This window comes from Aedes aegypti, chromosome 3, assembly GCF_002204515.2.
Source record: "Aedes aegypti strain LVP_AGWG chromosome 3, AaegL5.0 Primary Assembly, whole genome shotgun sequence".
Classification (NCBI taxonomy): Eukaryota; Metazoa; Arthropoda; class Insecta; order Diptera; family Culicidae; genus Aedes; species Aedes aegypti.
This window is the reverse complement of record NC_035109.1, coordinates 9,679,017-9,742,404: the sequence shown is the minus strand read 5'-3', so window position 1 is coordinate 9,742,404 and position 63,388 is coordinate 9,679,017. Positions and strand designations below refer to the sequence as shown.

Genomic DNA, 63,388 nt, shown 5'->3' with positions numbered 1-63,388 from the left:
AGTTGTTGTCGGTGCATCTAGTAATTCCTCAGTTGTTGTTGTTTTCGAACTTCCTGCAACCTGATCCACCGATGATGTACAGATTGCCCGTTTGTCAACGTTTAAACGGCAGGACGTACAAATGCGTAAATTTGTATTCAATGTAGACATTGGAGCATAACCAGCCGCTTTCAGTTTATCTATGGTGCTTTCGGTGAGATTTCGTAGCTCTTTCGAACACTTTTTTTCTGCAAACGGCCTGCAACAGTTGAGAAAGCGACTACTCATGTTGCTCGTTAGATCAAAATCACTTTTAAGTTTTTACTGACTAGTTTGGTGTCGTTTGCTTGACTGAAGAAAAATTTTACAATTAAATCTTTTATAACCATAGTGGTAGTATATTTTTAGCTTTTTTGTGAGTATGTTCATGGTATGTACCTATCATGTTTTTGATGTTGTTGAAGTTACTCGCTTTCTCCCAAATATGATTAACAAAGTTTATTCTCTACCAAGGCGGGTCTATACCCAGGTGTAATCAGATTTTAACTTTGTGGAGAAAACCAGCGCCGAGAAAACCGACCTGCTTTACGTATACTAGATCACCTGGGTATAGACCCGCCTTGTTCTCTACGAGGTAAACTTTTTGCAGGTAAACTAGTCGTATACCTGTATAGAAAACTTTGTTTGTAGCTTTTGTCTTCAATATTAGATTTTTTATAGGTTTCTTTTATCAAAAGGTTTCAACACTATTGAGAGAATTTTTCTTCAGTTACGTACAATAAAAAATATGACACTATCAAGACTTTAGATCACAACACTGGATCGCGTCTAACTTTCTAATAGATGCTATAATAGTTATGAATAATTAAATAAAATATCATGAAAACAACTTGTTAACCTCATGTGGTACTCTTAACAAAAAATTCAGCAACAAACTGCGGTCCTAAAAAAAAATAACAATGAAAAAAAAATTTTTTTTCACTAAGTGTCAAATTTGTGAAATATTTGAAATGTCATAACTTTTTTGTTTATTGGCTTACCATCACCAAATTTTTATGGTATAATAATGGACCGTTTTCCCTCAAAAAATTACGTTGGTATTCCGATAGGGTTTTGAGATATTTGAGTTTTTGTGACAAAAATGATGTTTTTTAATGCAAAAAAAAATTTTTTTACTGTGTGTATTTTTTTTTGGAATCTTTATTTAGTTGTCTAACTTTGTTTCTTTAGTTGTCTAACAATCGAACGAACCGTTTTTGCTGTGCAGCTTTTTGAATATTTTGAACCATTTTCACATACACCCTTTTGAAAAGTTAGTCGTGACTCAACTTGAAGATTTGATATCGGAAAATGACGATTTAGATGGAACTGAAAAACTGTGCAAAGTTTCAGATATTTTTGAAATGGTCGATCAGAATCGACTTGCATGCCTCCGTGGAATCCCTCAATTGGAAAACATTTAGTATCATTGCGTATTAGAATAGCTGCTCTGGGAGAGAGCTGGCTGTCATCATATACCAACCTACACGAGTTTAGTTGTATTCGAGTTTTGTTGACCCATGGCTCTTGAATCAGTGCCACGGAAAGGTGTTCTTTTATGAACCTCCTGCAAAGCACATCTGTTGCGCACTGAGCATGATGGAGATTCACTTGGAGGATTTTAATCATTGCTGAGGCGTTCCGCATTTTCCGGACGTTTGCCGTCCTTCTTTGGAAGTTGCGGATCATCAACTTTTGATTTTGGGGGATGTCTTAGATTTTGGTTTTTGTCCTTTCCCTTACCTAGGCCTGCTGGTTTATCCCCTGTGGTCAATTTCACACTTTTGACAATTCCACTGCCCTTATTGGGAGCCATTGAGGTGACACCGCTTGGGCCAGGAAGTGAGGTCAAACATGCATCTTTTCCATTAGAGGAAGTCAAGCTAGCCTGTATGGTGGGAGTTGGTTGCGCGATGCTACTAGAGGCCTCCTCAGATTTCTCTTGGGTCGGCTGTCCAGTTCGATTGTCATTGGAGTTTGGGGTTGTGCTCTTTACTTTCCTCAACTGTATTTCTCCAAAGCGGTAGTTGAGGATGTACTTGGATTGAAGGAGTTTTTCCATGGACGGGCCATCTACATTAAAGACCCACACCACATGCTTGTTGTTAGGAGTGCGCCGTTGCATGACACGCCAGTTGTTGGTTATCAGATCGTTCTGACTCTCGATGAGAGCTTTGATACGATCATCGGTGTATTGTGCGCTTTGATGGGAAGACGGCTCGAATCAGTTCTGGACGTTGAATCTTATCCTCATCCATTGCAACCAACTCAACGCCTTCCAGGGGATTTAATGCAGGTGTCATCTCCTTTACCCATTCCGCAGTCTCCTGATCCTTACAAATAAGAACCATATGGCCAGGCTTGTAGATAAGGTTAGAGAACTTGGGCTTCATTGTCGCGTTCCGTTGTTGTTCTACCCGAAGCAGCAGTGCATCCTGCAGAACGTCCAGCTGAGTCGTGGGGAAGTCTTTTGGGATTATTCCGACTCTCCTGCGACTGGTCATTTCACCGTAGCTTAGACTAGTCTGTTTTTTAGCTTCTGGTTGGGGTTTGTTGATCGTCGAGGCTGTTGAGCTGTTGGTTTCCTGTTGCTCAACGCGCTTTCTTGGATCCTGCTGTTTGATGATCGTAGAGGCCGTTGAGCTGCTGGTTTCCTGTTGCCCAACGCGCTTTCTCGGATTCAGGTGTTGTTTCATCCGTTTCTGCATATGTTCTTCTTCAGCATTTGTGGACTTGTCAAGGTCCTGCCGAGTGCGTTTCGAAGGAGTTGACACCATAGCCTCACCCCCCGTGATTCCGGATAGGGCCTCAGGGCGGCTTAAGCCACTTTGTCGGAGTGCTTTTAGCTGCTTCCTTTGGCTCCGAGTGATCTTTTTGGTGCCAGTAGGTTTTTGTTTGTTCGCGTCATCTGTTGGATGTTGATCGGTCTTTCCATCAATAGGACCCGAGGTGACGTTCGATCCTGTGATTGATGGCTGCGATCCTGTCAAGTTTATTGTGACTGTATTTCCATCCTCCTCGTCGTCCATTGGTTCAACCGAAGGATGGAGTCCTGAGTCGTTCGGGAGTGTCAGAGGGGGGTCGGTTTCCATGTTTCCATGCGAACTACTAAGAAGCTCATCTACGGTCAGTCCAAGCTAACCAAAAGCATTCTCTGTTTCCGTTTCGTCCGACTGGGAGAAACAGTCGTCACCTTTTTCGAACTGAGGGAGGCAGTCGACACCTTTTATTTTGGTTTGATTATTTGCACTCATTTTTTGGTCCCACGAGTCGCTGGGGAAAGACGGTCCGCTGCATCATTGTCCCGCCCTAACTCAAAAATATACAGGATATTTTGTACCCTAGTATCAATTACCGTAGATTACTAGGCGCTCCAATACTCAAAGAGAGAAAAAATGTACTTCGTAGAAAGCTACGATATAAAACTTTGCAATCTACTAACCCGTATAGGCCTGAGTGAAAGAAAAATTACTAAAACTCTCACCGCTCAGCGAATACTTAACGGATTTCAATTATTTTTTGTCAGTATAACTACTCGTACACATATCTAGTTTCTAAAAGTGGTCAAAGGATCTCGGGAATGTTCTTGTGGCCGGAGTTATTGCGGTGGATCACTGGGGCAGGTCGGGTGACAAGGGTTCTGTGTCCCTGGAGGTAGGCAAATCTCAAACAACAGAAATTTTCCAGATTCGGCTATAATGTGGCCACTATATCAAAAAGTTTTAAGAAAAACGCATCAGCGTAAACCTTCTGATAATCGATTAAATTGAATAATTATGTCAACTGCATTTGATTGATCCTACAAATGACCATTTTCGGGTCCACGGGATGACTCAAATTTATGATACGCAATTTGTATCTTAACTTCTATGTTAAGCTCATGGGAACGCATTTTAGTGAACTATTATGTTCGATCTATACTTTTAGAGAATTAGAACGGTTTAGTACCTAACAAATCTAAAGCCGGTTCTTCAGGGTATTAAGTCCGAGTAGCCGCATTTGGTACACTCTAAACGGAGCAAAACTATTCATTTATAATGTTGAATATCAGATCTTCTGTTTCTGTTCGGGATGAACCACTGCGACCAGTTTTCTTTGATCTTTTGTGGTAAGATTGTCAGATCAGATCTTAATGATTTATACAAATTAAAATGATTGCCATTGGAAATAAATAAAGATAACATGGCATGTCCCGAAAAATCCCCTTTTTCTACCCAACTTGACCCATTAGCCCACCACAATAACTCCAACTACAGGAGTATTCCTGAGTTCTTCTGGCAACTTCTAAAAACTAGATATGTGGGCTAGTATACTGAATCCGTTTAGTATTCGTTGAGTAGTAAGGGTTTTAGTATTTTTGCTTTCACTCAGGCCTATACGGGGCAAACCCTTATAGCAGCGCTTTATATTGATCATATTGTTCGTGAACGCTGCTAGGGGTCTGAGTTAACGCGAAAAGCATTCTTATTATTATCTTTATTTAAGAGATAGGTATTCCGTCCTAGGATGGCTCACCTCAGATAATGCCTACTTTTATCACATATAAACCCACAAATTCCTCTGTCGAGTCGAACTTTACCATATGAGTAGCCAAAATCGATAATGATACCACACATTTTGCTTTGACTTGAGTAATTTGAGTTACGGTTCTGGGATGAGTCATTCAAAGTGATTATAATTTTCATAAGTTAGCTGTGTTTCATCGGATTTAATCATGCCGCTACACGATAATAGTTTTTTCAAGCAATTTTATTATACTATCACACAGTAACACAATCTAATTCCAATTCAATTATTTCGCTTATCTGCCCGCCGTTTCATGTTTTTCGCCACATCCGCCAGCTGCAAACCGAAATCGATCGGTTTCATGTTCAGCTCGGTTCCGAACAATTGTCTCAGGCAGTCCCGCGCCGCTTCGTCAATAGCCGTGTCGATGTCCTCACCATATCCGGAACCCACAAACTGCTTATTGCAATAGATTCCTACCCGATGTGCCGCCAGCAACGTATTCTTCCCAACCAGCCCAATCGAACGGGGTTCCGGTTCGCCCAGTTTCTTCTCCTTGCAGTACTCCCGGAGCAGATCCAGCGGGCTTTCGATGGTCCAATAATCGTTTACATCCTGCTGGCTCAGCTGCGTACAAACGAAATCCCTTACGAAGAGAAAGGCGCGTTCATCTCCGGACGATTTCTGGAGGGCACCGACCACGGCGCAAAAGGTGTCGGCTAGGAGGGAGTCCGTTACCGGGAATTCAGCCGCTAGGATTATATCCTTCGTTCCCAGATGCTTGGACACATTGGCCAGCTTTTCTTGGGACGTCAGTCCGCTGACAATGGACCGAATTCCTTCGTTCGGTAGCCTTGGAAGCGCTGTCAGAACAAATGCTTCCACATACTCTTCAATCAAACGTTCCCCCAGCTGAACCAGCTCCCTATTGTCCTTAAGCCCCAATTCCGGTTTCTCTATCCCGACATCAACCTGTCTTTGTTCCTCCTGTGCAATGAACGACCGGTGAGTGAATGCCTGCTGCAGGACAGCCGTATCAAATTGTTCCGAAAGCCGTTTCCCAAAGGCGAAAATCTCCGCCTTGTAGTTCCAATCGCTGTGGGACGAACGGGGTAGTTCCGCTTCCGGTCCCATCTTCTCCCGGCGGTGTTTCAGTTCCCGTAGTGTTGGTCCCACCCAGCGATGCACTTGCCGGTTGTGGTTTGCTGAAATTTTTCAGAAAGGCGATGTATTAGGTCATGTGCATGTGCTGGTTCGGTGGGAAACACTTACCGGAAAGGAGGAAACGCGGAATGGTGCCCATCAGCTTACTGCTTACATTTATGAACGACATTGTATTGAAGTATGATGAATTAAACTTGATTAAGACAATTATTTTATGATTAAAATCACAATTTTACGTGAAAATTTCAACTATCCGTCGGCCCATGCAGCTTATGTTTTGGTTTTGTAATCAGTTTTGACATTTCCTTTTGAGACTTCCTTTCTTCTGATTTGTTTTGTTGCGCCGCGCAACTTGCGCGATTTGTCCGCGTGCCTTATCGACCCAATCTTGTCGACAGTCCAAGACACGCTCAATACCAATGACTCACTCGTGGTATCACGGCTCCAGTCGGAAGCCGGAATCATCGACGGCGAGCCTCGTTGGATAAATGTACGACTCGTGCTGAAAAAATCATCATTTTGCAACTTGTTGCATAAATAACTATTATGATGGTTCAGAAAAGCATGTTTTACCATATCGACGAATTTTGTATGGAGACTGCAAGCAAAAGTTGGTTTAATTTGAATTTACCCGTGCAATTGAAACCAATTGTACCAAAAATTATGGTTGGTAGTCCTATTTTGAATGCTTGATGGATTACATCAATTAAAAGTTTGATAAATCGTACTTTGAATTTCGTGTAAACATCAATATTTTATGCAACCAGTGTTTTATACAACTTTGGCGACCAAAATTGTGACGTGTGGGAACATTTCTGAGAACGGCATCAGAAGAAGCAACCTCAAATCTAATTCGTCATCAAACGTCAACATCCCACCGCAAAATCGCTAGTGTTTGGAGGTGATTTTAACCTCCAACTTGCCAAATAACTTCCAAATCATCTCTCCAAGTTAGTTCTAATACCCTCCGTTATATGAAATATGGTGGCTCGTCGATCGTCGCAAGTTTATCGTTAAACAGTCAATATGAAATATGAGAGCGCGTCGATCGTCGCAAGTTTATCGTTAAACAGTCGATAGATACAACAGGAATAATACGTCCACAGACAAACAGACGTCACACTCTCATCATTGTCCATCGACCACCTTTTTAACGGTCGATTCAAAAATATGTTAGGTGGCCAATCCGCCACCCGCAGCGCTCGCATCGTTTTTGTTCGTGTTTGACGTTTACACACTACCGCCATCTGTTGGCCCGTCAGCCAAACACACCGATTTTAGCATTGGGCGTACATCTCCTCGTGACTATGATTTTGATCGAAATTTGTTCTAAGTGTTACGTCTGTTTGTCTGTGATACGTCTATTGTTCGGTATATTGCGGCGCTCATAATATTTACCACATGATGAACCATCCCCATCGGATGATTTCAAACGAGTTGTCGTACACTGCGTAACAAAAGGCATTCCGCTGATTGTGGGCAGTGATGCCAATGCTCATCACATCATCAGGGGCAGTTCAGATATCAATTTTAGAGGCTCCAGTCTTATGGAATACTTAAGGCGAAGTACCCAAGTAACCACAAGCATTATACCATTGCATTAATTTGGCCGAAAGTCAACATTTTTTGCATTAATAATGTTATCATGCATTTATTCAATAACTGTCAAGCAATGATGCATTTGATTAATATTGTAAATGCTTTGTAGCATTATTTTAATATAGCATTATGCTAAGCGTTTAGAGTGAATATACAGTTATGTTGTCATACAAGATTACATAACCTCATTAAACGCACTCGAATCTGTAATAAATAAGTAAGACGATCGAGCACGTTCGCACTCGCTCATTACGTTTTGTGGAATATGGAAGAATAATGATATGACTTTCTTTCATCTCGAACCCCCAATTCATGATCTAAGCATAAATGTATTCATTCAAAATTGTTGTATTTTATCTATGAGACTCTTTTATTCATAAGGGGTCATGCACAAACTACGTCACGCTCCAAGGGGGGGGAGGCGGTCAAGCCAAGCGTGACAAGTCTTACAAATTTTTTTAAGGACTCACAAATAACGTGACAAAGGGGGATGGGGAGGGGGTTCGAAAAAGTCGAAATTTAGCGTGACATAATTTGTGTACCATCCCTAAGGAAGGAGAGGAAATGTCGATCAATTTCTCTCCCCTGAAATCTGCTGAAATGTTGTTGCGCCGGGGTTTTTTTTTGTGGGTTAAGTTCTGTTATTTCCTCTACGAGAAAGTATGGTGATCAATTTTTTTCTATTAATGTTTCATTTGGTGAGAGAAGGAAATCAATCGCCGAAGAGAATTCTTTCTATTCGTAATATCTGGGCGAATAGTAATGTTAACACACACAGTGGCTTCGTTTATGAGGAACTTTTATCCTACCTTATTACATCAGCAGCTTCAGCACAGGACACCAACGCGCCAGGCATCCAGCACACCATCATCCTAGTTGTGGGTTCAAATCCTGATTCCAACAATAAAAAAATCATTGAGCTGGTAAAGAAAACCATTGAAAGGTATTCAATGGATTCATTGTTTTGTTTATTTTTAACGCAAGCCCTAAACATACATTATTTTAAGCTAATATACATCATGAACCCTAAATATACAAACATAAATGCTTTAGTATGGCTTGTGCATTAAAACTGCTTTACCAAGTATTGCATTAATTTGGTTGTTGTGGGGCCCTTTCCCACTTTAATTATGCTTTATAAAGCTCTTAAAGGTTATGTCACTTTAAAACAAAATCCGATAGCATACTATAGAGCAAACATAAAGTATTCATATATAGCTTCGTGGTTACTTGGGTAGGCCGTCATTGAAATTTGTACGCGTCGTTGATGATTGTTGCTAATTCATCTCACGATTTCGAATCAAGGAAAATCAGTTGATTTTGCACGGACACAGCTGAAAAAGGATCAGTATACTTTATGCATGTTAGCGCGTACAGTGATACTTTTTCAAGTCAATACAAACTATCAAGATTGAGTTTTATCACATTGAAATGCAACCTGAAAAGTCATCATTGTTGCCAAAACGAATGACGGGCTACTTAGCCTTAAGTAGTACAGATCTTGGATTACTTAACATAGGCAATCGTCCAAACTTCATGATATCTGCTAGAAAAGAAGTGTTAGGCACAACACTCTGCTCGAATGACGAATTGGCATGTATCAGATGAGGAATCATTATCTGGTCATCGCTACATCCACTGAGAAAAAACCACACGTTTGATCCGTGTGTTTGAAATTATGGATCGATTCATGAACATCTATATCGATTTGTTGTGATTTTCTTTCATACTGCGTGTGTTACACATTCAATTCTATAGTTTTGCTTCATTGACTGATTCATCAACCGACAACATGAATTCCATAGTTTCCTACATAAGTTCCTGAAGCTTTCCATTTCAGATTCGTATGAGTCAACCTATGGATGCATAGATCATCGCCCAACACGGATTCAGTGTGTTTTACTTATGGTTATCTTGTGTCATGATCATTATATTCAAGTTGGTCGATTTGTAATCGATGAGCTTGCTGTCGTTTTTTGTGTTTCAAATCGTTAGTGATCAACCCATAGAGAACTGAATTGCGGTCGGGCCTCGTGTCGAACGACTGTCATCATCATGTTCCAAAGAGAAGAAGCAAGTTCTGAAGCTAAAAGTGTTAGAGGAAAATTTGAAGATTCGTTTTTCTTTTTATTAGTGAATATGTCCGAGTAAAGCTCCTCATCTTTACTCTTCTAAGTTTCTATAAATGAAATGCCATTTTGCCATTGGATATAATTATACATTATTGTATAGTGTTAGAGAAAAATTGGATTCCACTAGCAGATTTTCCCAGCTTTCAGCTTCGAATAAAATGAAATCTCGCATAACTTTGTGATCTTGCCCTAAAAGCCATTGGTAGCCGACTGTGTAGCTCCTTGTTTCTAAGCAAAGAACTAATCTACGATGACGTCACGCCGCAACTTCCAGCGGAAAGAAAACCTTTACTGCGGGCCGTGTTTACAAAAAAATGAACAATTTCGCTGCACATTCATCCACTCAATGTTCATCCGGTGAACATTCATTCACTGGATGTTGGTCCGGATGTCATTTTATGTATGGACCAATGGACCGATGCACGCGTTCACTATCTGACGTTTGAGCGGTGCCGTGTTATTTACGTGACCATGGCAACGAGTGAATTCGGCACCGCTCAAACGTCACATTAGTGAACTCGTGCATCGGTCCATGCACTAGTTCACTATTTTGACGTTTAAGCGGTGCCGAATTCACTCGTTGCCATGGTCACGTAAATAACACGGCACCGCTCAAACGTCAGATAGTGAACTCATCGTGCATCGGTCCATACACGGCCCGCATTTACAACGGAAAAGAAAAAGAAAGTCGACAATAAAAGAAGACCGTGGATAAGTCCAATGAATGGATCAGAATGAAAACTAACACCACTGGCAGATAGAGTAGAATCTGCTCTTGATCGTGGCATTGTTGAATAACGTATAAATCCATTCGTTTGCTCGGCAACAACAAGCTACACACTCGGTTACCAATGACTTTTAGGGCGAGATCACAAGTTATACGAGAACTATGCTAATCCCAGGCTTCCCAAATTAAGGATTTGCGGCGCCTCGCTTGGGGATGGTACACAAATTATGTCACGCTAAATTTAAACTTTTTTGACCACCTCCCCCCCCCCCCCCCTCTGTCACGTTTTTTGTATGAATCCTCAGAATTTTTTGTAAGGCTTGTCACACTTTGCTTGACCCCCCCCCCTCGGAGCGTGACGTAATTTGTGCATGACCCCTTGTTGCTGAATCACTTGTTTGTAAAAAACATTCAAGTAAGCTTGCGACATGCAAAGGACCCTCTAATCCATACTTTGGGAAGCAAGAGTTCTTCTATCAAATTTCAGTCTCATGACATTCATGTTCTAGCACACATGACTATCTAAAGTCACTACATTTCGAATTCAATAATCAAATCAGTTGGTTTTCATGATTTAATATTCAGACATTCATGTTTGTTTCACATGAAAACCTAATGCCGATACACATGTTATGATACCGTGAAGTCAATGACGAAATTTGTATGGCTACCACACTCAAGTCATGTGGTTTTCCTCATTGCGCAAATCTATAAGTAAAACACACGACCTTGACGTGTAGATTTTTTCTCAGTGATACTTGAGTCGATTTTACACTGGTACAAAACGTCGTAAGAAACTAAAAGAAACGGCTTATCATTTTATCATAATTTTTTTGAGGTAAATAATTGGAACTCTCTAGTTTTTGAACGCTAGCTCATTGTATGCAAAATTTAAGCAATGTACACGGCGAAAAAATGTTAAAAAGGTGATTAATTTGAAAACAGTATTAGAAGACAGGTTGTAATTCTTCTGAATTAATTTTCTCAAAACAGTTTTGAACAATTTTCTGTGCTTATGTCATAGCTCATTTAGGAAAAGTTGGGGGTATTCTTCTAGAAAGTTGAAGATACAATGACAAGGTATGTATTAAGTACAACAATATTGTTATTTTTATTACCAAATGGTTCATGTAACAGTTGTCAATTCAGCCCCATTTTCAACTTGCAAGATAAATTGTGACACGTTTCACGTCTTGCATTGACTCGCAAAAAATAAATGGGTTATAAATCGAATATCCAACAGTAAGCTACCTTTTTAAGTATTATTACAAGCTGCTAACGATAAACCGGTATTTTGTTTTAATTTCACATGAAATTTTTGATAGTCTAACTTACCCCAAAATATATTTATACCCGGGGTAAGTGGGACCTATCAAAACAACCCCAAGAAACAAAAGTTTTCCTACGCGTCTCAAACATTTTCTTATAGAGTAGCAATAACACATTCAAACAAATGACTTTTATTAAAAGATAAATAAAGAGATAAATCTCAAATAACATAATTGCATAAAAGGGAGAAAAAATGTGCAATTCTTTTAATTTTTTTAATTTTTGAAATACGAATCCAAAATTGAACAAAGACAGAGATGATTATTTTGATATTATTTTTACTACGGAGTCTCAAAAATCTGGAATATTCCAGCCAAATCTGAAAGGTTGACAACGCTGCCACCAGGGTTGCACTAAACCACACGCATGGGTGACAATAGGGGAGGCGAAATATGAGGCCGTGATGAGGCGGATTACGTCATGAACAAATCCTTGTCAACGGCCAAAGGTTCGGGGTCAACGATCACCAAAACGACACTTCATAAGCCTGGTGATCATGAAGGTAGCAGTTGTGCTTTACCAAAAATTCGAATGTAATAGAGGGCCCATATAGCCGTAGCGGTAAACGTGCAGCTATTCAGCAAGATCAAGCTGAGGGTCGTGGGTTCGAATCCCACCGGTCGAGGATCTTTTCGGGTTGGAAATTTTCTCGACTTCCCAGGGCATAGAGTATCTTCGTATCTGCTACACGATATACACATGCAAAAATGGTCAATTGGCATAGAAAGCTCTCAGTTAAGGCGCAAGAAAAAATGGCACAAAAGTCAAAACTGAAAAAGCAGTTTTCTCTTTTCAAATACACAAATCGAAGAAAATAAAAACACACAGCTCTTTGATTTGCCAAAAGAAGAAGAATGTACATCCTCGTGGGTTTTCTCGAAGCATGTTTGTGATCCTAGAATCAATCCGAATGAAACGGTATTTTTCGTAATAGCAAAAAATGTTGTATGCAACTAACGTATTTATCCAACTCGGCGAGCCTAGTTGGATAAATGTACGACTCGTTCTGAAAAAATCATCATTTTGCATCTTGTTGCATAAATAACTATTCAAGAGAACCCACATGGGCATACAGCCATGCATAGTTTCAATTCAGTATTTTTCAATCACATAGGCTGTGATAAGTACCCACGAATGTCACAAATTTTCTCGCTCCAATCGGTATCATGCACATCTTTATTCCGTAGGAACGAACAGGTAAGACAGCATAAACAGTTGCTGACTACAAATGCTGGACGTTCAGTGCGCATCGTACCTTCGTGCTGTGCGTACACGAATTCTCTCTGCTCTTGGAAGTTTTCTTAAAAACTACCTAACGCAATAAAACAGTACTTTACAGTGCTACAAAAACAGTACTTTTCAGTGCTACTAAAACAGTACTTTTCAGTACTATTTTTTCTACTATTGATCCCTTTACTATCTTTGTTTGGACCCGTGCCTTCGATTTTTCGTTGGACCCGTTGGCGAAAGCTAGCGGTGGTAATCCTTCTTGGACACCGTCTTGGGAAAAAAAAAACCTCTCAGGAGGTCACGTCTTCTTCCGTTTATTTACTTAACATGGTATCAACAACAAACAAAAGGAAGGGTGAATCTCTGAATTCACTACTTCCTTCCAAAAAAGTGGGTTTTAAAACTGTCACTACACGTGGCAAGAATGGAAGAAAGGACGCTTCCCCGGAATGCGAAGTTTCTTCCAAGGGTGAAATGAATAATTGTATCGAAATGAGCAATCAGTTCGATGCTCTAGACAAATTTTCGGAACACCAAATCGAAGCAGCCTCTAGCCCAGGCTCTTTGATTCAAGTGAGGAAGCAAAGAGTGCCGCCTATCGTGGTCAGTTGTTCCGAATTTGGGGGATTTAGGCAGGAGATCTTGAACTCCATTAGGGGAATCAAGGTTTCCTTCCAAATCGCAAAGAAAGGAGACTGTCGCGTTTTGCCGGAAACTCTTAAAGATCGTGAACTTCTTCTCAAACACCTTGAAGAGAAGAAGCACAATTTTTTTACTTATGACGACAAAACTGAACGTTTGTTCAAAGTTGTCTTGAAAGGTCTCTCAAGTGACTATAAATCACCTGAAGAGATCAAAAATGGAATAAATGATATACTTGGATTTTCCCCAGTTCAAGTAATCATTATGAAAAAGAGAACCCAATCTGGCATTGTTCGGAAAGGGCTTTCTCAAAAGTGGGGTCATGGTACAAAAAATTGTCACATGGATGCTAAATGCATGATTTGCGGAGGTTCTTCTCACGCTAAGGACGTCTGTCCAGTGAAGGAAGATACCACCAAATTCATATGCTGTAATTGCGGGGCTAACCATAAGTCCAATTTTTGGAATTGTCCTTCACGCAAAAGGGTCATTGAGGCTCGTGCCAGGCAGATGAAAGATAATATCCGTTACGATAACGGTCGTTTCCGGAATTTGCCTGGTAGAGTATCCAACAATGCCCATTTTTCAGTTAACGATCGCTTGATCATGAATCATACCCATCAGGAAGATCATAATCATGCTCATTCACAAACTAATTTTAATCCGTCGGGTAGCTGTTCGAATCTTTCAATTTCGAATGTATCTACCCACGGTATATCCTTTGCCGATATCGTAGCAGGAAATTCGAACTCCTCCCCTGTTCGATCCATGGGTACCCATTCTACTTGTTTCAAATCAAATGGAAAAAACCCTACCGCCTACCGTAACTCCGCTTCTTCGTCTACCGGAAATTCCAATGGGAAATCACATGACATGTCTGCCTCTGATTTTAATTTTCTAACTGAACAATTGAATCTAATGATTGATGCAATGTTCAAAGCCACCACTATGACTGAAGCAGTCCAAGTAGGTGTAAAATTTACAAATCAAATTGTTATTGGATTACGTTTTTCTAATGGATCCAAATAATAATTTAAATATTTTAAATTGGAATGCTCGTTCTCTGAATGGTAAAGAGGACGAGCTGTTTAATTTTCTTACGGTTAATAACGTGCATATAGCAGTTATTACCGAAACGTATTTAAAACCTGGATCTAAACTCAAAAGAGATCCTAACTTTTTTGTTTATCGTAATGATCGACTTGATGGGGCATGTGGGGGAGTTGCAATCATCATTCATAGGCGTATTGCTTTGTGCATTTGAAATGCAAATATCAAATGCGGTAAGATTTTCTACAAGAAATGCGATGTCAAAGATAGATTTTTCTTGTTAGGTCGGCGGTGATTTTGGAAAACGTTGCTAGGTGTCCTTTGATTGTTTTGTTTTACCGCATTTGGAGGACGTTTAGTCAAAATTTGCATCTCAAATGCAAACAGCAATATAAAACATCAACTGTTTTCATCATTTGAAACTAAAGTTTTTGAAACTTTAGGTGTTTCTGTTGAAACACAGTTTGGTAAATATACTTTCATAGCTGCCTATTTGCCTTTTCAATGCTCTGGGCAGCAAGTTAATTTGCTCCAAACTGACTTGCGTAAATTGACTCGCAATAAGTCAAAATGTTTTGTCATTGGTGACTTTAATGCCAAACATCGGTCATGGAATAAATCTCAAAGTAATTCCAACGGCAGAATTTTATTTGATGACTGCTCTTCAGGATATTTCTCAATTCAATACCCTGATAGCCCCACATGTTTTTCCTCTTCTAGAAATCCATCTACGATTGACTTGGTCTTAACCGACTCTAGTCATCTTTGTAGCCAACTGATTACTGATTCTGATTATGTCCCTGTTACATTTCAAATATCCCAAGAAGCGATTCTCAATCCTATCAGCTCCACTTTCAATTATTTACGAGCCGACTGGAATATATGTAAAACGTATGTTGACTCCAATCTTGATGTTAACATTTCTTTAGAAACTAAACTTGATATTGACAATGCTCTTGAAACTTTAACAAATTCCGTTGTTGAAGCCAGGAGCATTGCAATTCAAAAATGTGAAGTAAAATTTGAATCCGTGATTATAGACGATGATCTTAAACTCTTGATTCGTCTTAAAAACGTGAGGAGAAGGCAATTTCAACGCACTCGCGATCCTGCTATGAAAATTATATGGCAGGATTTGCAGAAAGAAATCAAGAAACGTTTAGCTCAATTAAGAAACAAAAATTTTGAAAATAAAATTTCTCAATTGGACCCTGGCTCTAAGCCCTTTTGGAAATTATCTAAAATCTTGAAAAAACCTCAGAAGCCAATACCGGCATTGAAAGAGGAAAACAAATTATTACTAACTAATTGCGAAAAAGCTCAAAAACTTGCTATGCAGTTTGAAAGTGCGCACAATTTTAATTTAGGACTTACTAGTCCAATTGAAAATCAAGTTACTCAGGAGTTCGAAAATATTCTCAATCAAGAGAACGTTTTCGAAAATGCCTGGGAGACTGATTTGGAAGAAGTGAGAACTATTATTAAAAAATTCAAAAATATGAAAGCTCCTGGCGATGATGGAATTTTCTACATCCTCATCAAGAAACTTCCAGAAAATAGCTTATCATTTTTAGTTGATATATTTAACAAATGTTTTCAATTAGCATATTTTCCTGATAAATGGAAAAATGCTAAGGTTGTTCCAATTTTAAAAACAGACAAAAATCCTGCAGAAGCTTCTAGCTATCGTCCAATCAGTTTGCTTTCCTCCATCAGTAAACTTTTTGAAAAGGTTATTTTGAACAGAATGATGGCCCACATCAACGAAAATTCAATTTTTGCCAATGAACAGTTCGGATTCCGCCATGGACATTCGACCACTCATCAACTTTTACATGTAACAAATTTGATCCATTCCAATAAATCTGAAGGCTATTCTATTGGTCTTGCTCTTCTAGACATGGAAAAAGCATTCGACAGTGTTTGGCATGAAGGTTTGATTGTAAAATTAAAAAAAACTTTAATTTTCCAACATACATTGTTAGAATAATTCAAAGTTATCTGTCAAATCGTACACTTCAGGTTAATTATCAAAACTCCAAATCTGAAAGACTTCCTGTAAGAGCTGGTGTTCCTCAAGGCAGCATTTTGGGACCAATATTATACAATATTTTCACATCTGACTTAACTGAGTTACCTCAGGGATGTCAAAAATCTTTATTTGCGGATGACACAGGCCTCTCCGCCAAAGGACGAAGCCTGCGTGTCATCTGTAGTCGATTGCAAAAAAAGTTTGGATATTTTTTCTTCATACTTGCAAAAATGGAAGATTTCTCCTAATGCTTCCAAAATCAACTAATAATATTCCCACATAAACCAAAAGCTCTTTATTTGAAACCTTCAAGTAGACATGTTGTCACGATGAGAGGGGTTCCAATAAATTGGTCAGATGAAGTTAAGTATCTAGGGCTCATGCTAGATAAGAATTTAACTTTCAAAAATCACATTGAGGGCATTCAAGCCAAATGTAATAAATATGTAAAATGTCTCTATCCCCTTATTAATAGAAAATCAAAACTTTGTCTTAAGAACAAACTTTTGATATTCAAACAAATTTTCAGGCCAGCCATGTTGTATGCTGTACCAATATGGACTAGCTGTTGTAATACCAGGAAGAAAGCTCTGCAGAGAATTCAAAATAAAATTTTGAAAATGATTCTGAGGCTTCCTCCCTGGTATAGTACCAATGAGTTACATAGAATATCCAATGTTGAAACATTGGAACAAATGTCAAATACAATCATTAATAATTTCAGGCAAAAATGGTTACAATCTTCTATTGCCATGATTAATGCGTTATATGTTTAGGTTAAGTTAGGTTAAGTATATTAAAAACGTTTTTTTTTCTCTTATAAGCAGGTGAAATCAACTCACCTGTAAAAAAACTGAACTGCTACGGCAAATGAAATGTAACATGTTGTTAACAAAATGTTAATTAAATCTTAAATTTGTTTTACCAAATTAGGATGATAGTGTTGTCTAATAACACAGAACACCTAGATATAAGAAATGAATGTAATGTTTGGAATGATACTAATAAAAAAAAATTAAAAAAAAAAAATGCTGGACGTTCCGATCCCACATCAGAATCGGCAGCCTGTGTCGAAACCAGATTGCATAACGGATATAGACTTGAGTGAAGTGACTCGTCGTGTAAACCAAATGGAAAGTCACTTCACTCTAGTCAAGAATTGTCACCTCGCTATCCGACACCGACAATTCTTACCTCACGCCAGTCGTAGATAAAAACCCAAAAATCAGATGCAATTGTGCTTATTCTGTGCACAAGCGAGACGAGTCGGTGAGGTATCAACTCGCTCCCATTTGAATAACATTAGTCAGAATTGCAAAAATATCATTTTTGTTACGCAGTGTAATGATAAATAATGTTGATAATAGATGGTACATATAATGATCAACATTCAGTAGAACCAAGAATAGCGTGGGAATGGTAGATTATGAGTGAAGACAATGTTATCCAATGAAAAACTAGGATTCTGTATTTAAAAATTTGTTATTCGTATCTAATTGGAATCATAATTTATTTTTATGGAATTTATATGATCATAAATTATTTATCGAAAAATTTATAAAAAATATTAATATCAATGTTAATGCTGGATCATTCCTCTTAATCGCCTCCCTAACTACTCCACCTCCATGGATTGCTTATTCGATTTGGACTCGGATACTTCCGGTAGCGTAGGTTCATCGGCACTGAATCGATATATTATATACCTCGGACAGAACTCCTTACAACCGATTTCGTTGGTTTCTCCCTCTTCCTGAATGTTTGCCCGATTTGTGTGGGTCGCCTCCTCGTAACTTGGTGGTGCTGATGGAAGACATAATGTAGAATATAACAACGTTGACCTACACCTGTAATACTTACGAAGATCCACGGGTATGGCGTGTGTTTGCGCATTTGAAGTGGACGCCATCGGCTGCACCACTATTGTAGTTGTCATGTTTGGCACGTCGTCAAAAGTAGGGATCGCAGACGTCGTCAGCGGAATGGTACCTAAAGTTATGGGGACCTGGATTCTGGGGTTAATGGTCAAACCAGAAAATTTTCCTTCCACTTCGAGTACGTAGTTTACCGTAAGCACTTGGCAAGTTCTATTGGTTGGAGGCAAAGGTGGAATTAGGAGATGTTGTACGCAGCTATCTTTCTGGTGCTTTTCAACACCTTTACAGCGAATTTCCACCATAACTGCAGTAGAAGTCTTGACTCTAGTATACGGAGTTTGACTAATGAAAGACACTTCTCGTAGAAGCTTGGTGGCAATTTCGTTCAGTGTTTTATTGCTCTGGTTATCGACTTCGATGCGAACAGCTATGGTCTGTCCAGGGACGTATCCGGAAATTGGGGTTTCAGCTGTAAAGACCATCGGTGCAGAACGGCAGGGTCCACAACAGAAGGTTTTCGCATGTGTCGTTTTGGTCGGTAGACGCACATCGAAGTTTTCCTCACTCAGGTTAACGTGTCGTAGAACCGTAAATGCTACTTTGTACGACTGATCAGCTTTCCAGGAACGTTCAACAATAACCTTAACCGTGTAACGAATGTGTCCATGTTTGGCTTCCACTGATGTGACCAAGTTGGCCGGTAGATCGCATGAAAACCGATACGGGTGCAGTCCTGGCAACAGGTTAATGTTAGTTCCATCTTTTAAGCCAGCTAAATAAGTGGTAGAATTCATGTAATCTTGTCGTCCATGATAGTGAATTGTTTCACGACTACTTCCAGTTCCTGAACTCTCGCACCAAGAAACTTCGGCGACACCCTTGATTTGTAGAGCAATTCCTGAAAAAATAAGAGTCACAATTCAAATACCGTCATGCGGGGTAACTTTGGGCCACTATTTTTACAGTTAGGCCCAATGTCACCCCGCAAGGCGGTACTAAAATTGTTACAATGTGTTCAAGCTTTATTGAAATTCCTCAGCTGTAAAGTTGAAAGGTGAAACATGTACTAAAACTTTGAACACTTGAATGATGCTATGCGTCTATGCGTAGAAGACGTATGTAATAAGTGAATTGATACGCTTAGTCAGACAACCTTAACAACAACAGTCGATGTGCTATGCTATGAGCAACAATGTAATTAACGTTGAATAGAGTTATCATACTCTAGGTACAATATTTCAGCATATATATAGATGCTTCACGCATGTTAAACATCTACTGTAACATTCTCAATGTAGCTTCCAAAATTTGGATACGTTCAAATCTTACGATTCCGCATTTACCTCTCACCTCCACCGCTTCGTCCAAGCGAAGTTCTACGATCCCGGATAGGGTTTGCCCCGGTAGGTACACTCCATACGGATTCTCGTCGAACTTGATTTCACAGTTGATGGACATTGACGACTGTGACGAGGGAAAGCAACCAACTCAATAATCATCCGGTAGATATCTAGGTGGACAAATATCTGAAAGAAAGATCTTTTTTGTAGTGATAAGATAAGATTGGTGAGTTGATGTGATGAAATTTCGCTTATCAATTGAGTTGCGTAGTCAACACGTAGGTAAATCCTAAACATTTAACAATAACCCGTTATGGAAGGAATTCTTTTGGGGCAAAGTTGGCGGTCAACTACAAAACATTTTGAAATCTCGGCTTCATTCATTATAAGGTAAACGTCAATGGATGCTTAAGCTATCAGTAGGGAAGACTGTGGCGACTTGATCCCCCTTTTTAATGTGGCTGCAACTCTGCTGGGAAATCATATTTCGACAAGATTTGAGTGGAAGAAGGGCCTATACATAAAAAGGGTGACAAGTTAGAATGTGAGAACTATCGAGCGATCACTATTCTTAATGCAGCCTATAAAGTTCTTTCCCAGATCATCTTCCGCCGTCTTTCGCCGCTAGCAAGCAGATTTGTGGGACTTGATATTCGCGACACTTTTGGAGGATCTGCCGCAACATAAAGATTTGGTCTGTCGTCGATCGCCCGTCCACAAAACCGGCTTGATAACTTCTCACAAATCTGCTTGCCAGTGGCGATAGACGGCGGAAGATGATCTGGGAAAGCACTTTATTAGCTGCGTTAAGAATGGTGATCGCTCGATAGTTCTCACATTCTAACTTGTCACCCTTTTTGTATATTGGGTATACTATTCCCTCCTTCCACTCCTCCGGTAGCAGTTCTGTATCCCAGATCCTGGCTATCAATCGGTGCAGACAAGTGGCCAACCTGTCCGGGCCCATTTTAGTAAGTTCCGCTCCAATACCATCCTTTCCAGCTGCTTTGTTGTTCTTGAGCTGTTTGATAGCATTCTTAACTTCACCTATTGTGGGAGTTGGCACGTCTCCCTCATCCGCCGTACTGATGAAGCCATTCCTTCTGCTGTCTTGATCTTCCTCCTCTGCGCCATTTAGGTGTTCATCGTAGTGCTGCTTCCACCTTTCAATCACCTCACGTTCGTCCGTCAAGATACCTCCGTCCTTATCCCGGCACATTTCGGCTCGCGGCACAAAGCCTTTGCGGGATGCATTTAGTTTCTTGTAGAACTCTCGTGTTTCTTGAGAACGATACAGCTGATCTATCTCTTCGCACTCCAACTCTTCCAGGCGGCGCTTTTTATCCCGGAATAGATGGGTTTACTGTCTTCGCTTCTGTTTGTATCGTTCCACGTTTTGACTGGTGCCTTGCTGCAGCATCATCGCCCGCGCTGCATTCTTCTCGTCCAAAACCGTCTGACACTCCTTGTCGAACCAACCGTTCCGTCGATTTGCTTCCACGAACCCAATGGCACCTTCCGCTGCGTTGTTTATGGCTGCTTTGAGACTACTCCAGCAGTCCTCAAGAGGGGCTTCAAGGCTTTGCGCGTAATCAGTTGCGACTTCGGGTAGCTTGAGTCGTTCCAGATTGTACCGTGGCGAGCGTCGGTACCGAATGTTGTTCACAACGGAGAGTCGTTGGCGCACTTTAACCGTCACTAGGTAGTGGTCCGAATCGATGTTTGCGCCGTTCTGACGTCGTTAATGTCCGAGAAGTGTCCATCAATCAAAACGTGGTCGATTTGCGATTCAGTTTGTTGGGGTGATCAGGTGTACCGATACTGGAAGCTGTGCTGGAAGTAGGTACTACATATGGCCATGTTTTTGGAGGCGGCGAAATCAATCAGTCTAAGGCCGTTTTCGTTCGTAAGCTGGTGAGCGCTGAACTTCCCTATAATCGGTCTAAATTCCTCCTCCTGGCCAACCTGAGCGTTGAGATCTGGGCTTGGGCAGCCGTCGTATTCACGTTCCAGCTGCGCGTAGAAAGCGTCCTTATCGTCATCGCCACTTGCTAGGTGAGGGCTGTGCACGTTGATTATGATGATATTGAAGAAACGGCCTTTGATCCTCAACTTGCACATTCTGTTGTCGATTGGCCACCACCCAATCGCGCGCCTCTGCATTTCGCACATCACGATAAAAGCTGTGCCCAGCTCATGTCTATTGCCGCAGCTCTGGTAGATGGTACAACCATCCCTATACGTATGTACTGTCGACCCTTTCCAGTAAACCTCCTGCAGCGCTACGATGTTGAACTTGCGGACCTTCAATAATTCGGAAAGAATGCGGGTACTTCCCAAGAAATTGAGAGACTTACAGTTCCATGATCCGAGTTTCCAATCGTTAGTCCGTTTTCGATGCCTGGGTCTATGCCGATTGTTCCGGTCCGAATTTACATTGTATGCTTCCTGTACTGATGATTTTTACGGCTGGCTTGTAAGGCCTGCACCAACCCCCTGTCTCGCCGGAGGGTCATCGTGCACAGCACTGTTTAGAGTCCCACGCTGACACTTGGACGATGATCAGCTGCTCCTAACATGGAGAACAGACGCTGTTTTGAGCCGCCCCTAACATGGAGAACAGACGCTCTGATTAGCTACACCCTCAGAAGAGAGGCGCCCCCCTTCCCTGTCAGCATACGACCAAGATCCTACCAGGGTTGGTTACCCGATCTTCCCTACGGTTACTCGTACCCCAGGCGCCACCACGGGGAGGTAGGGATAGGAGATACTGGACCAGAGGCTAAGGACCACAAATGGGATCTATTTTATGCCTGCAGGTACGCGAAGTACTAATGGTACGCATTGTCCAGTCATTTACCACCCAACACTAAAAAAAAACTTACAGGCAAATTTTAAAGACTATTAACACTTTAGCCCTCTCAGGGTCTATCCGGGAGAATCACTACTGGGGTGGACTCACAACCCACACTTGTTTCGCGACTTTAATTCTGCCACCACAAAAGGGGGAAGGGAATTGCACGTAAAATAAATAATTTAGCTTTAACACTGCATTTTCAAATTTAAATTTCAAATAATTATTTATTCAATATTGTATATTATTGTGAGGGAGTTTTGAGGGTAGTAAAGGATGCACAAGATAAATATCACCTGCCCACAGCGGTTGCTGGGTTATTCGACTTTAGGACCTGTCGAAGACCGATTCGTCCACTTTTCAGCTCGAAGTCGACTGCCGGGTCGGGTCCGGGGAGGTGAATCTAGCTACGGACGGATTTGGTAGATTTCTCCAGCCGCCCTTCAATATCACCGATGCTTCGTTAAACCACTCGGGCACTTCTCGGTATCTTCAACCACTCCGTTAAACACTTGGCACCAATGGTAATTAACGGTGCGTCGCTTGATCACACACGACAAATACAGTCACCCCACAGTTATGGATAGCACACAGATATGGATCAAAGTTGGATTGAAACGGGAATATCTTATCAAATATAGTTTCAATTACGCATAACTCATTTTACCTACGTTAACCATATATCTATACAGCATCGCAATCAATTATAATATGCTTAAGCATACTCTTTTCGTCCGTAGAAAATAAAATGTCAATCGTATTCCCAGAAGTGTTGATTCATAACTGTGAGGTATTGTAAACCATACCACAGTTATGAATCAAAGATAAGACGATTCCGAAACAAACGCCAAAACGTATGCTTTCACGATCACACCTTTCGTTTACCTAGCAGTTAAATTGCTGTTGTAGTGTTTTGATCCATAATTTGAGTCGGTTTGATCCATAATAGGGATCCTCCTCTCCCACTGATCCACATCTGTGGGGTAGACATCGTTTAAAATTTCTATCGAAATCGACACTTTTTCGTAAATAATCGGGAATTTTGAGGTGTATTCTCAAAAACAACTGTATTCTGCAGTGCCAGGGAGGTATTTTTGTTTTGTAAAGCGTCACCATAATTTTTAATCATATTTTGTTCTGAAAAATAACCCTTAGCTGATCCATAACTGTGGGGTGACTGTACTTGTAGGAATTTTGTTCCTATGGAATGTAAGAAAAGTTGAAAGTAACGGACGATTTTAACTGTCAGAATTTTGTTACCGAAAAAGATCCTTTCCTGGGCCTGCATATCCTTTTTATAGGACTTGATGATGCAGCAAAACCAAATGGTAGAACATTTACCGGGAGGGATTTGTCTTCGCACAGTTGGTACTGGGCGCCATGCATCAGTGCATATATGGATGGGAAGGACTTTGATGATGGGATACCAGGGGTTTAGTTGGATGGGTATTTACCTCCAGAATACTTCATTTTGGTATTCGATAGCTATTGAGGACTGCTGGAGGTATTGAACTAGTATTGAAAAATTTCACTTTTTTATGAAAATCCTTCATGTATTATTTAGGTATTACAATACCTGATCCAATTATCAGCTTGGTATTTGTAGAATATGTAGAAGGTTTATTTGAGGTATTTTACCTCTTATGCAGGGCTCATTCATACCTCATTTAGGTTGTAGGTATTGGACATTATCTGGTATGGAATACCTCAATTTGGTATTCAGTAGTTATTTTCTTCTGCTCGGGCAGGCCGGCCATTTGGCCGAAGTGTCCATACAGGCGAGAAACATGTTCCTAAAGCAACGTTGAGTTTTTTTTATCAAGTTTGAGCAGTCGCATGTCAATGTCCACTGGAAGTGGCCTCAGAATCCAGGAATGCCTGGTCAATACAGACAAGATGCATGTTCCAATACAGGCCTGCCTGGTTGTCGCGTTAGCAGTAACAGTACGAGCTGAGATATTTGTACCTCAAATAAAAGTTTGGTATTACATCGGATTGATCCATGTATAAAAATTCAAATTTATATTAAATTCTTTGCTAGCAATGCAGTCAAAAGCGAAAAACAGCCCGGCCCTCGGGCAGCATCAATTTGTTGACCTAATCGCATCTGTAACACAGAGTTCGACATAGAAACGATTTTTTTCGTTTTTGGGGTACAAATTACTCAGATCGGACTGTTATTGCAAACGCGGCAACCATTTAGGTCAAAAAGAGCCGAAAAGGTTGGACAGGCCTGTTTTATCAGCTATGCTGAGAATATTTCATGAATTTTGAGCAGTCGCATGCCTAGTCTTGAGCTTCATTTAAGTATGTCTCTTGGTTCATCGGAAGTGACCCTACAAACCAGCATTGCCCATATGCTAAAATAAACAATATTGAGAGTTGTTGTCTAGCATTGCGTTTCTGAGATGATTTCATGACGTGCAAGTAGTCGCATGGTTGCTTAGTGTCAAATTGACATTTGTTCCTTGGCTTCGGCTACTACCTAGAAAATACTTCCGGAACCAGGTTCCGGCTTCCGTGCAAATAAACCAAATGATGTATTCTTGCATTGGTCTGTTACTTGAAGTTGAAAAATGACTAGAACCTATCTTTAAAAATTGGTTTTAAAGATGTAAGACATGTGACTAGGGAACACTAGGGAACGACCGGAAGCGTAAAACATGTCCAGACCTGAACCCCACTCGCCGGAAGTCTTACTCGTCCCATCGATCGTAGTGAAAACTGCCTTTGATTGAACTTATTTGTTTCGGGGCACCAGTCGATTGAAAATAAACGGTCTATCCCGGTGCTTAGAAGGTCAAACAGTTTAACTTTTGACAAAGTTCAGGATGCATTTGAACAGCTCAAGAACAACAAGGCAACTTCGAAGGAGGAGGAGCAGCTCTATAGCATCCAGAAGGCTGGATAAGTCGGGCCGGGCATGTTTTGAGAGTGCCGAACAATAATCCTGCAAATATGGTAGTTGGTTCGAATTGCGGCGTGGTGTGCATTAGACTGATGCACATTTTGAAGTTTTTGCTCCCCTATGCTCAAACGATGTCAATTATGATGAAAATGAACCTCCCAAAATTTGAAGCGATTCGGAAGAAATTTGGTTGTGCACACGCTAATTGAAGTTTATATGGAAATTACTATGGAAAAGGCAAATCTTTTGTGTTCAGTCCTCTAACTGCTCGTCATAATATTCTATGGAAAAGTGAACACACTCATCTCATGTGAAAACTTCCCAGCTAAAACTTTGCCGAAGACCACATTTCGATGGGACGTAATTAATTTGTTATTATTGATAACAAAGTCTAAATCATGCTGAGATGATCATTGAATTACATTCAGAGCAGCACTGCTTTTTTGGTGTAGAACATAGTAGCCTGGATTACTTTGATCTATTCTTCCCGCTAGGAGCACCACTGTTGCCGAACAGTTGGTGAAGCTTGCTACATGCAAACCAACTTTATGATGATGAATAACAATTTATCCTAACGTCCAATCAAAAAGTGGTCTTCGGCAAAGGATGGATGCTATTTACCATAATTAAAATCGTTTAAGCATAGGGGAACAAACATTTCAAAATTTGCATCACTCTAGTGTGCATGTTGATACAGACTGTAACTAATAGGGCGATTCCTGCCCAGCACTGATGAGACTCCCCTCTCTACAATTGCCTCAGGGTCGGCGTACGCGTTTGACTATCGCGACCAAGAACACACTAAACTGTCTATACTAAACACAAACCCACTTTATTTAAATCTTAGCACCAGGGATGGGGTGCAACTCAAATCTCTTTCGGTGCTACACGCGCTGCTGCGAGATAGCACCCAAAATTCGAAAGAGACGTGCAGGAGTATTTTTCTCTGGACTGCACCCTGGCTGTGGTGACACGCAATGTGCTTTGGGATGCATGGTATCGAGTTGTCTCATTTTCACTCTTTTTGCGTTTCGTACACGCGTAAACAAATTCACTTGAATTCATTTGATTAATATGTGAATGTCACAACTCTTGAACACGTTGAACATAATTCGTCACCACCTTATGTTTCTGACTTTACCAATTATGTCAAGATCCACAACAATAAGTTTTTGCAAAGCACTTATTAAGCTTGTCCGCTTTCAAAGCATATTTTGTTGAAATTATTCTAGAGTGATTTTGTGCTTTCACGAAAGAGACTGAAAGAGTAGAGATTGTGCTTTGCTTTGTCTCGCACAAAAACAAATTGTCTCCTGCGCCTTGCTTTGAGTTTACTCGCAAAGAATGGGAGACGCACAATTAATTTCTGAGTGGCATGCATGTTTTTGGCACTGGAGTTTTCAGACATTCCCTGCTTAGCACAAACGGGTACCTTTATTCTGTCCCACTTTCTTAAAGGCTATCTACTACCTCAGTTTCCTTCTTCTTCTTCACTATTGTCGGAGCTCTTTCTTCACGCTCCGCTACTCCACCGTCTCTTCTTCCTGGACTTCGCTTAGCTCCTTCTCGCTTTCGTTCCGGCAAGACACGGCCCATGGAACCTTCACTCCTCCGCACAGCACTTCTGTGTCCTCTTCTTCGTTCAGGGTGGACGGGCGGCTGGCACTTCACACCTCACGCTTCCTTTCAGCTTCTTCTTCAGGCCGTTCACAAAATGGCCGCCTCTATACGCCAACTAGGTGACGCCTATCGGCTAGCGGTCCTAGCGGTAGCAGTCTACTCTAGGCCAACTCCGAGATAAGACAATGGCCACGGCGTGCTTCCGGCGGTACTTCGGCGAACACAATACGGGTGAACTACGGGGTCCTGGATGTCTATCCGCTTGCTCTTATCACTATCCACTCTTTAGACGGAAGTCCTTTCTATTAACTTTATGAATTTATAGTGTTCAGTAATCAATCAAGCTAGCTCACGTCTTGCTATCACGAATGTTACAAGGTAATTGCCGGTTCAGCGATGGCGGTTAGTTTTTGTCCGTTAAGAACTTTCCTCCCAGCTCATTTCGCCTCATCATGGCCCCCTTTACACCATCCACAATGGCCGCCCATCCTTATCCTTCTCGGCGTCTGATGGTGAGTAGCGGAACTAATACGATGCGGCTGCGTTCTTCACAGTGGGTGTTGGGAGGTGTTCAGTTTTGAATAGTTTAATATTTTCTTAGTATTGGTTATTTGACAACAAAACGATACACAAAATCACGATAATCTCAAAAATCTTGGACACTTCAACATGCCACTGGTTACAAGACAGTGAGCATCCCTAGTCAGTCTTTCCACTGAACTGAAACGAGTGAACGTAGCGAAGGATGCGTATCGAAAACGCAGGTAGTGATGCCACATACACAGATTTATCTGTAATAAGGTCCTAAAGCCCTGTCCCAATTTTAGTGCCAAACGCTTAAAAATAGGCCAACAACACATGTTTACTCAATTTTCTAATGTTTTCCGTTGGTTTGAGCCCAAAAAACATTTTTTTAGATTTTGTGACACCCCTTGGCTTAAACTCAAATTTTGGGTGTATTTTGTTTTCCGTGTCTCTTCCGAAATGTCAGATAGGAACAACCCCAGTGTTAAAACTAAAACCCCTGTGGTGTTTTTGTCGACTAAACGAACGTCAAACATGATCTTAAGTGTCAAGGTTCATTTATGGACCCAATTTTTAAATTAAAGTTTAAACATGATATAGCCGTTATTTGAGCGGGGAAAATTCCTAAAGTAGTTTCAGTAAGATGCTTTTTCGTGTTATTGAATAAAAACAAGATTTCATTAAAAATTTTAGGACCCAATTACACAGATTTTTTCCTGTTCTTGCCTACAGATATCTGTATCACAGATTTTTTAGTTGAAAAAGATTTTTAAGATATTTGATACTACTCGAGATTAGGGCACTGTTTTAGATGATAAGGACTGTTCATTTTATAAAGTGGACACTTTGTTTATGCTATATCTTTTTTATTTATTGATAAAATCGTAATCGGTTTTCTGTGTATCGTTGACCTATTATTCTAAAATGCTATAAAAATATAAAATTTTTGAAATTGCTTTTGGTTGAAGAGCTAAATAGTTTTTCCAAAAACTCTTAAAAAAAGCTGTCCGTCAAAGTTTAACATTGTTTTTCGCAAAACAAAAATCCTTATTTTTATGAACAAATTGTATGTTTGTATCCTTTACTATTCTACTAACGGTAAAGCTTTAAAAATATCAATTATATTCCACCATTCTATGACATTAGGTAACTTTAGTGATTTGCCCATTTATGGCCAAATTTGCTGATACACCATCCTTTCACTCCCAGCAAAAGAGAACAGTAAAAAGCGTGTTCAAAACTAGTTTGGATTACTAAAGAAACTATATTAGTATAAACGAAAGCTAAATCGTGAGATTAAACCACAGTCTTAAGTATAAATTTCACTGTTTATGGTAGTTTTACTAAAAAGTCTCATACTTTTAAAATCATGTACGCATATTTATCGATCTACAGCAAATTGTAAACAGTTTTCTCCGAATTTTTCAATTGGTAATCTCAGAATAACATATTATGAAAATAATATGTGGAAAATAAAATCGATTTTATTACAGCAGTGTTGACAATTTTGATGATTGTCAATGTACTTTGATAGGTCTTCTAAGAATAAAGCAATTGTGTTTCTGTAGTGCTTTGAATGTGACGTGGGGACTTACTAAGTAACTCTATGAAGGCGTAAGTTATTTTTCATATTAATACTATACTAGGACTTCCGTCAGGACGTACTTTTACACAAAAAATTCTACTCATATCAATTCCCATCAAATTTAAAAATTCTTTAAAAATGTACGGGATAATTGATTTTATTATATCTGTAAAATTGTTGCTCCAAAAACAACTTGATTTTTTCCATCAGGCTCCTGAATGATGATGCTTGCGAAGAACAAGCCTTTTTTGAAAATAGAAAATATAAATTATCGAATTTTCCAGCCAATTTCTTACAATCATTAATTTTGATAACCTCAAAAAATCGACCGATCTAATCGTTGTTCCATATTCGTGTGAAATTTAATTATTTTGGAGAATTTCTATTATCACAACATTGTACAATACTAGTCGAACGATGTGCAAAAAACCGATTAAAATTTCATTGATTAATAAGAAAGATACAGCATGCACAAGGTGTCCACTTTATAAAATGAACAGTCCTTATTAAGACAGAGATGTCATTTATCTGCATTTTTTTTTTCTCGAATTCTCAATTAAAGTACCGTGGGGCAAGTGGGTAATGAATTTCGCATAGTTGGGATTCTTCAAATTCTAGAGACCTTAAATTAAAACAAATAGGTCGTATATATTTTTTAGCTTGACTCCCACCAAATATAAGCAGTATGCTGAAATTGATTTTTATATAAAATTGAAGAAAAAAAAAAACAGAAAAAGTTTTTGGGAAACGTCTCCTTACTTTTCACTTGCCCCATAAGTGGGGTAAGTGGAAAGTTTATCGTTTTGAACAATAAATTCAAAAACTAACAGTTATATTCACGATTTCTATTACCTTTCACATTTGTTAAGGCGTCCCAATGAACAATAACATAAGTAACATATAAACAAAGAGAATTTTATTATTGTTATTTGAATTTACTTCTGTTCAGTTATGTTTGTTGAAATAAATTGACAACATTATAACTGCAACATTTCCAATGTTGATTCTTACATCATGGGACAGAAATTGCATATCTGCTCTGTAGAATTTTCACCGCTCGTTATTTGTTTTTAAGTAAATCGGATATGACGTCGGATAACTCTTCGAGAGAAATCAAACGGGATCCGTCAATAATGTATTTAGAAACTTTTTTATGTGGATAAACCTACACCCCATTTTTTACGTTTTGAACTAGCTTTACATAGACATTCTACGAAATTTCCGTGCGCTCTCATATATTGGAACTTTTCAATGAACGTCTTCCTTTTAATCGGCTGTCCGAAATAAACATATTAGTATCGTAATATTTGGCAACCTTTTTTTTTAAAGAAGTTCCATGATTTGGCCATGATAATAGCTTTTAACGCTTTGAGTATAGTTTTTCTTGAATAATCAGCACGTTCTGTTGTTCTATGATAATTGCGAACCTTGTATACTTGTAGCTACCTAAAGAGAAAACACAAATTCAATCTCTAATAAGAAACTTTTCACTTGCCCCACGTGATTAGAAAATTCATGGTGTTTCAATTTAGTTATTTTTAGGTCTATGTCGAATTATTTCTTAAATTTTTTTTATTGCAGTTTAAAACTGTCAAAGGGTACAACTTAAAAGTGGTACAGAAAATTATTTTCCGCAACTTTTTTTCCGCTGAAAATATTAAAATAAGATTGCACGTCGCCAACTTGCTACAAAGTTATAGTTGACAGATTAACAATCTTTCGCTCTATTATGCAATTATGGCTGAAAATCTTAGAAATCTCTTACCTATTGTAATGTTCTCAATGGCCTCAAAGGTTTACGCATGAGTTTAAAACATTAACTCACATAGTCAATAAAATATACCAATTATTTTCACTTACCCCATTTACCCACTTGCCCCGCGGTACCTTATTTCTATTTTCAAAAAACAACTTGGGTAACCAATATATTTTAGACCCCCTTGTCCATTTTCTTGCAAATTTTCCAGTTTAAATTGAAAGACCAACTCAATACGCATGTCATTTGGAATGATAGGACTATTCCGCACTTGCATCAACCGTTTGTATATAGAAAAGGTGTTTATTTTATCTGAAATTAATTTAATTTAATCGGTTCATCCATGCAACCGTTACAACACGTTACACACAGAAATTGAAGCCGTCAGAAATGTTTCACGTGAACAAAAACTTTTTTCATATTTCTGAACTAAGTGCGTAACATTTCTTTGGTTTTCCATTGTCAATCGATTGATTAGACGATTGATTGTCACCAAACGATAAAAAATGCCGGGGGTCCAAAATGTTTTGGTGTGTCTAAAATTATGAGAAACAGTGCTTCACAATTTAATTATTTTCGACGTTTTTTGGATCCTACATGACCGTATGGGCTTTTTTATCTCGTACGGGAAGTTTTTCTCTACATTTTGGCATGTTCTGTGACTTGGTTACGCTGTGCAATTTATTAATTGTATGTATGTATGTATGTATGTAGGTAGCCACCAATCCTTGCTTGAGTCTTGCTCTGCATGCGGCTCCACTCAACAGTAAGGTCAAATTTTATTACCAATCTGCATTCAACATACCGCTGTATGAAGGGCCAAAAGGGGTGTGGCGGACCCGTAAGCAGAAACACTTACGCGAAACCCGCGGGAAATAGAGAATCTCCTTCCAGTCATATGATCCAACAGATTGAGTATTAAAATTTGCAATACTTGTCGAGCTTTCCACGGAAAGGTTTGTTTGAAGAAGGGCGCGTCAAATCTTTTACAACTGTTGGAGAGAAAAGTACTAGACGCGAACGACTAGCACTTTTCCTCCTGACTCCGATTGGCACTCCACTTCATTGTCCAGTTGTAACTTCAATGATGCCCTGATGCTCCCTCCCTTCCCAAAACATGTTATATCCGGTAATAGTGAAATTTTATATAGTTGAGAAAATCATAATATGAAATAATATGGTAATAAAGTATGAAAATATAATGGTAGTAACAATAAAATATAACGCAATGAAACAGAATTTGAATGCATGCATTATTATATCGGCCAACACCTATTTTTCTTTTGAATACTTGTCCTACTGATGATATTGGGCTGATCGAGGGAAGAATGGTAAATGGTAATGGTATAGTATGGTAAAACAAATAATTTTAATAAAAATAAAAACTCATCGATTTTTTAATAAAGTTTACGGATACGTCAAAAACAAAATTCCAGCTGACAAAGATTCAAATATAAAATTGTAGCAGCATAAAAATAAAACCACTGAGAACCTATAATATAAATCAATATAACAAAATAATATAGAGTGCAAAATAATACAAAACAAATAATATATCTGCATATAAAATGACTGGTGTTCGTGCAATCGAGCATTTTATGAGAGCGAGTTGTTCGAATTGAGTCGTCCCTGATGTGCTGTTCTTTTTCCTGAAAGGATTGATGATGAATTTGAAGAATTATTTGTGTTTTGTTCCATTTTCTGTACATCCCCTAGACGAATCTTGTTAAATTAACGATAGTCATTAGGCATAACAAGTTTTATATAATATTATGCATCCGGTAGAAATCAAGGCCAACACTTATTTCAAATTATTGTTTTCTCGGGCCCCGAGCGTCGCAGCTAATATGTGAATAGTGCGCTGTGTTCATAAAAATCGTAAGAATCCAGCACTACACTAAAACACTGATTTCAAAATGCGGCGAGTTGAGGCGCGTCGCGAGTCTCACTGGCGCGATCCGGTTTGGTGGCGGTGCGGTAATATAACATGATGGAATATAACATAAAATAATATAATGTAATATAATACAATACAATACAATATAATATAATATATATAATATATATAATATAATATAATAGAATATAATATAACATAATACAATATTATATAATATAACACAATATCATACAATATAACATTATATAATATATCATAATATGATATAATATAATACAATATAACATAATATAATACCGCAATAAAACATTATATAATCTGTAAAAGTAAAAACGTAGTGTTTGGATTACCAAAACAACATATCATTTTCCACTGATTCATGCAATAACTCGATGGTTTGACCTAGAATTGTTGATCGAAAGATGATTAATATTAAATATATAATTGTTATTGTTGTTGTTGTTAGTTTGTTCGAACAAATTTGGAAAAAATACAATGACTATATATATATACTACATGTTACTACGGCTTCCTGCAATTATAGATTGCTGATATATCCTGAAAAAAAAATCATGAATTAAAAACATCACTTGCTGGTCCTTATTGATGATCATAGGAAATGGTGAAGAAAATCTGTAATCAATTTTTGAATTAATGGTTAAAATTAGCAACTTAGCAAATATCTATCATTCTCACATATAATTATGATGTGCAATCGAACCATAAAACATATAAAATACATTATAATGCAATACAGATTATATAAGATCCAATCGAAGATCCTTATGAAATATTATTCCAAATATTAAACTTTGCTGTTAAACATCCGAAGCTGAAAAAAAACATTCACATAAGTATTCAGATATGTTTCTATTTTCGATTAAAAACGCCAATGATGCTAGGAAATGTAGTGAAATGTTGTGATTTATGCTTATTCCTGGCTTGATGGAGAAGCTTCAGATCAAATTAAACTGTTCAACTCCCTCTGAATATAAAAGTGCTACGCTAAAAAGTAGTATAAGTTATCGAATGATTTGTAATCGATTGTTAGCAACCATGAATGAAATTGTTTTTGTGAAAAGCAGTGAACTAAGTAAAATTTTATCTATAGAATTCTTTAAATAATAAAATATAATATGCCGTCAACCTGAAAATTATATCTCCTTAAAGCAGTAAAAGACAATATTATACAAGTTCATATTGACTCGAAAGAATTGCCCTTCGATTCAATTGAACACTTGATAGAACTTTCCACTTATTCTCGAAGTGCACATTCTAGCAGATCTCACACTATTGATCAGTAATGGCGCCGGTCAAGTCCCCATAGGCAGCCGGTATGGGGAAGGAATGGTATAGTGTAACGACTGCTGCCTCCGGAGACTGAGAACACCTCTGCATCAAGGAAAGGGTGCTGATTAGTTAGGGAGGAAAAAGATCTGATAGTCACTCATCGTAATGCGCGGTTCCTCTATTATGTAAAGAACATAACAAACATTAATGGTTAACATATCATTAATAAGATAATAGGGCCCATTCACAAATTTCATAACGCTGAAGGGGGTGGGTGGGTGTCCTCATGATGTTACGGCTCATACGAAAATTGTAGAGTGTTCATACAAAAAGCGTTACGAGGGGGTGGGTGGGTGTAAAAAATGGCCATTTTTGGCGTTATGAAATTTGTGAATAAACCCATATGCTCTATCGTCAATCAGAACACAAATATATGATTGAAGCGTGTGACACCATGGAGGAGCCGTGTTATTTATGTGCCCATGGCAACGAGTGAACACGGCACCGCTCAAACGTCAAATTAGTGAACTCGTGCATTGGTCCATTCTGTGATTTAACGTTGCAAACGGCACGCTCGTTGCCTGAAGCTCAGTCACATCTCAAGTCCTCAGTGTTACAACACGCCACCCAGTGCATATGATCAATGTTTTCTACACACACAGAAGAATATATATATATTTTTTTTTTCGACAAATGCCCAAAACCCACAAATGCACTGCGTAACTGATTCTTATCATTGACAATGCACGCGCAGCATGATGAAATGGACCGATGCACGAGTTCACTAATTTGACGTTTGAGCGGTGCCAAATTCACCCGTTTCCATGATCACATAAACAACACGGCACCGCTCAAACGTCAAATAGTGAACACGTGCATCGGTCCATAAGGCAAGAGGCATTTAATTTCTAACAACTACCAACACGACCGTGAGAATTGCGATGCTCGAAAACTACATACAAGAGAAAGAAAGGGCGCCAGGTATCACGCACACCACCTCACTTCTGCGAACGCGTGTCAGCCTAATGGCCAATTGATGACGATGATGATGATTATGAAGACGCGTGGGCGCAAGTAGAGCAAGTAGGTACCTAATGGAAAATTTCTATCGTTATGATACCGCTAAAACGTCAAATAGTGAACCCGTGCAAAGGTCCATACCGCGAGCAATTTGGAAGTGTACACTAGCTATTCAATGGAATTGTATAATTATTTGCTTGACAGAATGCCACAAATAGAATCACGTTTTAATTAACTATATAAGACCTGATAATCAGGACAAAAATTATTAGTTGCTGTACACAAAGGGCAAAAATATAAAAATATTTGTAATATTTCTACAAAGTTGAAATGTAAACGCGATTACCCTGGAAACATAATGAAATGAAATTATACTTAGCTTCGAGTCCACTCAATTGCGGTCAGGCCTGCAAACGCTTCTGTTGCCTTTCGCTCCCTCACCATGCACTTCAAACACGTTTGGTGCTGGTGCCGTCATTAACGTTACACTTTTTGGCTGATGGCGTCCAAAGCTGCACGAATACAACGAAACTGCATCTTCCGTCATCTTTCAACCAGACAGTCGCAACCTTGTCGCTCCACAGTCCACACACACACACACACTAGTACCGCTACAATCAGATATTCACACCAACGGTATTTTTTCACACTCACTAACACCGCAAAATATCTGATGCCTCCGAATTTAAGATTTTCTTCTACCTAAATTTTCATTTTTCCTTCACGTTTAAACGCACATTTTCTTTCTTCTTTGGATTATGCTGCTCATTTACATGCTTTTTAACTATATGACACTCTTTTCAATCAGCAAGCCAACTTTTATCCAAGCGGAAAACATTGCTCACAGGAACAACACGCACACGCGACTTGACTGGACGGGATGACGCTGTGCAATTTATTAATTGGGACAAAAAACTAAAATCACTTCCTTAGGGGGTCCAAAATACGACCGTTGCCCTATTCATCATTAACTTATTTTCAGTAGAATTGTATCAAAAATTGCTGACAGTCATAATATGTTTGCAAAGGTTCTTATTGATCTAGAAAAATTAAATTTTGTAACTCTTGTATAACACATATTTTTGCCAAGACTTTTGGAGGTTGACTTAAGATGAAAAAGATTTTTGACCCAAAAACACAGATGAGAATGGAAAAATATGTGGCAACACTGGGTACAATTGGTTTTTTCATTCGTGAACTGAGAAGCGTGAAGTGCTAACATTGTTTTGATCAACGCTCCGTCATCATCGAAACTTCAAAAGCCGGTTTTCTGTTCAAAACTAAAAATTATTCGATAAAAATGTGTTCACTGTGTTTCGGTCCGAGAAGAGAATACAGTGAACACATTTTCCTCTAAATTGTCTTGATTTTGAACGAAAACCCTGCTTTTGAAAATTTCGAAATCAATGACGGATCCTGCCCCCTTAATAAGGTTATAATTTCTTGAAATCTGTCTTCCGATTGATTCTCGATGAAGATGGACACCCAACCGACAGTACATGAGTTGAACAATCGTTGCTGGATTTGAGAAGTGTGGGAGGAAGCATTCGAGTATGAAAAAAGGAAGGCTTAGGACAGAACTTGGGTTCTAAGCATCTAGAGCCCCTCCCCTATCCCTTTTTGCTAGATAGTTCCTACACGATACACCGTTCTACGCGTCCGTAAGCATACGAAAGACAGGGAGAAGAAGACCAGGCCCTGTAGTTGGGTAGTCGCCATCTAGAAAAGAAAAAGGAATTAAAAGAAATAACGTGGTGGTAAAAGGTAGAAAATGAGAGGTCCCATTAAAGTAGTTCGGAAAAGGACAGTGTATAGTACGATACAAATCTAAGTTTTAATAATTCTTAATAGAAGTTAAAGTTCAACAATATCATAGACCAATGTTATTCTAGATTAATACTTCTGCATCGGAGTTTTCGCCGTTTCGGACTCCGACCCTTCTGGTGGCGCCGTCACAGCTGAAGTCGCAGCACTCTCGCTGAAGCGATACACCGTATACCTTGGAGTAAATTCCCTCCAGCCAATCTCGTTGACTTCCCCTTCTTCCTGGATATTGACACCGCTACCATGAACAGCCTGTTCGTAACTTGGTGGAGCTATCGGACAAAAACAAAAATTAGGATAGAATTTCTCATTTTTGAATGAAAGAAGAACACTTACGTAGATCGGCAGGCAAAACTGGAGAGTATGCATCTGGAGCGGATGCCATGGGCTGCACCACTATTGGAGTGGTGATGTTTTGTACGCTATCAAAGTTGGGAACTGCATTGGTGGTCAGTGGAATGGTTCCTACCATGATGGGCAGGTGGATCTTGGGATTGATAGCCGGACCGGAGATTTTCCCCTCCACTTCGACCATGTAGTTGACGGTCAGAACTTGGCAGGTTTTGCTGGTTGGTGGCAATGGTGGAACTAGGAGATGTTGTACGTAGCTACCTTTGTTGCGCCTTTGAACGCCTGCACACCGAACCTGAGCTACTATAGTGGACAAGTTCTTAACTCTAGTGTACGGCGTTTGGCTGACGAAGGACACCACTCGCATCAACTTGGTAGAAATCTCATCCAGGTTTTTGTTACTTTGATTGTCGACTTCAATGTGGACAGCTATGGTTTGTCCCGGGACGTATCCGGAAATTGGAGTTTCGGCCGTTATGAGCATCGGTGCGGAACTACAAGGGCCACAACAGAAGGTTTTCTGTTTCGCCATCTTGGTCGGTAGACGTACGTCGAAGTTTTCCTCGTTCAGGTTGACGTGCCGCAACACTGTGAATGCTACTTTGTACGAATGGTCGACTTTCCAGGAGCGCTCAAGGATCACCTTGACCGTGTACCGAACGTGACCATGTTCGGCCTCCAGAGATGTGACCAGATTGGTTGGTAGAACACATGAGAAGCGGTACGTATGGATTCCAGGCAGTAGATCTATATTATTACCATCTCTAGATCCAGCCAAATACGTTGTGGAATTCATGTAATCCTGTCGTCCATGGTAGTGGATGGTGCGTCGATTCTTTCCAGTTCCCGTACTCTCGGTCCATCGTACGTCGGCAATGCCCTTGATTTGAAGAGCAACCCCTGAAACAATAAATTGCTCCATAAACGATGACTCATTTCCTGTTTTGATCGACTGCCCAAATCATATTTAAAAATGTTCTACCTTTGACCTTCACCGCTTCACCCAAGCGGAGTTCAACCGTTCCGGAAAGCGCCTGCCCCGGGAAGTACACTCCGTAGGGATTCTCATCGAACTTGATTTCGCAGCTGGTAGACATTTGCGTGGAACCGTGGCCACATCGAACTTCAGAAACTGCTGACTCAATACTGAGCTTTCGATTGACCAATCACACGGGAAATATTTTTGCCATTGAGTTATGTAGGTAGATAGCGATAGCGAGATAAGATAAGGCCAGATATTGTTGTTGGACACATTGCAAGCGCGTGTGAGTCAGGACAGGAGGGCTGTGAATTACCAGTCGGCATTGCGGCTATGCAGTGTTTATAAACAGCATTAAATCCCGGGTACACCACCCTAATAGCACACTTTTGTTTTCCATTAAGTACATATCGGAGATAAGAAATTGCGTAGCTACTACTTAAACCTACACTAAGCTAGTTGGTTGAACAATTATTGCTGTTCTGGACCTGGGTCACCGAAGTTGTACACGGGATAAAGGGGGATGAACGGTTTATTGGAATCCATGGGGGCTGGGCCTTCGTCTCCTTCGGTGTTCGTCACGGTACTCATCGCTTCTTCGTACGTTGGAGGGGCTGTGGAGGTAAAAAAGTAAATGAAAAATGTTGAGTTGGATTCGTAATTGCGTGTTGAATGCCAGTTAAGGTATATTCCGTTGTAGTTATTGATAAATATCCTCTACCATTGCAAACTGTATTAATTGTAATTTCAAACAATTCTCTACCGTGACTAATTATGTCCGAATTTGTCAAAAATTCCAAAGAGGATCCCGTTTAAAGGCTGGTTTGCTACTGACAAGAAAAGGAATCGCCTATCTCGATGCGTGGAAAATTTCTTCCCGGAAATGGTCCAGAAAATCACATTTTTCTGATCGCAGTACGCAGTTGAGAAGAAATGTCATTTCAAAGGGGGCTCTTTGTAGGAAATTTCTTGACCCATTCAGTCAAGGAATTTCTTTACTTTACTTGAGCGAAACAGCATACTTAGCTTACAGGCGAGATTGGGTATTAGAGGGTTGAATTATTTCACCAAGTTCAGTAAAACGGATCGCCGAGAATCCAACAGCTGAGAATTCGGTATTTTTCAATGTCGTATCTTGGTAAAACACTTCACCGAGATATGAGCAGTCCAATTTTTTTTGCCGAGATTTCGACGAACGTTACCGAGATTCGGCAAACGTTTACCGAGATCTCGGTAAAAGTTTTACTGAGATTCGGCTAATATTTACCCAGATATCAGCTGTTGGGTTCTCAGTAAATCCATTTACCAAGGTCGATTTTCGATTTTAAGGATGTATGTTCTCGTTGATTTTAGACATATGATGTCTACAGGGAAGTTGTTCGTAATTGAGTTTTGCATCTTCTTAGAAAACAATAATAGTTTGGTTTATGTTTTAATTATAAACAAATTTGCTGAAGATACTTTTGACCCAACTTCCCATGTGGGCTTTGTAAAGATTTTAACTAGATTCCGAATAAAACTTCTTAAACAAATTTAAAACAAAAATTGTAGAGCAGAAAATGTTTTTCACTATTAGTTAGTCAATGGACCGATGCACGAGTTCACTAATTTGACGTTTGAGCGGTGCCGAATTCACTCGTTGCCATGGTCACATAAATAACACGGCACCGCTCAAACGTCAAATAGTGAACTCGTGCATCGGTCCATAACCTCTTTAAGTAGCAATTGATACAATAGTAGGGAAGGGGCGGTAAAATGAACACCTTAAGGGTATCATCCTGTTTCTGATCGAAAAACGATAAATTTGTATAGATCTATCGTACAACATCAAAACTAGGGATGTTATCTATAGCAGACTAAAATAGCTAAATTTTTACATATTTTTATCGCTAGCAAAAAACCATAGAAATGTTCATTTTACTTGCACCACACATCTAGATTAAATTACTGGGGTCGGTAAAATTTTACTGGGTTTTGGAACTACCGAAAAAGTCAGTAAAATGAAAACTGTCGCCACGCGTAATTGAAAAGCAAATTTCACCATGTTCTATTTTTTATCGATATATGATATAAAAAGAAAGCTCTCTGCAAAGTTTCAGTAAAAAATATCTGTTTTTCGATTTCTCACATTTTTTTTAGTTTACTGACTTTTTCGGTAGTTCAAAAACCCAGTTATTTTTACCGAACAGATTGAGTGTGCATGTGGGTAAAATGAACAGCTGTTGGTGGTAAAATGAACACCTTGAAAAATACGAGAGCAAACCAAATATTTTTGAAAATTTCCATTGCATTTTCGAAAATATATGGGTTAAATGATTGTCACCTATTCAAACAGAAATCTAAAGGTACCTGATTAGCCAATATTCGGAATAATACAATAACTTAATAGTAGTTTACGGAACAAGTTGCAGAATGATGATTTTTACAGCACTAGTCGTAATTACGACGAGTGCTGTAAAAATCGAGTTCTGCAACGAGTTACGTACAACATTTTTTGCAATTTCGTGGAAGACCACTTGAGGGTATCAGAAATTATATCGGCGTGCATTCACCATCATTTTACAATTTTTGAAAAATTGTTGTGTAATGATTCATTACGCAACTCAAAACAGTTGCGTAATGAGAAAGCGTTGTGTAATGAATCATTACAACACTAGTTTCAGTTGCGTCATGACTATTTTCCCGCATTGCATACTTCAGTGCAGGAAAGTAGGCCGTTTCATGACAGATTGGCGTGATGAAAAACAGCCTATTACGATGAGAAATGGCAAAAAGAATATTTATCAATGTAGTGTAAAGAATTTGTATAAACAACGAAAGGATATCATATTTCAGGAAATACTCAAGCATACCAAAAGGCGGTTTTGATTAAATTTTGGCCAAATTCTCTAAAAGCTTCAATAAATACAATACAGAATAGAAAATTTTGTCACTTATTAATACAAACCTAATTCTTAGGGTGCTCATCTTGCCCCGCCTGACCATACTTGGCTGATTGGGAACATGTCTGGAACCATATCAATATGGGTGTGAAACTTCAATATTTTCGAAGGTAACGCTCCCGGGAGCATAAACCGAACCACAGATTGCCAGACCAAACCAATTTCTTCGTAACATTTAAGGTGAAGATGAATCGAAGCCAAACTCCAAATTTTTAAGAGCACAAATCTGGAGTACCGAACACTCGTTTAAGTTGAAAACTTAATCGATTGGTCACCACCAGCTAGTGACCAATCGATCAAGTTTTCAGCTCAAACGGGTGTACGGTTCTCCAGATTTGTGCTCTTGAAAATTTGAGGTTTGGCTTCGATTCATCTTCACGTTAAGCCTACTTAAACGTTCTTATTTTGGTAAAATTGGAAACCATCCTTATCTTTTACGTTATTACTTTGACCTCCAACCATTAAAAGTTTTAAAAAGTGATAAATAGTTTTCCCAATAATACGTTAAAAAATAGCTTTTTTATCATCGGTCAAAAAAACTGCGGGGTAAGATGGGCACCCCCATAAAAAGATGCAATTTATTGAAGAAAACTATTATTTTTCAATGCTTGCAATATCCCAAGATATTATCTTTAATATCTGATAGTTTTTATCTTCATAGCTTAGTTTTTAAAACTTTTATCAAAAAATAAATAACTTTTCATAGATTGCTACTTAAAAATCTATTAAATTTGTTGTTTGTTTATATTATTTTTTAGAAAAAATGTTTGTGCAAAGAGGATACCGCAAGTCAAGCCCACAGCTAAATGTGGTTCTATAATTTCACACTTTTACTTAATTTTGAACATTGCCCCAAGGGTGTAAATTTATTATTATAATCAAAACAATTGAAATATTTTTTAAATTTGATAAAATTTTTGCTCCTGATTATCTACAGAAGATTATTCTATAAGTATACGGCCAAAAACGTATGAATTTAATGGTTTACGCAACAAAAATGAACAAATCTTACATGAAAAAGTAAATTTTTGGTCTTCTATGTATTTTTGACAATATTTACGTTGTGCTGTTGATTTTTTAGCTGAAATATATGGCCATCATATCAATTTAATGATATTCATCAGAACCCCAAATAATTTATTGAAAAAAATCGGTAGGAACGACACAAACTAGGGGTGCTCATCTTGCCCCGGGTGCTCATCTTGCCCCACATTCCTCTATCACCATCACAGTAATTCGGGAAGTATCACCTTTGAAAATCTTGGAGTAGTGTGTGTTCTTCCGATTCCATGGCATGCTCTTGCAAGGCGAGCGAAGGAATCAAGACCAATTGTTTTCGGTCCGCGTGGCGCGAGTGCGAAAAGAGATTCGCGTTTCTTAGTTAGTATGTATGTGGGGCCCAGATAGCCGTAGCGGTAAACGCGCAGCTATTCAGCAAGATCAAGCTGAGGGTCGTGGGTTCGAATCCCACCGGTCGAGTATCTTTTCGGGTTGGAAATTTTCTCAACTTCCCAGGGCATAGAGTATCTTCGTACCTGCCACACGATATACGCATGCAAAAATGGTCATTGGCATTGTAAGCTCTCAGTTAATAACTGTGGAAGTGCTCATAAGAACACTAAGCTGAGAAAGCAGGCTTTGTCCCAGTTGGGACGTAACGCCAGAAAGAAGAAGAAGAAGACGTTAGTATGTATGCTTCAAATAAAGCTGAAAATTGTGGCTGCTCAATCAAGGATGAAGGATCAATTGGTGAGCTCGGTTCATGCTTTTATTTAATCTATAAAATATGTATGACCGCACATTTAATCGTTGCAACGGTGGGACATAAATATGATTATTCAACAAACTATGAATTGTTCGTCACTGTAAGTGTCGGCATAAACAGTTGGCACAGAAGGGAGACTTCCCGAACTGTGGACTGATTAACATATTATTTTATTTTTTATTTACAGGATATAAAAGTGGCGACGAGGATCATGTGTTGAAGATAATCGATTTTCTTTGGGGTGGCGAATTGCCAATTGTATCTGTTTTTGAAAGTGTGGTGCAATTGCTGATTTGAGTTGAACCAAATTGTTCTTCAGAGCTGACGAAATTGTCGTTTATTGTGAACATAGTTGTTCTTTTGTGAAGCAATTGCTGTATTGAGATGAACGAAATTGTTCTTTAGTGTTGGCGAATTTGTCAAATGCAATGTTGAGCAGTAAATCCAATGATTTGAATGTTTTGTTGCAGTCATAGAATTAGCAAATTTGCGCATTTCAGATAAGATCGTGGAATTCTTTGGATATATTTTCGATTGTTTGTTGTATGAGTTGTTGCAACTTGTAGGTGGCTTTTAAAGAGTTATTAGAACTTTTCTAAAGGGGTAGACTGTCATGTCTACCTATCTCAAGTAATATTAATTATTCTACCTTTTGACTTGGTACCTTTTATCTGTTCGTACCTACGGTATTTCTGAGCTATAAGTACTGGCTGCAGTTGGCGCAGAAGGAAGACTTCCCGAACTGTGGACTGATTAACATATTATTTTATTCTTTATTTGCAGGATATAAAAGTCTCCAGCCCCAAAATACCGCTATCCACTTAATTAAGGGTTGCTGAATCCATTGTCGTTTTCAGAAATATCATAGCACGTCTAGTTTTTGAGATATTGACTGTTTAAAAAGTCAAAAAATGACTATTTCAGCCAACTTGCATGCAAGTTTGCCAGCTTGTAAGGTAATATATTGGCTTAATTTGCCACAGAATTCAAACTTTATGTGTATAACAGTACTTATCATCAAAGTTTGTATTACTTTCGATACGGAAAAGTTATTTTTTGATGGTTTAGAGAATTGTTGTATTTTTCCATATAGAAGAAACGAAGAATTTTGTATGGAGACTGCAAGCATGTTGAAAAAATCGGTTTAATCGAAATTTAATCGCGCAATTTCAATCAAATTATGTCTGAAATGTAAGTTCAAGTTCTATTTTGCATGTTTGGTGGATTACATTACAAAAAAGTATGATTCCGTATCGAATTGTACTTTAAATTTCATGTAAATATTAATAAAACCAGTGTTTTATACAACTTTGGCGACCTGTAGCTAAAAATTGTGACGTGCTGGAACATTTCTGAGAATGACACCAGATTCAGCAACCCCAAATCTACTAGAGACACATAATTTGATCCTTGAGACACGCAAAAATGTCATTTTTGTTACGCTGTGTTTTTTGAGGTTATCAAAATCAATGATTGTAAGAAATTGGCTGGAAAATTCGATAATTTATATTTTCTATTTTCAAAAAAGGCTTGTTCTTCGAAAGCATCATCAATCAGAAGCCTGATGGAAAAAATCAAGTTATTTTTGGAGCAACAATTTTACAGATATAATAACATCAATTTTCCCGTATATTTTTAAAGAATTTTTTTTTTAAATTTGATGGGAATTGATATGAGTAGAATTTTTTGTGTAAAAGTACGTCCTGACGGAAGTCCTAATATAGTATTAATATGAAACATAACTTACGCCTTCATAGAATTACTTAGTAAGTCCCCACGTCACATTCAAAGCACAACAGAAACACAATTGTTTTATTCTTAGAAGACCTATCAAAGTACATTGACAATCATCAAAATTGGCAACACTGCTGTAATAAAATCGATTTTATTTTCCACATATTATTTTCATAATATGTTATTCTGAGATTACCAATTGAAAAATTCGGAGAAAACTGTTTACAATTTGCTGTAGATCGATAAATATGCGTACATGATTTTAAAAGTATGAGACTTTTTAGTAAAACTACCATAAACAGTAAAATTTATACTTAAGACTGTAGTTTAATCTCACGATTTAGCTTTCGTTTATACTAATATAGTTTCTTTAGTAATCCAAACTAGTTTTGAACACGCTTTTTACTTTTCTCTTTTGCTGGGAGTGAAAGGATGGTGTATCAGCAAATTTGGCCATAAATGGGTAAATCACTAAAGTTACCTAGTGTCATAGAATGGTGGAATATAATTGATATTTTTAAAGCTTTACCTTTAGTAGAATAGTAAAGGATACAAACATACAATTTGTTCATAAAAATAAGGATTTTTGTTTTACGAAAAATAATGTTAAACTTTGACGGACAGCTTTTTTTAAGAGTTTTTGGAAAAAACTATTTAGCTCTTCAACCAAAAGCATTTTCAAAGATTTTATATTTTCATAGCATTTTAGAATAATAGGTCAACGATACACAGAAAACCGATTACGATTTTATCAATAAATAAAAAAGATATAGCATAAACAAAGTGTCCACTTTATAAAATGAACAGTCCTTATAAATACAAGCTCACACTTCAAAAAAAAAAAAAAAAAACACATGACAGATAAAAAGGCACAAGAACATTTAGACATGTCCTCGGAAAATCCGGAACATCTCCGGTGTCCACTATGCATCCAATTTCATAAACTTTTCATAATGTTATGAGCATTTAAACTTAGGCAAAATTTTACCTATCTCAATCATTTTGCCTATCCCCTGTATAATTTTACCAGGTGTGTCACGCAATTCGGCGCCCCCTGAAGACTGGCGCCCTTGGCGGAGGCCAACCTGGCCAATGGGCTATTCGGGGAAAAGGAGTATTCGAGGAACTGGGATTCGGGGAACTGGCGGTCGGTGAATCGATATTCGGGGAAAAGCAGCACAACAATAGAAGTAATAAACCACAGAAGAAGAATGTCGCTGGCGTCGCAGTAGGAACATCTTTTGCTGGCGGAGATAGGCGGGGCTATAAATGCCAACGCGAAAATGTATGCAGTTTGACACTTATGTACCCAACATGTTTCTGAGCGAGAACAAAGGGAACACATTATTCTTCTATGGTTTATTATTTCTATTAGCACAACCCATAAAATTTACACTGACTTGAAGTTCACATTTTCGCTGGCGCCTCATGATTGTGAAATTATGAAGTAAACTGTTGTTGTCTTAGCAAAAGTTTTTAGTTAGGGTCGATGTACCAATAGCCGCATAGCTAAGAACAAAAATTCGTATAAAATCGAAAAATAACGCTAGCGTCACGATTTTTAAAAACTATGAAAACTCAAATGTTTGTATTTATTGTCGCTTGTGCCACTATAGGAATACATGTGCCTATAGTAGCACTATTTCTAATTTCTGTTCCTATAGTAGCACTAGCATCATGGCGTTGGCAAAATACTTATAAAAACTGTATTTTTACAAAACTTTTATATTTTTCCTACAAAGTGTTGATCAAAAGCTTTCGTTTGATGTAAAAAAAGTTCTTAATTCATCAATTATTTCGTATAATAAAAAATAGTTTCTCTCTGTAGTGCTACTATAGGAACAATAGGTTTACTATAGGCGCAAGGGAGCTCAAATTTTAAGCAAAACTAATTATTTCGATCATTTATTGAACAAAATCAAGCTGTGTATCGATGGTACTTAGATAAATAGCTACTGACCTTAATGTCAAAAAATGTTTTGAAAAGATTTATAGCAAAACGGCCGTAAAAAGCCACTAGTGTGACTATAGGGGACTGTCCACTAAGGGAACACCGACCCTACCTGAGTATTTTTTCGAATACAATATTTTTTTACAAGACAATGACTGTATCTTAATTGATCGCAAGGTACACAGTTAAAAATAATGAAGATTACACGTCATGTAAACTTCATTTATGCCATGTAAACACGAAATCATGTAAATTTATGCCCGAAATAATGTAAAAATGTGTTATATGTCATGTAACCACTCAGGATCCTGCTGGATTACATGACATTTAATTGAAGTTTACATGACATATCATGTAAATATCCAAGATATTCCACGCTCCAATTATGTGCATTATATGTCTCAGAAATTTACACGTTTCGTTCGAACTGTGTAGACTATGCGTTAAGAGACCCGTAGCACAATATAAACCGTAGCCCGTAGCTAATATAAACGAGCAGCAGCAAGACCAAACTAGAATCAATTTTGAGTTGACTGCACTTCGTACTGACATTTTATACCAAAAAGGATTTTAAAGCCTGAATCATCTTTAATAATAAAAATGATAGATCCCATTTGTTAGCGAATGGCGGCAATGGAAAACATTTAGGAATTTCTGGTTTTAAATAAGGATTGGAACGTGGTGACAGTCTGTAGTGCTGTAAACATTCGACACTTTGCGCGACGTTCGTTTCGTTGCTATGGTTAGCAGTCATAGCACGAGCTTTAGAATGAACGTCGGCAAACACAAAAAGTATCAATTGAATGTCGTCTTACACGATGACATTTGCATAAATTATAAGTTTTGCATTGAGTTCAGACATCGGATCATAAACAACATGAAGAGTTTGATCTTGCCTGTTATGTCGAATGTGACACACTACAGTGAACGCAAAACAAAACCGTAATGTCTCCTAGCAAAGCTATCGCGGTCAGTGGCATTCAATTGACATTTTTCTTTTCGACATTCGTTTGATCGCTCGTGTTGTGCATGTTTAAGGGAAGCACTGCCGAATATCAGCAAAAACGTGTCGACTACCGTGATTGCTTACAACACTGGTGACAGTCTGAAATTTTCTGTGGCTGTTTCAAATATTATCCCCAAAAATGAATTGATTTTTTTGAAGTTCGTACCATTTTGCTCATTTTGTTGCAATAAGCGAGTTTCTGCACTGTTCAACTGAACAAGTTTTGACGAATGAAGTCCCAAATCTTTCACAAATCGCTTTAAAAGTCTTAAATAATTGAACAGCATGTTTGGGACAATAAGCATGTTTGGACTAATAAGAGTAAAATATTGGTGAGTAAAAGACACCACAACATGGCACTTAAATGAAAAATTACTGAAAAAACTTCAAACTCATTTTTCTCAAAGGTAGATTTTTGTCACTTACACCTTTTTGCTTCTAACCCCCTCATTTATCAACTGATGGTACAGACCTTCTAACGAAAAAAGTTTCTATTCTGCCATACGATTTTAACCAATATATGATCCCCAGTAACACATATGTTATAATTGTGTATTATCTACTGATATATGACCAAAACTAGTCATATATAAGTTGATAATAAACAATTACATCATGTGTGTTGCTCGGGATTATATATATACATATGTTCCATAACTAATATTACTTAAAAATTTCGTGTGATTCCTGAATAAACCATTTTCTTCAGATCAGATTTTCCTAGATTCTGTAGCTTTCAGATCCTTTCAAAAGCAACTGTTTTTCGTAGGAATTAAAAAAAATATACCCACAATTCTGTTTTTTGGTTTTTTTTGTCGTTTACACACTTTGTTTTTTTTTTTGACATTTTTTTTATTGAAAGGTTTATTGTTAATGCTTTTTGGAACTATAATTAAAACAAAGCTATTTCAAAAACCATGATTATAATAATGAAAAAATAAATAAAAAATAAAAATAAAATAAGGCGCTGATAATTTATGTATTTTGAGCATTTCCTATACCTGGAATTAATTTGTAAAACCAGGGAAGAACCTGGAAATATCAAGGAATTTAGACTAAAGAATTAAAAGATTTATTTGTGGAGGAATCCACAATGGAATTCCTATAGATTCCTATCCCTATTGGAATTCCTGAACAAAAAAAAAAATCCTTGAGGGATTCCTGGAGATATCTCAGGGAAGAAACCTGGAGGAATTCCTGGTGAAATTTCTGAAGGAATCCCTTATAGATTTTCTGGGAGAATCCTTGGTAGAATTCCTAGCAAAAAGCTGGAGAAATTCCTGATGCAATTTTTCGAGCAATCCCTGGTGCCATTCCTGGAGAAATTTCAAGTCACATTCCTGGAGGAATCTCTGGTAGACGTATGGAAAAATCCCAAGTATTTTCTGAAGGAATCCCTGGTGGAGTATCTGAGAAATCTCTGAGAAAATTCCTAAAAAATCCTAGGATAAACTGTTGGGGGTCGTCCATTAATTAGGTAAGGGTTTATGGGGGGAGGGGGGGTTTGAGATTTCTTACGCGCCATACAAATTATTTTTAATTTTCATACAAAAAATCTTACTATGGGGGGAGGGGGGAGGTCTAAAAACCGCCAAAATTGTCTTACGTAATTAATGGATCGCCCCTTGGTGGTTTTCCTGTTAGAATTCTTCATGGAAAATTTATGCCAGTCGAACATATACAAAACGAGGTATCATTATTAGAAAGTATACTTACGTAGATCATGCGCCTGCACGGGAGCCTGACTCGTTGATGGTCCCGGGCCTGGTTGGGTTGCCGTCGACGCGGTAGAGCTTCCGGCCTTATCCGTGGGCATATCCGATGGATTCCCAGCGAATTTGAACCCGTACGATGGAGGATAACCAGGTGGTTGATCCGGATCATCTCCTCCGGACGGTGGCCTAAGGGATGGTGGTAAAGCCATCAGTGGAATCGTCCCGATTGTGATGGGCACCTTGAACGACGGAACATCGTCGGCTGAGAGGTGCACGTACACGGCGAGCTCGTAAGCTATGGTGATGAGCGGGCTAACGCTGCTCGGCGGCAGCGAAGGAATTAGGAGATTCCTCTCAAATTTCCCCTCAACATCCTGCTGGTGGTCTCGGTTTTCGATTTTCACCGCGTTCTGTGAGTCGGTTCGGGACTTCTCGTAAGGTTCCGTGGCCGAATAGGTCTCGTGCTTGAACAGCTTAATTCGGATGCCTCGGATGGCTCCGTTGTTGTTTTTCCACCGAACTGCTACGGGAATGCTCTGGCCCGAGACGTAACCGGTGCCGGGGATCTCAACTGTGATGTCCATGGGATCAGATTTGAAGATCCACCAACCGGAGGTTTTGCTTAGCTCAAGCTTTTTCGGTTCTCTCAGGGAAGGAGTGTCGTTGAGGTTGACGGCCCGAAGTACTGTGAAAGCTTCACGGTATGTGGTAGTCTGCTGTGAAGGCCTGTCGATCGTAACTGTGATGGTGTACCGGATGTGGCCATACTGACCTTCGAAGGAAGTAGGGAGTGAATCGGGAAGAGGGCAGTTGAAGTTGTAAACATGCGATCCTTGAGGTATGGTAATTGCTGGGGCATTTTGAGAGCCTAGCAGATTGATCTGGGTATTGAAGTGGTCTTGGCGTCCGTTGAACTGCCGCGATCGGTGGCGTTTGCCGTGAGGTGGACGTCGTTCGGTCCACTGCACTACAGTGAACCCCTCGATTTTTATAGAAACGACTGGAAAATAAGAGAAAGATTGATTACTTAACATTCTAAATGATTTTTATTGATTGATCTGATGGAAATCTGATGCTTTTTGGTGCGTTTTTGATTATGTGTCTCCAGCTTTACAAAACTCAAAGAAATCGTGAAGTTTGAATAAATGTTTCAATATTTTCTTGAAATGTTCTACGTATCTCCCCTTGTGAACGAGGACAATTTATGAACATCCTGAAAAAGATTCAGGAATGTCTCCCAAGAACATTTTTCGGAATTTTTTAAAAAGCATTTTTTTCTGAAATTTATTTAGGAAAAACTTTTTTAAGAATAAGCTTGAGAAATTTGTCCACAAATTTCTTCTGAAAATATTCCTTCAAAAAATATATTATCCTATAGATTTTCCGGAAATTCCTTCAAATGATTTTCTAGCATTTTTTTTCTTGTGGAAAAAATCCAATAATCTTCCAGAGATTCGTCATTCTTTTTTCTTCAATTTCATCAAAAATTGCTCTTGTAATTTCAGCAGAAGTAGATTTTTCCCTAGAAATCCATTCAAAATTTCTCTCAAATTGTTAGAAACATTGTTCAAAAGTTTCAGTAATTCCTCATGCAAAACTTTTGGGAACTCGTCATGGAGTTCAATCAGCAATTTATTGTTTAAGAATTTTAACTTGAGATTCCTCTGAGAATTCTTTTAGAATTTGTCTCAGGCAATTTCTTCAAAGTGCTTCCGAGATTCTAGACTACTGTGAACTTCTATTGAGATTTTTTGTGATAAACTGCGGGGAAACATCGGTGGATACCTCTGTGGAGGCCTCTGGAGATAAAAGATCTTTGTGAAGACCGGGTGATTAAGGGTATGTGACATATAATACAGGCAACTCTCTTTTACTCGATATTCCGTATCTTAATATAGAGTTAGAGAACCATAGTAAATGTTGGTTTTAATGGCTACCTCGAAGTATCGATTATCTCTTGGATCGTTTAGGAGGAACTGGTTTTGTGTTCTATAACTCGATGCCTCCCTAACTCGATGGTCTCTCGAAGGTCGAGTTATGGGGAGTTGACTATATAACTTTCACGCTATTGTATTTTGTACAACAAATGTAGAAAAACTTCGCTTTTATTACACAGTATTAGCGTGTTGCTTCTGACGATGGACAACTGGAAAGTTCAAAAAGCCCATAAATAGACAACTGATTATTCTTGTAATTCATAAGGCAACACGAAGTCCCACTATTGGCGGTTTCCATACATACTGGCAGCCAAAAATATTTTTGCCATCTCATGTCGTATTCATGAGTTTTGTGATACAAATTTGATGTTTTTTTTTTCAAAAACAAGTTTTCGAGACTAACTTTTGAATAGGGCCTACAGCGAAATAATAAGTTTTGTTACTAATGATGTATATAAGCCATTTATGCGATTAACGTTGTGCAAACCATTGAAAATATTATAACTTACAAAGAAATTATGGAATGAATGATTTAGTGATACTCAGTCATCCTCCGAAATATTTTTTAGCTGTTTTAGCACAAAATCATCGTAAGGTAATTATTTGCAGGGTATTCTACCTTTAATGCTCCGGATTCGATAAGAAAACTTTTAATGCTCAGGATTTGACAAGAAAAAAAAGATCAATTAGCATCATTTGTCCAATGGAGAATCTCCATGTGAAAGAAGGCATTGTCTTTAAATAACAAATGAGTCATAGCCTACTAGGACTTTGAACAACGTAAGAAAAAAAACACATAAAATCGTTTATCAAACACAACACAGCACAAAATACCATCGCCAACCGATTCACGCGTGTGACGTAGATCCAGCAGAAGCACACTCATTGATAATCGTATTCAAGTTTCTTTTTTGCTTTTATGTACCTGTATACGACATCGATGAAGGTCAACGCATAACGCATCAACGTATTCTTTTCAGAACTGCACTACTTTGCTAGCTACTTACCATTCACCGTTTCTGGTTCGGATGATCGCAGCACGACACTTCCGGACAGCGTTTGGCCCACGTAGAATATCCCCTGGGGATTGTTATCGTAGCGAATGTCGCACTCGACAGTCATTGTCACAGTTTCAAATTGAGAAAACTAAGTAGGCCGCGAATCACTTTTATCACTTCCAGCTTCGAGTGGTCACCAGTGATTACTAGATGTGAAAAGGCTTTTGCTAACAAGTAGGCTCGATCATCGATGACAAAGGTATGAAGCTATGAAGAGTCGGATAAGCTTCCGACTTTGCGCGATCGTGTTGTGGTTGGTTGACGGGAAAACAGAAACTGAGGCACACGAATGCCTTCGCTTGTGGAGCCACGAAGAAGTTACCGGTTTACTAGGCATTGTTGCATAAGAAAACCGAATAAACATCCACAGCGATCGCTGAGTTGTGAAGGTCTCATTTGTGGCCGTTGACTTGACGTGCTGCTATACCTAGTCGGTGAATGGGAAAGATGTGGGACAGTTTGGTTGGTCCAGCGCATGTTTTCCTCTACGGGTCGCTTCACTTGGCACGCCGCTGTGATTTTAGTCAAGATTTATGCAAACATTGGGGTGGATGTATAATGTAGGTATTTATTGTTGCAATGTGATATCCAGTATAATTAAAAATGCAACCTATTTCATATACAATCAAGAATTCCAATTGAAAAAAAAACAAAACTACAGAACCGATAATTAATACAGAAAAGAAACAGAAGCTGTGAAATTGTTCGCTAGTAAACTAGATCACGAAGATTTTTTTTATAAGGAAATAAACATATTTCGAAGGGTATGTTGCAACGCCGTTCATTTAATTCATTTATCTAATATCTAAACAGAAACATTTTTTTTTCTTTATTAGTGAGGCTTTCAGCCACAAGCTGGTTCGCCTTCAAAACCTATTTTGAATTACTTTATAAGTATCAATAAATTGATGTTTTACATTTATTTCTTATATCTAAGTTCTTATACTAAGTCAAGCACTCGACACTGTAGAAGTCTGTAAGTCGCAGACGAAATAGACCTACCTGTAAAGATAAACAACAGAGTTTAAAGGTATTTGCTTGGTTTACTAGTGATTTTTAGTACCTTCTTTTTTCTTTTGGAAAAGGAAAGTGAAGTGTTAAAGTGCAATTAGTATTTTTCTTAACTGTAGTATATCTACACACTTAAACGGTTTCGCCGAGAACACAACAGCTGATATCTCGGTAATAATTTGACGATTCTCGGTAAAACTTTTACCGAGATCTCAGTAAACGTTTACCGAATTTCGGTAACGTTCGCCGAGATCTCGGCAAAAAATTCGGATTGCCGAAATCTCGGTAAAATAAGTACCGAAATTCGGCGTTAAAAATTACCGAATTCTCAGCTGTTGGGTTCTCGGCGAAAAAATTTACTGAGGTCGGTGAAATAATTTAAGTGTGTAAGTGTTAGTCAACACTATCATCTAAAATAGTAGAACTAAATAAAGATATGATTTGCTTTAGCAGTTCATTATTTTTACAGATAAATTGAATTCACATACTAATAATGTAAAAGAAATATTTCTTACTAAACTTAACGATAGACATATAAAGTAATAGAACATTGCTATGATTTCAATGTTTGAAAATCTATATAAATAAAAATGGAGTGGTGTTTGTATGTCACAAAATGGCTTGGAAACGTGACAACCGATTTGCACAATTCTTTCACTGTTGTCTTCTTGAGGATTCCGACGTGTTCGTGTGATGAAAAAGTTTAGGGAAGTTCTCGGAAAATTTTGTAAAACGGGAGAGTACTAATATGTCATTTTGTATGGGAGGTTCCATGACATTTTTCAACAGCCTACTTGATGGCAAGACGAAGTTTGCCGAGACCACTGCAAAATAACAAACTTTCGTCAAATTTCAAATAACGGATATCTCTGTGATTACACGTCTAATTGAAACTCTTTATGGCGCATTCCAAAGACATTCATGTCATCGTGCAAAAGTTTGAGTTCACCCCTCAGTATGGTGTATCGTGCAAAAGTTTGAGGTTACTTAAACTTACTTAGAGCTCAAAAAAAAAAATAGCAAAATTTCATGTGAATAATGTACGTCCTATTTTGTACGTTTAAATATACCATAGACTATTTAAGTTGGTCGAAAACCAGCAAAGAATTGACAAAAGGGATTTGCATGCATTGCAGGTGAACCGAAACTCTTATACAATACAGTAGCGAAACCGGGATTTGGCTTTAGGGAGGTTTTGGACGATTAAACATGAATCAAAGTAGAAAAAAATAAAAATATTCCTAGATATGTTGTAATTTTTAACAAAGTAGAAACATCATTTGCAAATTTTAATTTCTCTCGTCTGCTCTAGGCCTACCTTTTTAATATGCTTACACCACTAATTAAAAGAAGATGAAAGGTGGATAAAAGAAGATCATACGAAATTTCATGGATTGTGGCTTGTTTGAAAGTTCATTCAACACTGTTTATTCACTCATAGTTACATTTGAATGCACATATGTACATTAACATATATTTGGAATCGCCCTCTTGATGTATAATTTTAATATATGTATTGAACGCTATACTTTGCTGAACATTTTCTCAAATTATTGTTATAAGCACATACAAACAGACGTAACACTTAGAACAAATCTCCTTAATATCCATCCATAGCTATCATATTAATTGACTTTCATGTAAAAGCAAATTGAAAAAATATCGAAAATTTTTGATGCGATGTGCTGGTCAGTAATTTTGAATAGCAAATGCGACATTACCCTACGAATATCACAAGCTACTGTTCTCTGTTTTCACTGAACTACGAGTATTCATAAAGTTAAAACTTTCTTTTTTTCAAAAAAAAAAAAAAAAAAAAAAAATTTCAATGAATATATTTTTTATGTGAAAAGCATTCACTTTTCTTAAATCCAAAGACTTCTTTTTTATTCTGAAGCTCTAACGGCTCCAATCCGACGATGTTCAGATATTTTTTTTAAATCGATTTGAAATAAGATGATCAACAACTAATTCTGCAATTTGTGGTTATCGTTGGCATACGATTTTTGCTCGTCAAATTTCAAAGATTTGCTTGTAAGAACTGATTAGAATGCGTGTAATATAAAAATAAACAGTGACGAAAAAATGTCCCCAAATTTCACACGAAATATTTCAATTTTTGCTGCTCAAATGTTCTCACTTTCGGGGCTCGGTTTAGATAGCTTTTTTCATAAAAATCTATGTAAACTTATAATGTCCAACTGCCTTAGACGTCTCTTTAGTGGCTTGACGACTTCAATTGATGGTTTGACATTTCTATTAATGATTTCCATGAGCTGTCCGGAATTCGAATCAAAGTGTCCGGAATATGAGGCAAAAGTGAGGAAGCGTTCGTAATAAGAATCATGAAAAGGCCACACATTTCGATTTATTTAAAATTATTCAAGTTGCGGAAGCGTATTCTTTGCCTATCATTCGAAAGTTAAGGGTTTCCGACGCCCGATAACGCTGAGAAATCATACAAAATGATTTATTTTGTATGCTCTATGCTGAGTTATACTTCACTAAGGCCTTAAGTGTCCGTAATATGGATCAAAATGGTAACAAAACTGTCGCCAAACATTTCTCAGATTTTTAAATTGATTTGGAGAAAATTCTTATGATTTTATCATAAGGAGTGTGACGAATTTATGTTGTAAAATTCAAACAATAATAACTTTAATAGCAATGTTTCTATACAATTCAGGTTTGTTCCGTTTAACCCGTAGGCTACGGGACTGACAAATAAAATTCAAATTGCTCGTGTTTGAGCATAACTCAATATTTTTTTTATGAAATTTTGGGAATGGATACACTATTAGTTGTAGTTTCGTGAGTAATGGGAAAGTACATATTCGGAGTATTGTTGACAATGTTATTCCAGAACATCTCTGGGTCAGGTTGGGTAAAAATCACATAAACTTCCTTTTAAAACTCATTTATCATTTGGAAACTAAATGTTTTCAACAATAAGTGTACAGACCACTTATCTGCAATAAGTTACGATGCACCAAGGGATTGATAAATGTATAATTAACCTAGAACAATTTTAAGGCCTCCAGAAGATTCTGGAATTTTGTCCATCATCTACACAGGTCCATACATTATTTTAAGCGTGTGATGTCTACGTTTATTGCTTTACAGCACTCATTAAGCCTTAACAGACATGTCCACAAATTTTGATAAGATATTGAATATTGGAAGTCATCCAAACCACCTAGAAATTCTGGTCTCTACAATCTACAAAATCTACTACAGTCTATACTCACTCAATTCTCGTTAAACGTTCTTATTCTTATCCATAAAGCTTCACATGGCTCGAAAAGTGTACTAATATGAATATTGTTAATCTTAAGGTCTTCAGAACACACTGAAGTACTGGGTATCAAGTTTGGTATACACTTATTATTCAAACAATATGTTTTAATATATCCATACTTGATCATAAAACTCTGTTGTATGCAAATACAAATGTTTACGAGCTTATTGATTGTACTATGAATTTTAAATTACTCTGATGACAAGATTTACAAAATCTAATGAATCTACTGGTGCTGTTTCTCTACTAACTAACCTACTGTACCTTTTATAAATCTTTTTAACTCTCTAACTTACTCATCTACTCTTTCTTTCCCTAACTCATACTTATACATCCCTTTCTCAATATCTCACATACAAAAAAAAATTTGCTTTTTGGCACCGGCATTCTATTTATTTATTGAATTTTTGTTTCGATTTTCTCTATCTCGATTGTATATTGCATATACTGCCCATAAAAGCATAACTGTCCCATATTGATTTTTGAACCAACACTTTTTTTCATTGCAACATTCGTGATTTAGTATATACTTTACCATGTATATACAAATTTACACACTTTGTTTGAAAATGATGTGGAAAAATATGATGTTAGTGTAGTCTCATACTGAAAAAAATAAGGCATAACAGTCTCTATATGAACTTTTAGGAAACGATAGTCCAGATAAACTTTGGAAAAAAACCGTGCAAAGTAATTAAGTTAAAGAAGGTCTACACATCCAGAAAGTGCCATTGAAATCTATGAGGGTGCTGCCAACATCTGTTGACGCAGAATGCGACCTTTGTAGTATAAAGCCCGATAAATAAATAGGTCAATCGATTCGAATTAAAAAGTTTATTGAAACTATAAAGTTGTAATAAAATAATTTGTTAACATTTCACACGTTGCTTCGTATATCGATATTATCAAGCAAAAAAAGGCCGTCAAAACTTTTAACGCCAGTTAGTTCTAATAGTTATTTTAAACTTCAGAAGTGATTAAAAATATCGTTAGGCTAAATTTTGAGTTAGGAAAGCACACTTTCAGCTTGTTTACGGTGAAATCAAATTTTGATACCATTTTGAATTTATTATAAGCGCAAGCCGAGCGCGTGGGCGGCTGCTTTTTTAATTTTGTGTCACGTTTACTTAGTCCCGCGCTTTTTTTTGTGATGCGCCCAAGGATGGAAAAAAATCGTCTCTAGCGACAAACAACACGGTATTAGAACGGTCTAAGAGGGCCGTCGCTCTAACAGCAGCATGATTTGAGCACTTCACTACACGTGCGTTTTACCGATATATGAAGCATCCGATGCATCGTTTGTCGTGGGACAAAGAGTTTGTCGGATAATGTTACAAGTTGCGATCAAACTCGAATCATGCCGCATTCGCGCTATTATTTTTCGTGCAGACCATGTGCAAATGATTTCAGAATCATAAACAGCATGCACAAAGGCAACTCACAAAGAAAAAACGAAAAAATCCTCAAAATAATAAAACTTTGACCCGCGAACGATTAATCGCTAGTGCACATACAGAACGATGCATTATTCGGCGACCGCAGTTTGTTGTGATTACTTAACGACAAAAGGTTAATCGTTGTTGCTATGATCGCACGGTAAAGAACACCGCGATGCATCATGGATTTTGTCATGATCACTAGATTTCCATTCTTGGATGCGCCTCTTGAAGAATTGATTCGGCGGATGGCGCTATGCCATGTACAAATGTGGATGATGTGGAAACATGTTGTTAAAGTGATAAAAGTTTGTTTTTTTTTTCATTTGAAAGATTATATCTGGAGATTTGTTTCAAATAATTCCACTAATGGTTCGGCCAGTGCTACGCCACCCGGATAGTTTTTTTTTCTTTTGTGATAAACTAAGATGAGAAAGCATGAATTCGTTTTGCGCGACTCTTTTTTTATCTCCTGTGTGTGTTAAACGTGTTGATTCAAAAACTGAATGTCATTCGTGGATGATCGGTTCAAGATGGTTTATGAACTGCAGTTTCTTGTCAGTTTTTCGTGCGTTGCGTGCATTTTGTTAGGCAGGTTTCGACAAAGGAATTCGGTGAGTTTGTTCTGATCAGCAGCGCATGATCACAATGCGTAAATATTAACCGTTTGTCGGCCGACCGTATGATGTGGTACTACCCTTTCCATCAACATTCCACAACATCCCGTTACACCTAAGAGAGGTCGTAGAGTTCTCTGCATCTTTCTTAAGTAGGTGTTCAATCAATCATCGTTTCCCATTCCCCAGCTTTCGCAAGGACGTGGCCAGGATAGCTTTCGACTGTTGGAGGATGCGTCAATCTTGTCTAAGAGTTAGAGGTTAGTCCCAAATTTCTGACTTTGGTAACGGACGGGTAGAAGGCAACCCTCATATAATGGTCTAGGACTCACACTGGGGCAGATCGCTGTTTTCGACGTCCAAAACCTCTAGTACTCTGGATATGCACCCTAGAGGTTTGGTGTCTTCGACAAAGTGTTTTGGAATAACTTGTACTATGTTTTGACATATTCAGATTTGATCTAGATAAGTGAAAACTGATCTAGATCAGTTTTATCTTTTAATAGGAGCGTCCTGGCAAAAAACTTTCTTCTACAAAGTTGTCCATTGAGGCATTTTTGACGTTTCTTCGGAAGACACTTACAATCTATCACTGACGTGGATTACCATATATGACAATTTAGTAAATACAGTCAAAAAATCGATTTTGACCATTTTTTCATACAAAAAAAATGTTAATAAATATTTTGTTATCAAGTATTAGAAGCTTAACTATATCAAAGTAAATTTACATCATTTACTAGCAAAATTTTCAGATTTAATTATACTTTTGGTAAAAACAGTCTAAAAATAGTGTTTTACAAAATCCAGGATAACTCATGAAGCGGCAGATGGCGGCAGCTAATTTTTTGTATACAACTAGTCAAGAACATAAGTTTCATTGTCCCGAAGAAAGAAAAGTGGGGCCACGTGGGGCTTTTTTGTTGTGGTGGTTTGAAAATTTGATGAAAATATGCTGAAACATGCTTATAATTGAAATACTTTTCATGAATATATATTTTTCAAATGTATTTCTGAAACATATTGCATGTTGACGAAGTGTTTTGAAGATGTTTAGAGATGACTGGTGTTCCAATAGATTTTTAAACTGAATTGAAGATAATTTGTCCCATATGTATATCTACACGCAAAATATAAATCTCTTACAAAAATTGCAAGGTCCCACCTAATACAATCTCTGCATAAGAACAATACAATAATTGTATTGTGCCTACCGGCAGCTCATTGTATTATAACGTTTTACTTTATTTTATCCAACACATGCAAACATCCCCCTTTAAACTTAAACGCACGCATCCATGTCTAAAAATAACTTCGATTCTCTTTTGGACGAAGTGGGATAGCATTATGTGATACATCAGCTCCACAGTATGCTTTCCTTCTTTCGTGTCCAGTTGACATTCGAATACAGTCGGGTCTTCAATTAGGCGCACTACTAATACGCGAACATTAGAACTTATGAGAATTCATTTTTTGAGGTATTATTGAATATCTCGTATGTGCTAAGAGATAGCTCAATGCTGTCTTCGACGGAGTTTCAGTACTCTTTAGATCTATCTTAAAGAGTTAATGATCATCCTTTTAGTTGAGAATTTGACCAGTGTTTCCAACATAATTTATATAACTATAATATATATACATGGGGCCTTCCTTAACCAATTAAAGCCAAGTTGATGGTATCTGGGATGGAATCTCGGTCGGTCCAGGATATTTTCGCAATGGAAATTTCCTCGACTTCCCTGGGCATAGAGTATCACCGTACCTTGCCACACGATATACGAATGCGAAAAGGACAACTTTGGCAAAACAGCTCTCACTTAATAAATGTGAAAGTGCTCATACGAACGCTAAGCTGAGAAGTTGGCTATGTCCCAGTGGGGACGTAATGTCAGCAAAGAAAGGAAGAAAGGAACATGTACACGCAAGTGGGTATTAAAAAGTGTATAGTTGAGATTCTTCAAATTCTAAAGACTTTAAATTGAAATATATGAGGTCGTGTATATTTTTTAACTTGACTACCGCCAAATATAAGCGGTATGCTCAATTGATTTTTATGTAGAATTGATAAAAAATACAGCCAAAGCTCATTTTCACTTGCCTGTTTTGAACAATAAATTAAAATACCATAAAACGGGGTAACTTTGATAGTTTTTTCGAAGAAAACTTGAATATTTATGCATGCTGTTTCAAATAATTATAATTTATATTTTTAAAACAAGTACTGGCATCCTAGCTATCGATTGCAGTTGATAGATTGCCAAAAGATTTATTTTGAATGGATATATAATTTTTCATATAATCGAAAGTTGGTTTTCTGTTTTGGGGTAACTTTGATTATGAAGTCTGAATCGAACAAACTTGAATGAATAACGAACATTTGTAGGGCATTGCATACCTCTAGGCGTTCAACGTTATATGGAAATTTCTGACTTAGATTACAAAAATGGTCCCAGTTTGTGTAAATGCGTTTCGCTAAGAGATTTGAGACCGTATTCAAGTTCTATGATAACTAGGCTGTTAAAGATAAATGACCAACTATTCAAAACTACATCAAATAGTGATCGTAGAACAGATTGTTTGTAAGCGTTGCAAAAATGCTAAAATTGTGTCAATTTTTAATATTCGTATAAAAAGCCTCAAATGTTCTTGATTCAAATGAAAACCACTCTTACATGAAGTATCATACTAATATTCTTTAGTTTTGCATTCGTTTTGCTTAACTGATTTCCAGAAAATATGATATTTCGTTTAGTATGTGGTGGGTTACGCACTATCAAAGTTACCCGCATTATCAAAGATACCCCGTTTTACGGTACTAACAGTTATATTTACGATTTCTATCAACTTTAACATTTGTTATGGAGTCCCAAATGAACAATAACGTTGATAATATGTAAATAAAAATGTTATGTTATGTTATTCTTGTCAGTTAAGTTTTCTTCTGTTTAATTATGTTCGTTTAAATGATTCGACAACAATATAACTACAACAATTTCAATTTTAAATCTTACATCATGAGACAGCAATCGCATTACTGCTCTGTATGTTGATAGACCTATGCCCCATTTTTATGTTTTGAAATGGCTTTACGGGATTTCCATGTGTCTTTTATATTGGATCTTTTCAATCAACGTCTTCCTTTCATTTGGCCGTCCGGCGTGGACACATTAATATCGTAATGTTTGGCAACCTTTTATTAGGGAAGTTCTATGATTTCTTAAAGCTTTTAAGGCTTTGAGTTAAGTGTTTCTTAATTCAGCACGTTCTTTTTTTCTACGATAATTGCAAACTATGTTTTCTTACAGCTACCTAAAGAGTAAACACAAATTCAATCTCTAATGATAAACTTTTTATTTGCCCCACGTGATTAGAAAATTGACGGTGTGTCAATCTAGTTATTTTTAGTTCAACGTCAAATTAATTCTTAAACTTTTTTTTTTATTTCAGTTTAAAACTTTCAGAAAGGACAACTTAAAAATGGTACAAAAAAATATTTTCCGCTACTTTTTTCCACTGAAAATATAAAAATAAGATTGCACGATGTCAACTTGTTACGGAATGATAGTTGACAAGTTGACAATCTTTCGGTCTATTATGCAATAATGGTTGAACAATCTCAGGAATTACTTACCCATCGTAATGATATGAATGGCCTCAAAGGTCTACTCATGATTTTAAAACGTTAATTCACATATTCAGTAAAATATTCATATTATTTTCACTTACCCCACGGTTCTTTACAAAAGATGCATGGTCCTACCTACTACAATCCCTGCATAAAAACTGTACAAGAATTGTATTGTGTCCGCCGGTAGCTCATCGTATTTGAACGTTTTATACCATTTTTTTTTCAATACATGCAACCATTCCCTTACTGCGTGTAACGCACGAATCCATATCTAAAAATAACATTGCTTCTCTTTCCGAATCAGTCGCGTCTTCTATTGAAAGCATTCTTAAAACGCGAACTTTTAAACCAGTGAATATGGGATTTCATCGTTTCTGAGGTTTTCAGAGGTTTCATTATCCAATAACTCGTATGTGATAAATGATAGCACAGTTTCAATAATATGTACGTTCTTACTTTAAAAATGAAGATCATCCTTTAAGTTGAGAACTTGGCCTTATATATGATTCTATGTGAACCTTATGGGACATGTATGTAACATATAATATCTATACTCACTTAGTTTGACTATGGAATTCCGTGCCCTCGGTAATTTTTCAAACTGAATTTCAGCAATAAACGACGTTTGTCAGCTGGCTTTCAGTAAAATATTTTCTGTACATCAGCAAACAAACACCACGCATTCTGAGATCTCTTCGAATTGAATTTCAAGCCTGTGTTCGATATTTTTCAGAGGAACATGCTGTATTCTACTCTGAGCATCCAATGTGCTTAGAACTCATAACACACTTTTCAGTAATCCCTCTACCCCCTTCTTCAAATCGAGTTTAGTTAACTATTTTTAAGGAGAGGCATGTAAGATTCTAGTAGGGGTGTCAGTGGAGTCAAAATTGATTACTCACTTTTCTGTAACCCTTCTACACCCCCATGATTTTCTGCCTTGTTTATTGAAAATTTTTGCCATTCGTTTTTCTTCTACCTATTATGGTATTTTTGGCCTAGGTAATTTCCGCCTTTTGATTTCTTATTATG

At 37.9% G+C, this 63,388-nt stretch overlaps 4 protein-coding genes across 5 annotated transcripts; all 4 read right to left on the bottom strand.

Moving 5' to 3' along the window:
• Nucleotides 1-4,749: 4,749 nt before the first annotated feature.
• On the bottom strand, nt 4,750-6,003 carry LOC5570225 (39S ribosomal protein L44, mitochondrial). Its single transcript, XM_001658954.2, has 2 exons — nt 5,797-6,003; nt 4,750-5,729 (listed from the first exon to the last, which is right to left on the bottom strand). The coding sequence occupies exons 1-2, from the start codon at nt 5,855-5,857 to the stop codon at nt 4,807-4,809; spliced, it is 984 nt and encodes a 327-aa protein (XP_001659004.1). The 5' UTR covers nt 5,858-6,003; the 3' UTR covers nt 4,750-4,806.
• An 11,904-nt stretch (nt 6,004-17,907) lies between these two features.
• On the bottom strand, nt 17,908-20,125 carry LOC110677785 (arrestin domain-containing protein 3-like). Of its 2 annotated transcripts, none has more exons than XM_021849268.1 (3): nt 19,657-20,125; nt 18,290-19,204; nt 17,908-18,232 (listed from the first exon to the last, which is right to left on the bottom strand). In XM_021849268.1, the coding sequence occupies exons 2-3, from the start codon at nt 19,098-19,100 to the stop codon at nt 18,045-18,047; spliced, it is 999 nt and encodes a 332-aa protein (XP_021704960.1). In that variant the 5' UTR covers nt 19,101-19,204; nt 19,657-20,125; the 3' UTR covers nt 17,908-18,044. The 2 variants fall into 2 exon arrangements, with proteins under 2 accessions (XP_021704960.1, XP_021704959.1); XM_021849267.1 differs by having other exon boundaries at nt 19,650-20,123.
• A 16,794-nt stretch (nt 20,126-36,919) lies between these two features.
• LOC5570223 (arrestin domain-containing protein 3) lies at nt 36,920-38,497 on the bottom strand. The gene is made up of 3 exons (XM_001658952.2): nt 38,262-38,497; nt 37,265-38,179; nt 36,920-37,200 (listed from the first exon to the last, which is right to left on the bottom strand). Exons 1-3 carry the CDS (start codon nt 38,374-38,376, stop codon nt 36,998-37,000), a joined length of 1,233 nt encoding a protein of 410 aa, XP_001659002.1. The 5' UTR covers nt 38,377-38,497; the 3' UTR covers nt 36,920-36,997.
• A 115-nt stretch (nt 38,498-38,612) lies between these two features.
• LOC5570222 (arrestin domain-containing protein 2) lies at nt 38,613-52,794 on the bottom strand. The gene is made up of 3 exons (XM_001658951.2): nt 52,316-52,794; nt 49,373-50,371; nt 38,613-38,872 (listed from the first exon to the last, which is right to left on the bottom strand). Exons 1-3 carry the CDS (start codon nt 52,428-52,430, stop codon nt 38,730-38,732), a joined length of 1,257 nt encoding a protein of 418 aa, XP_001659001.1. The 5' UTR covers nt 52,431-52,794; the 3' UTR covers nt 38,613-38,729.
• Between the last annotated feature and the right edge of the window lie 10,594 nt (nt 52,795-63,388).

What these genes read in the sequence shown, in the direction of transcription:
- LOC5570225 (XM_001658954.2), bottom strand. Translation starts at nt 5,857, where the DNA reads ATGTCGTTCATAAATGTAAGCAGTAAGCTGATGGGCACCATTCCGCGT. An exon ending in TCCGCGTTTCCTCCTTTCCG is followed by an intron (nt 5,730 to 5,796) that starts GTAAGTGTTTCC and finishes GAAAAATTTCAG; the next exon opens with CAAACCACAACCGGCAAGTG.
- LOC110677785 (XM_021849267.1), bottom strand. Translation starts at nt 19,764, where the DNA reads ATGTCCATCAACTGTGAAATCAAGTTCGACGAGAATCCGTATGGAGTG. An exon ending in CGAAGCGGTGGAGGTGAGAG is followed by an intron (nt 19,205 to 19,649) that starts GTAAATGCGGAA and finishes TTATTTTTTCAG; the next exon opens with GAATTGCTCTACAAATCAAG. An exon ending in CGCCATACCCGTGGATCTTC is followed by an intron (nt 18,233 to 18,289) that starts GTAAGTATTACA and finishes GTCTTCCATCAG; the next exon opens with CACCACCAAGTTACGAGGAG.
- LOC5570223 (XM_001658952.2), bottom strand. Translation starts at nt 38,376, where the DNA reads ATGTCTACCAGCTGCGAAATCAAGTTCGATGAGAATCCCTACGGAGTG. An exon ending in TGAAGCGGTGAAGGTCAAAG is followed by an intron (nt 38,180 to 38,261) that starts GTAGAACATTTT and finishes TTATTGTTTCAG; the next exon opens with GGGTTGCTCTTCAAATCAAG. An exon ending in AGTTTTGCCTGCCGATCTAC is followed by an intron (nt 37,201 to 37,264) that starts GTAAGTGTTCTT and finishes TTTGTCCGATAG; the next exon opens with CTCCACCAAGTTACGAACAG.
- LOC5570222 (XM_001658951.2), bottom strand. Translation starts at nt 52,430, where the DNA reads ATGACTGTCGAGTGCGACATTCGCTACGATAACAATCCCCAGGGGATA. An exon ending in CGAACCAGAAACGGTGAATG is followed by an intron (nt 50,372 to 52,315) that starts GTAAGTAGCTAG and finishes CTTATTTTCCAG; the next exon opens with TCGTTTCTATAAAAATCGAG. An exon ending in CGTGCAGGCGCATGATCTAC is followed by an intron (nt 38,873 to 49,372) that starts GTAAGTATACTT and finishes TTACCTCCACAG; the next exon opens with CCCCTCCAACGTACGAAGAA.